This window comes from Coregonus clupeaformis, chromosome 8, assembly GCF_020615455.1.
Source record: "Coregonus clupeaformis isolate EN_2021a chromosome 8, ASM2061545v1, whole genome shotgun sequence".
Lineage (NCBI taxonomy): Eukaryota > Metazoa > Chordata > Actinopteri > Salmoniformes > Salmonidae > Coregonus > Coregonus clupeaformis.
This window is the reverse complement of record NC_059199.1, coordinates 21,221,134-21,293,222: the sequence shown is the minus strand read 5'-3', so window position 1 is coordinate 21,293,222 and position 72,089 is coordinate 21,221,134. Positions and strand designations below refer to the sequence as shown.

Below are 72,089 nucleotides of genomic sequence, written 5' to 3'. Positions count from 1 at the left end.
AAAATAAGTGTGAAAGGTAGGCTATTGAATTTGACAGTGGTTGTTGATTCATACTAACAATTTACAAACTGTTTTGTAAAGTGAATGATTATCTAATATTTTGTAGGTAGGCTAATATAGGGAACCTTAATCTGTGTTTTTGTTTGTTTGATGTTTGTCTGTCGTAGCCGGCCGCGACCGGGATACCCATTGGGCGGTGCACAATTGGCCCAGCGTCGTCCAGGGTAGGGGAGGGAATGGCCAGCAGGGATGTAGAGCATGGTGTTTGCAACGCCAGGGTTGTGGGTTCATTTCCCACGGGGGGCCAGTATGAAAAAAAATAAAAATAACGTATGCACTCACTAACTGTAAGTCGCTCTGGATAAGAGCGTCTGCTAAATGACTAAAATGTAAAAATGTAAATGTAATAGATATTTTTGCATTATGACACATTCAATTCAGAATTGTATCAGATAAAAGACATGATTATGATATTGACACCTACCTTTATCCTCTAATATCCACCCTTATTCTATCTTCATGTCATTCTCCACAATCTCCCCCTCTCCATCTTTTCTCACTCTCTTTCCACTTTCTCTCTACCTCTCCACATTCCTCTCCCTCCCTGTCCTCTCTCCACCTCCACATTCTCTCCCTCTCTTCCTTGTCTCCCACTCCATCCTTTCTACACCTCCATCCTCTCTCCACACTCCCTCTCTCTCTTCTCCAGACCTGCACTACACATACACAGTGGTGTATGACCTCCAATCCATCTCCCTGGACCATCTGGTGAGAGCCTCCTTCTTGCACCTCCGTTCCTCCAGAACTGTCAGCACGCCCCACCGCTCCCCTCTCCACTGCAGGGCCAGAGTCACCTCCCTTGGGCATGACAGCTGGATGAGCCCCCCTGGACATCTGGGGGACCAGGGGTGCCTGGTAACGCTGGAGCCCCATCAGCAGTGGACAGAAACAGACATCACAGAGCACTTCTCCAGCCAGGTGAAGCAGGGGAGTCGCCTGACCCTCTCGGCCCAGTACTGGTGCCTGGATCCTTGGTATCGTCGGAGTGAGGCCTGGGGCGGCCTGTGGAGGTTCAGGGGAAGAGGAGGACACAGGGGAGGGAGGAGGGCAGCCTCAAGAAATCACCTCAATGCCCCTGCTCTCCTTCTCTTCCTCGATGAAGAGGAGGAGCCCAGGGAGTGGGGGGAGGTGACTCGAATGCGGTACAGTTTGAGGTTGGGAGGTTTGGGGGGTCCTACTCCGGAGCACCACTACACCGGGGGCCCCAGGCCCCGATCACGTCGCGCCAAACCCCTACCATCCAACCCCAGTGGCCCTAACCATCCAGGCAGCATAGTCTCCGACATCCCCAACTACCGAAAACACAAAACCCCCTCGCCCAAGAACCAGTGCAAGCTCCACTCGTACCGGATCACCTTCGCCGCATTGGGCATGGCGCATTACCTCGCCCCACACCAGTACAACCCTCACTACTGTAAAGGAGACTGCCCCAGAGTCCTCCACTATGGCCTCAACTCGCCCAACCACGCCATCATGCAGACCCTGATTAAAGGGAAAGGGGTGGATGAGGTGCCGTCCCCGTCCTGCGTACCATATAAGTACAAGCCCATGAGCGTACTAATGCTGCTGGAGGACAACAAGACAGTGGATTATAAGGAGATTGAGGACATGATCGCCGAGTCCTGCACTTGCCGGTAGTTGGAGACATGGGAGGAGAGGTTGAGGGGGGTAGTTAAGAGTGCAGACCCCCCTCCCTTACATACTTGCCAGAAGACATGAGTGGTGGGGAGGTGGGGGGGTTAGTCAGGGAGAAGGCCAGTCCCCCTCTCCCTTAATCGGTAGAGACTGGGGCTTACCCTCCCTTACACGCCATTCCCTCCCAACTCTGTGTTTTGCTAGATGCCCCTCCCTACTTCCTCACTCTCAGGAGGACTTCAGCTTCCCCATGTCACTTTGAACATTTTGGAGGGGAGGGAAGGAGGGGTAGCTTGGAGGGGGTTCCACAAAAACAAAATACCTTGTTGCCTTCTTCAACAGGATCTGCGTAGGGGTGAATGTTACAATCACAGGACCAGTAGATTAGTCATGTGGGACTGAAGGTGCTCAGCTTCCCCAATTCTCTTTGAATCTTTTGAAGGGGAGGGTGGTGGGAGAGAGAATAAGTTAAGCCTGCCCCGATGCCCCCGCCCAAAAGCTCAGTGGGTAGTGAAGTCTTATGTGTCAATATTTATATGATGATGAAATGGTGGGCTGTAGTAATATGATGATATAATGATGCATGTACAGTAAGCAGAAAGGGTCAATCCTGACATTCAGCTTAAACCAATCAGAATTTGTGTTTTTCTGTCTTTTTGTCTCTTTTTTTTATTTGGAAAAATCTTCTTGATAGTGCTTGACATCTGGCCACAGGAAATTAGTGATAGAATGTACCGAACTGATTGGCTGAGTGAGTGATAGAACACACAACGTGATTGGCCAGAGACTAAGCTTCGTAAGATATGTAAATATTTGTTTGGATTCACACACATGATGTGATGTTGGGACTTTGGGCTACCCATCTATCAGCTTGGGTGTCTGCCCTTAAAAATAAAAAAGCATTTAAAATGTTCACAGTCCTTTTTAGGTGTTTCTCTCTTTATATTGTGCTATAATAAAACGGACAATGGAGTCTTGCTAGACCTGGATGTATGTCCCAAATGGCAGCCTCTTCCCTAAATAGTGCATTACTTTTGACCAGAGACCCATAGGGCTCAGTTTGAAAGTAGTGCACTGCGTAGGAATAGGGTGCCATTTAGGAAGCAGCCTTGGAGTATGCTGCTTCTTTCCGAAACCACAGATTTTGCACATTTCTGGGCTGTGGATGTGGACTTCCTAAGCAAGCAAATAGAGAAGAGAGCAGGAGGGAGGAAGAAAAGAAACAGAGTGCAGTAGCACTGTCAATAGCCTGTCTCAAGGAAGAAGAAAAAAATGAATGGGGAAAGTGCAATGTGTCTGTGAGAGTATTTTGCTGGAGTGGGTCTTATGAATGTATAGCTTAAAGAGTCTTGCACTAAAATAAAATGCGTATTTTGTAAAAAAAAAAAAAAAAGTCATTGGTTTTGTTTCTTAACTATAGTTGGGTTGATGATCGGTGGACCTAATGTTGAATTGGTAGTCATTAGTTAGCCATGCATATTTTGTAAAGGTTCATTTCTTGACATCGGTTTTGTTTTCTGGTGGGACGGCGATTTTAAAATTGTATTCATAACTTCACCCTGTTATGTAGATGACGTTGTCCATTCATGTTGCATGCTGGAGTGGACAAAATTGGCAATATTATATTAAGGGTTGATAAGAAAGTACTTTAAATATTTGTTAATTTTGGGCTTAAGGATAGGGTTAGTGGTGGTTTGCATTTGAGAGCATTCTGTTCTATCAGTTTAATTGCATACACAGAGGATGTTTTCCCAATGCTGCCTGCAGAAGATGTCTTTCACCCACAGATGGCAGTGTTACTCTATCATTTAAACCAGGGTATCAGAAGGCTACTTCTCTCTTACAGAACTCCATGCAATAAAGCAGGGAGTGGGTGTATTCATTAGTGCACATGTTTTGCAACTGAAAACAAAAATGACAATTTCGTATTGGATGTGTCCAGGTTCGTGAAGTCACTGGTTTGAATACTGGCACCGACAAGGTGAAAAATCTGTTGCTGTGCCCTTGAGCAAGGCACTTAACCCTAACTGCTCCAGGGGTGCTGGACAAAGGCAACACTGGCCTTGACCCCACTCCCTGCGGGTGTCTCTCCCCCTCCCCAAGTTATTATTATCCCTTCCTTTTTCAGTCTGTTTTCTTCTGTTTGGTGCCTAATGTAGTCCCCTGTAGCTCAGTTGGTAGAGCATTGCGCTTGCAACGCCAGGGTTGTGGGTTTGTTTCCCACGGGGGGCCAGTATGAAAATATATGCACTCACTAACTGTAAGTCGCTCTGGATAAGAGCGTCTGCTAAATGACAAAACATTAAAAAAATTTAATGAACATGACCCTTTGATTGAAGTGGGCTGGTGCTGTCTGGTATAGGATGATAGAATACTGTATCTAAAATCTAAACCCTGGTACTGTAGAACTAAAATGAGTACAGGCACTTACTGAAATTAGAATTGGCACCTTTCTGATTCCACTTCAAGTACTGCTACAGCCTTGAAAATACACAGTTTAAAAAGTATATATTTTTCTCTTAGAGTGCATAGTCATCCCAGCTGACAACTGTACAGTCACTGTCATGCTGCAATATTGTCCAATATCAAACACAAACAGGACTACTAGCCAGACCTGGCTTCGTTCGAATACTATCTAAAATCTTCCAAATACTTCTGGAGTGTCAGATGGACAGGATTTTGCAGGATTTTGGGGACTATTCTACTGGTCCATTTGACAGGCAAGCTCAATCAAGCACAGATTAAGTATTTAAAATGATTTCAAACAGTATTTAAACCCAGTTCTGCTACTAGGTCAGCAGTCAGTAGGCTAATTAGTTAAAGGAGAGATCTATTTCTGTGTCAACTCAATGTTTACCTATCTACTGTATGACTGTACACACAGGGGAAAGCTGGTGAGTTGATCTCTCTTTCGACCCCTTCTTTCTCTGCCCCTCAACCAATCAATCTCGCTCTCTTTCCCTCTCTCCCTCTCTCGCTCTCTCTCTCTCTCGCTCTCTCTCTCTCACACACTCACTCTTTCTCTCTCACTCTCTCACATACACTCACTCTTGCTCTCTCAACTGATTTCTCTCTCAAAACTGATGCTGGCGCTAAGACCACACTCAACGAGCTGTATAGGGCCATAAGCAAACAAAATGCTCACCCAGAGATGGTGGTCCTAGTGGCCGGTGACTTCAGTGCAGGAAAACTAAAATCAGTTTGACCTACTTTTTACCAGCATGTCAGCTGTACAACTAGAGGCGAAAAAGGAGCGGGACACTAATCCGGACGCTTATAAAAAATCCCGCTACGCACTCCGACGAACCATCAAACAGGGAAAACGTCAATACAGGACCAAGATTGAATCCTACTACACTGACTCTGACGCTCGTCGGATGTGGGAGGGCTTGCGAGCTGTCCAGTGACACGAGCCTACCAGACGAGCTAAATACCTTCTATGCTCGCTTCGACGCTAGCAACACTGAACCATGCATGAGAGCACCAGCAATCTCTATTGCACTCCACACTGCCCTTTCCCACATGGACAAAAGGAACACCTATGTGAGAATGCTATTCATTGACTACCGCTCAGCGTTCAACACCATAATGCCCTCCAAGCTCATCACTAAGCTAAGGCTTACGTGATGAGGGCCTCCTGACGGGCCGCCACCCAGGTGGTGAGGGTAGGCAACAACACATCCGCCACACGCTGACCCTCAACACTGGGGCCCTTCAGGGATGCTTGCTTAGTCCCCTCCTATACTCCCTGTTCACCCACGACTGCGTCGTGCAGATGACACGACGGTGGTAGGCCTGATCACCGACGGCGATGAGACCACCTACAGGTCGTCAGAGACCTGGCAGTGTGGTGCCAGGACAACAACCTCTCCCTCAACATCAGCAGGACAAAGGAGCTGATCGTGGACTACAGGAAACAGAGGGCCGAGCATGCCCCCATCCACATCGGCGGGGCTGTAGTGGAGTAGGTCGAGACCTCCAAGTACCTCAGAGTCCACATCACTAGGAATTATCACGGTCCACACAAACCAACACAGTGGTGAAGATGGAATGGCAACGCCTCTTCCCCCTCAGGAGGCTGAAAAGATTTGGCATGGGCCCTCAGATCCTCAAAAGTTCTACAGCTGCACCATTGAGAGCACATTGACTGGCTGCATCAACTCTTGGTATGACAACTGATCGGCATCCAACCGCAAGGCGCTACAGAAGGTAATGTGTACAGCCCAGGACATCACTGGGCCCGAGATCCCTGCCATCCAGGACCTCTATACCAGGCTGTGTCAAAGGAAGGCCCTAAAAATTGTCTAAGAATCCAGCCACCCAAGTCATAGACTGTTCTCTCTGCTACTGCACGGCAAGCGGTACCGATGTACCTAGTCTGGAACCAACAGGACCCTGAACAGCTTCTACCCCCAAGCCATAAGACTGCTAAATAGTTAGTCCGGGTAGCTATTGGTTAACTATTTAACTATCTGCATTGACCCTTTTTGCACTAATGCTGCTGTTACTGTTTATTATCTATCCTGTTGCTTAGTCACTTTATCCCTACCTACAGTATATGTACATATCTACCTAAATTACCTCGTACCGCTGCACATCGACTCGGTACTGGTACCTGTGTATATAGCCAAGTTTTCGTTACTCATTGTGTATATATTCCTTGTGTTATAATTGTTTTATTATTTCTCTTTTTTTTTCCTTCTCTGCATTATTGGGAAGGGCCCGTAAGTAAGCATTTCACTGTTAGTTCACACCTGTTGTTTACGAAGCATGTGACAAATACAATTTGATTTGATCTCTTTCTACCCCTTCTTTCTCTGTTCCTCCCTAACGATTAAGATTACCGTTCTTCCATTGCCTATCAATGGACTAAATCACCTCAGTTATGTTCATTGCTCTTTCTCTCTTTCTCTTTCTCTATCTTTGTCTTTCTCTTTACAGTTACCTGGCCTAAATCCCAAAGAGCCCAAAGAAGCAAAAGCACTCCTAGAAAACTTCCTGTCCATTGCTGTTTTGTTAAAAGTACAATATTCAAGCTAGAATAAAGTCATTCAAGTTAAGTCACATTCATTTATTTTCATTGTAATTTTATTGGTTTTGTACATCATTTTCTTTCTATTTTTACAACAATTAGCATGTGCCATGCATGCTTACAGTCAACAGCACAGACAGTTCCATTTTACAGTGTGTTCGGTTGTTCTGGTATAAACAATTCACCCCAAATATGTCTATTCTGTACTTCCAAATGTTGCGTATGAAAATACGAAATGTTAAGAGACTGTAGATAGACTACACGACAGGCCGGGGGATCATAATAAACGTGTTTACTTTGTATTGCACATTGTTTCATGAACAGAGAGGATGCATATATATATGGGTATCTATGGCAACCATGTAGAAGTTTAATACAATAAATACTATATTCTAAGGTATAATGGATGATATGTGCCTTCAGAAAGTATTCACACCCCTTGAATTTTTCCACATTTGTTGTGTTATAGCCTGAATATAAATTGAGATTTTGTGTCACTGATCTACACACAATACCCCATAATGTTTTAGTGGAATTATGTTTTTAGAAATGTTTAGAAATGAGTTTAAAATGAAAAGCTGAAATGTCTTAAGTATTCAACGCAATAAGTATTCAACTCTTTTGTTATGGCAAGCCTAAATAAGTTTAGGAGTAAAAATGTGTTTAATAAATCACATAATAAGTTGCATGGACTCATTCTGTGTGCAATAACAGTGTTTAACATGATTTTTAAATGACTACCCCATCTCTGTACCCCACACATACAATTATCTGTAAGGTCCCTCAGTCGAGCAGTGAATTTCAAGCACAGATTCAACCACAAAGACCAGGGAGGTTTTCCTATCGTTCGCAAAAAAAGGGCACCTATTGGTAGATGGGTAAAAAAATAAAAGCAGACATTTAATATCCCTTTGAGTATAGTGCAGTTATTAATTGTTACACTTTGGATGGTGTATCAATACATCCAGTCACTACAAAGATACAGCCGCCCTTCCTAAATCAGTTGCCGAAGAGGAAGGACACCGCTCAGGGATTTCACCATGAGGCCAATGGTGATTTTAAAACAGTTACAGAGTTTAATGACTGTGATAGGAGATAACTGAGGATGGATCAAAAACACTAACATAAATCCACAATACTAACATAAATTACAGAGTGAAAAGAAGGAAGCCCGTACAGAAGAAAAATATTTCAAAACATGCATCCTGTTTGCAATAAGGCACTAAAGTAATACTGCAAAAAATGTGGTAAAGAAATGGTCTTGAACGCAAAGCATTATGTTTGGGGCAAATCCAACACAACACATCACTGAGTACCACTCTTCATATTTTCAAGCATAGTGGTCGCTGCATAATGTTATGGAGTATGCTTGTCGTCGGCAAGGACTAGGGAGTTTTTTAGGATAAAAATAAATGGAATATAGCTAAGCACAGGCAAAATCCTAGAGGACACCCTGGTTCAGTCTGCATTCCAGCAGACACTGGGAGACAAATTCACCTTTCAGCAGGACAATAACCTAAAACACAAGGCCAAATATACACTGGAGTTGCTTTACAAGATGACATCGAATGTTCCCGAGTGGCCTAATTACAGTTTTGACTTAAATCGGCTTGAAAATCAATGTCAAGACTTGAAAATGGCTGTCTAGCAATGATCAACAACCAACTTTTAAAGAATAATGGCCAAATGTTGTACAATCCAGGTGTGGAAAGCTCTTAGCGACTTACTCAGAAAGACTCAGAGCTGTAATCGCTGCCAAAGGTATTGACTAAGGGGGTTGACTACTTATCTAATCAAGATATATTTGTTTGTTTTTCTCCATTAATACAAAAAAAAAATCTTCCACTTTGACATTACAGAGGATTTTGTGTAGATCGTTGACAAAAAATGACACAACAAAGTGTGGAAAAAGTCAAGGGGTGTGAATACTTTCTGATGGCACTGTAGGCCTATGCATTACAAAAAATAGTATAAAAATGTATTCTTAATAAAAAATATTTAATTTTGGTGCTGTTTCGTTAGACCACATAATTCCCGAATTTGAGACTGGATGAATAATTCAAAATACAAATGTTTATATAAATACCTGTTTAAGTACGTACATACAATACATGCATATCTAAAATAAAACGTGAGCATGTACTGTATAAACATGAAGTGGGATAGGCTGTTACAGAAGTGTTCATTGCCAAGACAGGAGATGAGGTCTCTAGTACGTCTCTATGTGCATAAAACATCTGTCCTGGAGGCAGTGTTTCCACTGCACTCATTTTGATGTGGTGCTGCGCCACGGCAAAATCATTGCCGCCACGCAACCAAAACAATATGTAACATGAAAAAATATTTCTGCTGAGGCGCATTTTGAAGATGCTAGAACATTCCACATGTACTTTTCCTCTGCAAACGAAACAAGTAATTAATAGAAATATCTAACAACCTATTGGTAAAATATTTTATCTATTTACCTATTCTGCTTGCTGTTGTGTTCTATGCTAGATAAATATTCCTCTCGTGGTGCATTCATGTTATAAGTGCCATAGGGAGGGAAACATGCATTCTGACAAGCAGTCAATGCACAACAATTCTTGCAATCTTGAAAACAGCAGTTTTAATGGCTTTTGTTAACCTCTTCAGGATCGGACCCTTTTTTTAAATTTTCGCCTAAAATGACATACCCAAATCTAAAAGGTATGAAAAATGTATGCACTCACTAACTGTAAGTCGCTCTGGATAAGAGCGTCTGCTAAATGACTAAAATGTAAAATGTAACTGGCTGTAGCTCAGGACCTGAAGCAAGGATATGTATATTATTGATACCATTTGAAAGGAAACACTTTGAAGTTTGTGGAAATGTGAAATTAATGTAGGAGAATATAACACATTAGATCTGGTGAAAGATAATACAAACAAAAAAACGTGCATGTTTTTTGTTTGTTTTGTTCCATCATCTTTGAAATGCAAGAGAAAGGCCACAATATAATATTGCTGTTTAGGCGCAATTTAGATTTTGGCCGCTAGATGGAAGTAGTGTGTATGCAAAGTTTCAGATTGATCCAGTGACGCATTGCAACACTGGACTATTTTGTATCAAGTCTGCACAAATATGACGAATTGGTCAATTAATACATTTTCAAGTACATAAATATAGAGAATATACAAAAATGATATGGTAATACAAAATGTAAGTTTACACACTCCCAGGAATGTCATACATGATGGATCATTAGCTTATACACTAACTTTCACACATCTAGATGGCCGGGCGGGCAGGGTGTGGAGCCAGAGACAGCAAGGGTTTAAACTGCAGAACCCAGTTCCGACATTTGAATATAAAAATTGATTTTATCAAACAAAACTATGCTACATTTTATCTCTGGGACCCTTAGGATGACAAATCAGAGCAAGATTACGGAATGTAAGTACATTATTTACCTTCAGAGGTGAATGTATCAAACCAGTTGCCGTGATACATTTTTTGTTGTTGTGCACTCTCCTCAAACAATAGCATGGCCTTTTTTAACTGTAATAGCTACTGTAAATTGGACAGTGCAGTTAGATTAACAAGAATGTAAGCTTTCTGCCCATATAAGAGTGGGGCTAAATGTAACACCCGGCAATTGCAGGGTGACTTGGGCTACAACGCCTTTCTTCCTCAATATCATTTATTTGGAATGACTTAAAAAATTGTGATGAGATAGATAATATTTTTTGTTGAGCAAGAGTAGTGGAACCAGGGAAAGTGTTGGGGGGAAAATTGTGACATGAAGTGGTGTCTGTGAGAAGTACAGGCAGGGGGCTTCTTATCCCGGATGGCGAGCTACCCTAAGTTACCCTAACAAGTAGGCCTACATTATATTCAGTGTTTATGCAAGTTTTTTGGGACATAAAATTCATCAATATGATAATAACTAGTTAAAAGATCACATTTGAGATCTGGCTAGTGATTAGCCCAATAGGGTAAATGCAGATAGGCAACCCCATTGTTCCGCCTGTTTATTTGCACATTAAAGGTGATAATGTTTATTGCTAAAAGCATACCTGATAATATGGACCATGCATAGACTATATACTGTACATGGCCCAATATGTAAAAATAATTTTAACAAATAATTTTACCAATGTGTTATTGGGCTAATTTCTGGAGATGGAAATTATATTTTAGATGGTGTCAGCATACGTATTTTAATTCATTTTGGAGTAGAATGTCCTTTTAAAAAGTCACCAGAACTGAGCTCCTCAGTCCGTCTATAGTTGAAGTCGGAAGTTTACATACACCTTAGCCAAATACATTTAAACTCAGTTTTTCACAATTCCTGACATTTAATCCTAGTAAAAATGCCCTGTTTTAGGTCAGTTAGGATCACCACTTTATTTTAAGAATGTGAAATGTCAGAATAATAATAGAGAGAATGATTTATTTCAACTTTTATTTATTTCATCACATTCCCAGTGGGTCAGAAGTTTACATACACTCAATTAGTATTTGGTGGCATTGCCTTTAAAATGTTTAACTTGGGTCAAACGTTTCGGGTAGCATTCCACAAGCTTCCCACAATACGTTGGGTGAATTTTGGCCCATTCCTCCTGACAGAGCTGGTGTAACTGAGTCAGGTTTGTAGGCCTCCTTGCTCGCATACGCTTTTTCAGTTCTGCCCACACATTTTCTATTGGATAGAGGTCAGGGCTTTGTGATGGCCACTCCAATACCTTGACTTTGTTGTCCTTAAGCTATTTTGCCACAACTTTGGAAGTATGATTGGGGTCATTGTCCATTTGGAAGACCCATTTGCGACCAAGCTTTAACATCCTGACTGATGTCTTGAGATGTTGCTTCAATATATCCACATCATTTTCCTTCCTCATGATGCCATGTATTTTGTGAAGTGCACCAGTCCCCCCTGCAGCAAAGCACCCCCACAGCATGATGCTGCCACCCCCGTGCTTCATGGTTGGGATGGTGTTCTTTGGCTTGCAAGTACCCCCTTTTTCCTCCAAACATAACAATGGTCATTATGGCCAAAAATATCTATTTTTGTTTCATCAGACCAGAGGACATTTCTCCAAAAAGTATGATCTTTGTCCCCATGTGCAGTTGCAAACCGTAGTCTGGCTTTTTTATGGCGGTTTTGGAGCAGTGGCTTCTTCCTTGCTGAGCGGTCTTTCAGGTTATGTCAATATATAGGACTCGTTTTACTGTGGATATCGATACTTTTGTACCTGTTTTCTCCAGCATCTTCACAAGGTCCTTTGCTGTTGTTCTGGGATTGATTTGCACTTTTCGCACCAAAGTATGTTCATCTCTAGGAGACAGAACGTGTCTCCTTCCTGACACACTGGAATTGTGATACAGTGAATTATAAGTGAAATAATCTGTCTGTAAACAATTGTTGGAAAAATAACTTGTGTCATGCACAAAGTAGATGTCCTAACCGACTTGCCAAAACTATAGTTTGTTAACAAGAAATGTGTGGAGTGGTTGCAAAACGAGTTTTAATGACTCCAACCTAAGTGTATGTAAACTTCCGACTTCAACTGTACATACAAATTATACGAGGGATCCCCCCCCCCCCCACACTGCTACACTGCCTAGAGGTCAAAGTAACCTTTGCTCCATGTCTGTTCTCTTTCTTTTTCTTTCTTTCTTTCTTTCTTTCTTTCTTTCTTTCTTTCTTTCTTTCTTTCTTTCTTTCTTTCTTTCTTTCTTTCTTTCTTTCTTTCTTTCTTTCTTTCTTTCTTTCTTTCTTTCTTTCTTTCTTTCTTTCTTTCTTTCCTTCTTTCTTTCTTTCTTTCTTTCTTTCTTTCTTTCAGCTCAATAAGAGAAGATATACATATGATTTCTTATTATCTAGTTGTAGAAAGAGAAATTGGCATGTTCAGCTCAAATGTTAGTAGTAACAAAAAGTATTTGGGTGCCGTGTTTAAAAGGCATATATTTGAAGAAAGGAAAAACCTGCACTCAATGAAATATTCTTTACATTTTAATGTATTTTTCTTTTTAGCAGAATAGATCTAGTTGACCACGTCATTAGCACTATCAAGTATAATACATGCACTGTGAAAATATATCTGATTCTGATAAAAACCCATGTGTTGCAATCCAGTCAAACTGATACTGTATATCAGACAAGTTCAAGGACACATTTCTAGATGACAAGCAAATATAGTCACCATTACATTAAATGTCCTATAAAAAAAACCATGTGGCTGTGACACTTGTGTGGCATACATTTTGGTAATGTCCAAAAGATAACATACAACATCAAGTCAAACCCTCACCTTGCATAAGAAAGATCCTAAGGAACAACCCGGTTCCTGGAGAGCTACCGTCCGGTAGATTTTCATTCTGTGGGGATTTATTATTCTCATAGATGGATGGGATGACTAACTTAGAAAGAATGCATTAATGATTAAGGCATGGAGGGTCTGGACTGTGCTGATGTGGGTTGTTTCACCTGGCAAGCTGTGATTAATGTGAGGAGCTGTTTTAGGGGGTAAGATAAGATAATAATTTGTGTCTCCAAATACTACACTATACTGCTTCTTTGTGATCTGTGAACCGTCCTTGGACGTAGGAATGGTGTCTAGTGGAGCTGGCTCTTCTCACCATGACAGGTTGTTATGATAAGAACTTATGCCTGGCAACAGTGTGCAACGGTGGAGCGCCAAGAGGCTGGGACCAGCCGGTGCGCCAACGGATTGGCTGAGTAAGTCTAAACCACGCTCAGTCTCTACCCTGATAGGCCCAGCAGAGAGCGGGAACTAAAAACTGTCCGAGTATTTTAAGGAGAACTCATAACAATGGATTAGTTCTCTGTCTGCCCTGCGTGGTATTTCAGGGAGCCCGTTTAAACGAACATCTTATTTACCATTGAAGTGTTTGCATTAATTAAAATACTAGTCTATTTAGAAGACGTGTATTGACCTCTTTTGTTCCTAATACCAGATTTGAATTGACGCAACTTAACAATTCCCACCCTAATCAAGCGCAACTGATTCTAATAATTAGCTGGTTGATGAGCTGAATTAGGTTAGCTACAACTAGGGTTGGAGCGAAAACCTACAGGAGGGTAGCTCTCCAGGAACAGGGTTGGAGAGTCCTGCTCTAAGGAATATCTTAACACCTGATTTAAGATATCTCAACCCTTCATGTACTAGAGATATACATTTTTTGCATGTCATCGACTTTCGTAAAGTCAAAAAGCTAATATACAATCTGCCAATCTCCTTGCTTATTAAAAATCCTAACCCTTACGCTTGGAGGTTTTCTTAAATAGAAACCAGCCATACCATAACTAATAATTGGCTCTGTGGAGGAGAAGGAGGGTTGAGGGGAGCTATGATATATTCCTGGAGAACAAGTCCATGAAGAACTGATTGGGAAAATGTTGGACGTGTTTCTCTGTCATCTCTTCTAGGACTTGATGGCTTGGCTGAACATACAGTGGCCATCCCTGGAGAAGACAGGAGAGGAGAGAGAGAGAGAGGAGAGGGAGAGGGGAGGAGATGAGAGGAGGGGAGGGGAGAGGAGAAGAGAGGAGAGGAAAGTAGAGGGGAGGAAATGACAGGAGAAGAGAAGAGAAGAGAGGAGAAGGAAAGGAGGCAATGAGAGGAGAGGAGTTGAGAGAAAAGGAGAGAAGAGGAGAGGAGAGAGGAGGAGAAGAGAGGAAAGGAGGCAATGAGAAGAGAGAGAAAGATGAGAGGAGAGAGTCGAAAAAGTGTTTAGAATGCAACAAGATTTCACAGTCTCACTTCAGTATTCAACGTTTGTCCAGCGGGGATAAACTTCTATGGATGAAGTGAAAGTAGGTAAGGGTTAAGGTTGTTAAAACAGAAAGAACTTGACGTTTAAGTGTAGGCATTAATTCCTACTGGTTAATGTAAGGGTTAAGGTTTGGGATAAGGTAAAAAATAAATAAAAAATGAGTGCCTAGCACAGGTATTGAACCTGAGATTCTCAGAGCTGAAGAACACAGTTTAAGCCCTTACTGTATCCCCATCCACAATGCTCTAGCAAGCCGCGAGCTTACTAGATGGTTATACAGACTCACGTTGCCCCTAGCGGACGGTATTGAAGGCATCTCCCGATTGGATAAAAGTCAAATACTGAAATCTATCTGGTGTGAATAAATCAACTTAATCTATCTGTAGAATAAATTAACTTCAAAAAGGTACATTTCTTGTTCAGTTCTCTTCAATTAAAAACCATAAAAGTGGAAACAGACATGCAAGGCAACAATGTAACGTTGTTGAATCGTACTCCAACATTTTGGCACCTACGCCATGCACTGTAACTAATGATGGAACATTTTGACTCACAGATGTTGCCTAGGTGTGTGTGTGTTTGTGTGTGTGTGTGTGTGTGTGTGTGCGTGTCTGCGTGTTATTTACCTGCAGATTACAGTGGAGCACTCGTAGTTGTTCTGACAGTACGCCCCGAAGGGTTTAGTACACATGGTCCTCCACAGCGGGGTCATACGTGCTGTCCTCCTCAGTACCCTCTGACCCGGACCCGGCTGGAGCTGACCAGAGCTGGGCTGGATGTCTGCAGAGGGAACAGGGCTCGAAGACACCTGACACATATACACAGACATAATCAATGAGCTACGGTTGTTCATACTGTTGTTTGTTAAAAAAAAGAAGAAAAATGCTTGGTCTGATTAAAAACATAACATCAAAGTGTGTCTTCATATTCTCTCATATTCTTTACACAAGGTTTTCAGTCTTACTTGTTGAGCGAGCACCAGAGACACCAGACACCATGCAAAGGCTGTCCTGCTACTGAAGTAGTGGTGATGGTCCTGCATGTTTGACTGACGAAGTTGAGGTCCGATGATACAGATAGACAGAGGTAGATACAGGCTAGAGACAGGCTAGAGACACAGGCTAGATGCAGCCAAACACAACTAAAACAGGTAGACAGAGCTCGAGACACAACTAGAGACAGGTAGACAGAGGTGCTATACTGGTCTGGTGAAGCCTAATCTATATTCAATAGTTTTACAGAGTCTGTGTAGCTCCGGCTGGCATCGTCTCTCTCCTCTCCTCAGTCTCAGTTAGCAGTGACAGCAGAACTAGACTGTTCCTCCTCCTCCTTATACTCTCCCACACGTGCTTATCAGTCTCTCTCTCTCTCTCTCTCTCTCTCTCTCTCTCTCTCTCTCTCTCTCTCTCTCTCTCTCTCTCTCTCTCTCTCTCTCTCTCTCTCTCTCTCTCTCTCTCTCTCTCTCTCTCTCTCGTAAACATGAGAAGGGGGAGGTTGAAGGGGGGGTGTTAAGACAGAAGAGAGTTTGAGTCCTTCCCTGTCATAAAAGATAAGGCCCTCTGGATAGAAAATGCACAGTATCCTGAGCATAACCCTTAAGGGAGGACATGTGAAACTGACCGTAGACCAGTATTTAGCTTGGTTGTCTTATAGCACTTTACAGTAGCGCTATCTTATAACACTACAGTTGAAATAGGGAATTTCCAGGTCAAACAAAAGGTTTAAAACAAGTTGCAACAGGGAGACAACCTCCAGGATAGAAGCATAGAAAATGTCTAACTCGCTTTCTCTAAGCAAGCCCTTCTATTCTAATCTCACAGCACTAAAAACTCTGTAAACACCCGCCATTAACAATCAGTGTCCTCGGTCCTTTTACCTACAGTCTGGCATCAATCATTATCAACAGATATGAGAACAATCCATAACATTCAGAATCAAGTCTAGTGACCTTCAACCCGTACACAAATGTGTCACAAATAGAACACTGGAAATCATGTGTATTACAGAAAGGGAAAACATGTAAATATAATAGGCATTGTGTTAATTACTCTTAACTGAATATTAACTTTGTTCATCTTAAATGTCCTCAACAGTAATGGTTTCCAAGCAAGCTGACACAGTTACGTGAAATTACATGAAATTGTATGACTGAGCACATACGGTATAGATTCCTGGAATGTGTGCATCATAAAAGCATGAGTGAGAAACCATGTGTCACCACATCTGCATAAAAGTCATGAAGAAATCATGAGGCGAAAAGACATCAGAACCGCTTTATTAGAACCGGGTCCAGTTCCAAAGCTAAACAAAGGTCCTGACTTTCTGTCTTACTAACTCTGTAATCTGGATCGAACATGGAACATGCTTTTATTTGTGTTTCTCAAAGTTAAAATGATTTTATCTTTCACCTATATTAGAACAACACAGCTTAATTATTACAGAACATCAACCCATTTAGGCCTGCTATTATGTAACTGGATGTAGATAGATTTATCTCTTGCATGTTATTGTTTCAGAAACAAAAAAACTATTTTGACACATTGAATCTCTTGCAAGGACAGCATTTTATTTTAATTTAAGGAGGTATCAAAGTATTCACGATAATGAAAGTCCAAAGTTCTGAGGTATATGTTGTGAGTTCTAATTTCTAAGTTCAGAGTTCTAAGTTCTGACAACATAATTAGAAGGCTATCTAAGATAATATTCAGTCTCTCATACACACAAAAAGCTTATTTATCTCAAATCTTGAGCGCAAATTTGTTCACATCCCTGTTGGTGAGCATTTCTTATTTGCCAAGATAATCCATCTACATGACAGGTGTGGCATATCAAAAAGCTGAGTAAACAGCATGATCATTACACAGGTGCACCTTGTACTGGGGAAAATAAAAGGCCACTCAAAAATCTGCAGTTCTGTCACACAACACGATGCCACAGATGCCACAGTATCTCAGGTTTTGAGGGAGCGTGCAATTGCCATGCTGACTGCAGGAATGTCCACCAGAGCTGTTGCAAGATAAGTTCATGTTAATTTCTCTACCATTAGCCACCTTCATCGTCATTTTAGAGAATTTGGCAGTATGTCCAACCGGCCTCACAACCACAGACCACGTGTAACCACACCAGCCTAGGACCGTCACATCCAGCTTCTTCTCCTGCGGGATCGTCTGAGACCAGCCACACGGATAGTTGATGAAATTGTGGGTTTGCACAACTGAAAAATGTCTACACAAACTGTCAGAAACCGTCTCAGGGAAGTTCAGCTGCGTGCTCATCGTCCTCACCAGGGTCTTGACATGACTGCAGTTCGGCGTCATAACCGACTTCAGTGGGCAAATCCTCACCTTCAATGGCCACTGGCACGCTGGAGAAGTGTGCTCTTCATGGATGAGTCCCGGTCTCAACTGTACCGGGCAAATGGCAGACAGTGTGTGTGGCGTCGTGTGGGCGAGCGGTTTGATGATGTCAACAATGTGAACAGAGTGCCCCATGGTGGCGTGGGGTTATGTTATGGGCAGGCATAAGCTACGGAACACAATTGCATTTTATCGATGGCAATTTGAATGCACAGAGATACCGTGATGAGATCCTGAGGCCCATTGTCGTGCCATTCATCCGCGGCCATCACCTCATGCTTCAGCATAATAATGCACGGCCCCATGTTGCAAGGATCTGTACACAGTTCCTGGAAGCTGAAAATGTCCCAGTTCTTCCATGGCCTGCATACACACCAGACATGTCACCCATTGACCATGTTTGGGATGCTCTGGATCGTCGTGTACGACAGCGTGTTCCAGTTCCCACCACATCCAGCAACTTCGCACAGCCATTGAAGAGGAGTGGGACAACATGCCACAGGCCACAATCAACAGCCTGATCAACTCTATGCGAAGGAGATGTGTCACGCTGCATGAGGCAAATGGTGGTCACAACAGATACTGACTGGTTTTCTGATCCACGCCCTTACCTTTTTTTTAAGGTATCTGTGACCAACAGATGCATATCTGTATTCCCAGTCATGTGACATCCATAGATTAGGGACTAATTAATTTATTTCAATTGGCTGATTTCCATATGAACTGTAACTCAGTAAAATCTTTGAAATTGTTGCATGTTGCGTTTATATTTTTGTTCAGTGTATATAGATAAGTACATGTGAAAATATATTCTAAAATACATTCTTTAATGTATTTCAGAATGTATTTTGAAATAAATTAAATACATTTTCCGATGCATTTAACATATTATAATATACACTGAGTGTACAAAACATTAGGAACACCTTCCTAATATTGAGTTGCAACCCCCCCCCCTTTTGCCCTCAGAACAGCCTCAATTCGTTGGGGCATGAACTCTACAAGGTGTCAAAAAAATTCCACAGGGGTGCTGGCTCATGTTGACTCCAATGCTTCCCACAGTTGTGTCAAGTTGGCTGGATGTAAAAAAATTAAGACAGACACAAATGTCAAGTTCAATAGCCATGTTCAAGCATTGAACAAGTCTCTACATACGGAGTCCGGGGAACAGCTCAGCTAGTCTGTTACCTATCAACCAGACTCCGTAACATCATCCTTTTCAATAGAAAGTGCAAACATAACAACAAAACATTAAGTCATAACAAATGAAAATGCATTACATTTTCTTTTTACTTCAGTTGTCATCTTCCTATTTTTCTTTTTTTCTTTTTTTCTAACAGAGGACAAGTTAACAGTCCCTTGCTTACAGAGTAAGCCTGTCCGGTGGCTTACACAGCCGACCCACCCGTGAGTAAGTGTGGGCTCTGACAGGGGTTGGACTAGGGCCAGGAGCTGGAGAGCTTGGTGGGGTAGAAGCCTCACCCTCAGTTGGCTCATGTCTCAATTCTGTGCCCCTTGCCCTTAGGCCTGGACTGTGATCCAGCTAATCTAGGTGAGGGTATGGTGTGTTATGGTTTGTTGTCTGCTCTGCTATGCGCAGATCCCCCGATTGCAATGATAGAGGGAGCCACCGACATCCACCAGGTAAGAACGTGGTGCAACTCTCTGTAGACACGTGCCCAGCCTCCAAAGTCCTGTGTGGTCTCCCGATAGCGGTTTCATCCTTATCGTTTCACCCACCTCCAGCTCTGGTAGGTGTCAAGGGCGTCAGTGAATTGCGGTGGGCGAAGTCAAACGCAGGACACAGAGCTTATCCGAAACGTACTTTACTTGAAAGTAAACTGAGCATAATACAATCTCCACACAGGGAGGAAAATAACCCGCACACTAACGACAGCCGATAACGAATACACTCACACACAACACACAGTGTACGACAGAGGGTTAAATAGGGAAGACAATACAACATAATGGGAAACAGGTGTACATAATCAAGACAAAACAAGTCTAACACAGAAACATGGATCGGTAGCAGCTAGTACTCCGGTGACGACGAACGCCGAAGCCTGACCGAGCAAGGAGGAGGAGCAGCCTCGGCTGAATCCGTGACAGTAGGTCTCGAGCAGTCCGGTCGTAGAAGTACTTAGCGAGCTGCTTTCTGTGGCGCAGATAGTCCACGAAGCAGGGGTCAAGTAGCTTGTTAGCTACGTTGATGGTAGTGTTCAGACGTCTGGACAGAAGGCGTTGCGCTGGACTGCTGTCCATGTTTTCAGTGGGTGTGTTCCTCCACTGTACGATAGCTTTCCAGGGGTTGTTGCTGTCACACAAGGCCTTGCGTAACAGTTTTTTTTGCAATTTTGACAGCTGACTCTGCCTAGCCATTTGCCTTTGCGTGCCTTGGAGAGGAGGTCACGTGGTCAAACTCCCATTTTGAGTCGAAACACTTGAAGTGTGCTGTGAATTGTGGGCCATTGTCGGTGATAACCTTGTCCGGCTGGCCTTGCCTTGCAAACTGCGCCTTGCAGCGCTTAATGACCGTCTCTGCAGACAAGTCAGGGAGCAGTTAAATTTCCCAAAAGTCAGAGTAGTGATCAACGATGAGAAGATAGTCCTTTTGTCTGTGGCTGAATAAGTCCACATTGACAATTTGCCAGGCCCTTGTGGGCAGTTTGTGCGACTTCATGGTTTCCTTTTGCTGTTCCTGTGCGTACTCGTTGCATGTGGTACAGCTGCTGACAACGTCTTTAATTTCTGCTTGCATGTTTGGCCAGTATAATGTTTTGCGTGCCTGGCGGTAGCATGCGTCACCTCCGACGTGACTGGAATGTATGCGGGTAAGCATCTCTGGACGTAGTGATTTGAGGATAATGACCTTCTGACCTCTGAACAAGATGCCATTTTCCACGCTAATCTCATCTCGAAAGGTCCAGTATTATCTCAGTGTGAAAGGTGTCTTCTCTTTCAGTGAATGTAGGTGTTCGTCCTTGTCAGTGTGTTGCCTGATCTGGGCTAAGCGGTGATCTGTGATCTGATCTGTTTAAGTAGTCTGCCTGATTGATCTGTTGAACATCTTGTTGTTCCTGCTGTAGCGAACAAATGGCATGTCGCTGATAGGCAGTGCCTCTGCCTGTACATTGTGCTGTTGCCCTGCTCAGTGTCGCTGATGTACATCTCTGGTCCCGGCTTGTAGACGACCTTCAGGCTGTAGTTTTGCAGAGTCAGGAGCATGCATTGAAGCCTCTTGGGCGCGTTGAGGAGAGATTTACTGAATATGGCAATGAGTGGTTTGTGGTCAGTTTCAGCGGTGACCAGCTCTCGACCATAGAAGTAGTGATGGAAGCGCTGGCAGGAGAAGACGATGCTGGGGCACTCTTTCTCAATTTGTGCATAGTTTTGTTCGGTGGGGGTGAGCGCTTTCAAGGCAAATGCAACAGGCTGGCCTTCCTGCATAAGGCAGCATCCAAGTCCACTTTGGCTGGAGTCGCTCTGGATTGTGACAGGCTTCGTAATGTCGTAGTGGCGCAACACTGGCATGGATGAAGCCAGAGATTTCATCTACTGCACCGCGGCCTCGTGTTTGGGTAGCCAGTGCCATGGTGTGTCTTTGTCCAGCAGCCGGCGCAGAGGTTCACAGACTGCTGATAGGTGTGGCATGAACTTAGCAAGATAGATTGCAAAGCCAATGAGATGCTGCACTCCTTTTGCATCAGAGGGGTTTGGCATGTCGAGGATCGCTCTGACTTTGTCTGGGTCCAGCTTCAGGCCTTTGGCTGAGAGAATGTGGCCATGGAAGTGGACGTCTTTCAACTTGAACTGCAGCTTCTTCAGGCCAAGGCGCAGCTTAACTGATCGGCAGCGCTCCATCAGTGCCAGGAGCTTCACATCGTGGTCACATTCTGCTTCTTCGTCTGTGTCAACACAGCCTACGATCAGGACATCATCAGCGATGGGTTCAATGCCCTTGAGGCCAGCCAGTAACTCGTGCTGCTTGCGTTGGTATACCTCAGGCGCCACGGAGACACCAAACGGGCGCTTGAGCCAGCATTTCCGACCCCAGGGGGTCCAGTAGGTAGTCATGAAGCTGCTTTCTTTGTCCAGCTTGCATTGCAGGAATGCATCTTGGGCATCCACCAAGGTGAAAATCCTGGCCTTGGGAAGCTTGTAGAGGACATCCTCCAGTGTTGGCATGATGTAGTGGGAGCGTTTCAGTGCTTGGTTCAGATGCTTTGGGTCGATGCAGACCCTCAGCTTCTCTGGCTTTTTCACTATGACCATATTTCTGATCCAGTCAGTTGGTTCAGGCACAGATATCATGTAGCCATAGGCCTCATACTTGTCCAGCTGGGCCTTCACAGCCACTTTCATCGCAATGGGCACATTGCGAGGAGCACACTGGATTGGAGTGACACTCTCATCCAATTCAAAGTGTACCTCCCCAGGTACTGCTTCAACAGGCCTGTTGACTACATCATCATATCTGCTGAGTAGTTGTTCTTTGGACAGGGGTCCATGCTGGACATGCTCCACGATGTGCAGGTCATTTGGTATGGTGAACTGCATCAGTCCCAGGCGTTCACATGTAGAGCCTGAGAGAAGAGGATGTTGACTGGTTTTCACAATCTCAAACTCCAGCTTGTGTTTGTGTCCCCGAATAACACATTCGGTCTCAAAGATGCCCATAGAGCTCATTAGCTCTCCTGAGAACAGCTGTAGTTTAGTATCGCTGGGCAAGAGATGTGTCAGGTGCCAGATGGAGTTTGTCTTTGTAGCTCATTATATTACACATAGCACCAGAATCCAGTCGACATTGTTGCAACTTGTTGTGTAATCGTAGTGTCATAAACCATTTCTTCCCTCTTGAGTGTACAATGGATTCATGCATGTAAATGTCACTTTCACTGCTCTGCTCTGAACACTGAGTGACATCATCAACACAGTGAATCTTGCCCTCACGCACTCTACTTTTACTTTTGAGACACACTTTTGCAAAGTGATAATTAGTTCCACAAGCTCTGCATGGTTTTCCATAGGCAGGTCAGTGCTCTTTGCCTCTTGCGTGTGCATTTCCAAGTATTTGCATGCTATGGGGCTGTCTGTGTTCGCAATTCGTGGTGAATTACTCTGCCTCGATTGGTTTTGTCTGAATGTTTGCCTGGCAACATCATGAACAGTATTAGCGTCAGTGCGTGGGGTTTCGATTCCTATTGTTCTCATTCTCATGTCAGTGACTTCGGCAGTGCGGCACATTTCAATGGCAGTTACTAATGTTAAGCCTCTCTCTCTTAGTAGATGCCGGCGCATGTCCTCATTTGCAATTACCAGTACTATTTTGTCACGAATCAGTTCATCTTTCAATCCCCCGTATTCACAAGTAGCTGATCTTTCTCTCAAACGGGTTACAAAGTTGTGTACTGACTCACCCTCTTCCTGTTTGGAGCTTCCAAAAATGAACCGCTCATAAATTACGTTTGAAGTAATTCTCCAATGCATCCAGTATGGCCTTTGCATCACCCTGTTGTTGTGCTGTGAGGGTGAGATTGTGCCGGTAGATGTGCCTGCATTTGCTGCCTATTAAGCTCCTCAGAGTTGCCGCTTGGACCTCGTTGGGATTTTCATGTAGACCGTTCGCCAGCGCATAGTCCTCGAATTCATCCCTGAAGTTGTCCCAATTAGTACTCCAATCCCCTGTGAGAACCATGGGTTTTGGTGGTGGAATGTTTCGCTGCCATAGCGATGGAATAGAAGATCTCTTTGCCTTCAGCCAGAGGTAGGTAGGGATGCTAGCTAGCCAGCTAACGACGAGTTGATCAGTGGTGTAACTAACGTTAGCAGCTGACGACGGCGTGTTCGCATATGGAACGTAACTGCGCCTATAATGTACTTAGCTACAAAAATAAATATGTGTGGTTTTCGAGCCACTTTTGATACCACATTTCTGCATGATATGTTAGATTAAAGAATAAAGACAGACCCAAATGTCAAGTTCAATAGCCATGTTTAAGCACTGTACAAGTCCCTACATACGGGGTCCGGGGAACAGCCCAGCTAGTCGATTACCTATCAACTAGACTCCGTAACACATTCTTGATACACGAGAAACTATTGAGCAGCATTGCAGTTATTGACACACTGAAACCCCGGTGTGTCTGGCACCTACTACCATACCCCGTTCAAAGGCACTTAAATATTTTGTCTTGTCCATTCACCCTCTGAATGGCACACATACACAATCCATATCTCAACTGTCTCAAAGCTTTTTAAAAAAGTATCCTCCCCTTCATCTACTCTGATGAAGGGGTTTTAACAATCACCATCAATAAGGGATCATAGCTTTCACCTTGATTCACCTGGTCAGTCTATGTCATGGAAAGAGCAGGTGTTCCTGATGTTTTGTACACTCAGTGTACATTTGACATACATTTAGATATACACTACCGTTCAAAAGTTTGTGGTCACTTAGAAATGTCCTTGTTTTCCATGAAAACATACATGAAATGAGTTTGAATAGGAAATATAGCAAAATGAACAGGAAATGTAGTCATTGACAAGGTTAGAAATAATGATTTTTAATTGAAATAATAATCGTGTCCTTCAAACTTTGCTTTCGTCATAGAATCCTCAATTTACAGCAATTACAGCCTTGCAGACCTTTGGCATTCTAGTTGTCAATTTGTTGAGGTCATCTGAAGAGATTTCACCCCATGCTTCCTGAAGAACCTCCCACAAGTTGGATTGGCTTGATGGGCACTTCTTACGGTCAAGCTGCTCCCACAACAGCTCAATAGGGTTGAGATCCGGTGACTGTGCTGGCCACTCCATTATAGACAGAATACCAGCTGACTGCTTCTTCCCTAAATAGTTATTGCATAGTTTGGAGCTGTGCTTTGGGTCATTGTCCTGTTGTAGGAGGAAATTGGCTCCAATCAAGCGCCGTCAACAGTGTATGGCATGGAGTGATAGCCTTCCTTCTTCAAGATCCCTTTTACCCTGTACAAATCTCCCACTTTACCACCACCAAAGCACCCCCAGACCATACCATTGCCTCCACCATGCTTGACAGATGGCATCAAGCACTTCTCCAGCATATTTTCATTTGGTCTGCGTCTCACAAATGTTCTTCTTTGTGATCTGAACACCTCAAACTTCGATTCATCTGTCCATAACACTTTTTTCCAATCTTCCTCTGTCCAGTGTCTGTGTTCTTTTGCCCATCTTAATATTTTCTTTTTATTGGCCAGTCTGAGATATGGCTTTTTCTTTGCAACTCTGCCTAGAAGGTCAACATCCCGGAGTCGCCTCTTCACTGTTGACGTTGAGACTGGTGTTTTGCGGGTACTATTTAATGAAGCTGCCAGTTGAGGACCTGTGAGGCATCTGTTTCTCAAACTAGACACTCCAATGTATTTGTCCTCAGTTGTGCACCGGGGCCTCCCACTCCTCTTTCTATTCTGGTTAGAGCCTGTTTGCGCTGTTCTGTGATGGGAGTAGTACACAGCGTTGTACGAGATCTTCAGTTTCTTGGCAATTTCTCGCATGGAATAGCCTTCATTTCTCAGAACAAGAATAGACTGACGAGTTTCAGAAGAAAGTTATTTGTTTCTGGACATTTTGAGCCTGTAATCGAACCCACAGTTGCTGATGCTCCAGATACTCAACTAGTCTCAAGAAGGCCAGTTTTATTGCTTCTTTAATCAGCACAACAGTTTTCAGCTGTGCTAACATAATTGCAAAAGGGATTTCTACTGATCAATTGGCCTTTTAAAATGATAAACTTGGATTAGCCAACACAACGTGACATTGGAACACAGGACTGATGGTTGCTGATAATGGGCCTCTGTACGCCTATGGAGATATTCCATAAAAAATCAGCCGTTTCCAGCTACAATAGCCATTTACAACATTAAGAATGTCTATTTTAATGGACAAAAAAATTGCTTTTCTTTCGAAAACAATAACATTTCGAAGTGACCCCAAACTTTTGAACGGTAGTGTACATTTTGAATACATTCCGTAATATATGTATATATTTTTATACATTATTTAGCAAATTGTTTATATTTCACATGTATCCTGACCCAATTGGGTCTCGCTTTAAATGACGTGCAACTTATAAAGGCTTCATAAAGCCTTCATAAAGCCTTCATAAACACTACATAAATGTGTTACAAATCATCTATAACCGTACGTCATGCTTTATAAAGGGTTCATAAATGTGTTATAACGGTGTGGCATAACCGTCAATGTAAAATGTGACATAACCCACTATGTCAAATATAACATAAACCTGTGATTTATAAAGGGTAGCATAAGCACCCCTTAATAAAGTCCTTACAAATCATATTAAATTGAGGCTTCACAAAGGATTTATAACCCTGTCATGCATCTTGGTAGAGCATTGCAGCGCCAGGATATTGGGTTTGATTCCTGGGACCACCCTCACGTAAAAATGTATTCACGCATGACTGTAAGTCGCTTTGCATTAAAGCGGCTGCTAAATTTTATATATAATACTGAACAAAATGATAAACCCAACATGCAACAATTTCAACAATTTTACTGAGTTACTGTTCATATAAGGAAAAATTTAGGCCCAAATCTATGGATTTCACATAACTGGGCAGCGGTGCAGCCTGGGAGGGCATAGGCCCACGACTTGGGAGCCAGGCCCACCCACTGGGGAGCCAGGCCCAGCCAATCAGAATGAGTTTTTCCCCACAAAAGGGCTTTATTACAGACAGAAATACTCCTCAGTTTCATCAGCTGTCCGGGTGGCTGGTCTGAGACGATCCCCCAGGTGAAGAAGCTGGATGTGGAGGTCCGGGCTGGCGTGGTTACACATGGTCTGTCTGTTTTTCCAGGTTTCGGATTTCCCACATGTTTTCTGGTTTACCCAACTTTTTTCACACTTTTTAAATAGAAAAACAACAAAATTAGATTTTCTGTGTTCACAAGAATGCTTAAACCACATTAGGGGCAGACTTCTCAGGTTTTCTGTAGTGCAGCAAGCGTACATGTGATGTGATTCGGCCGCCAATGGAATGGGTGGAGTAAAAGGCCAGCAACACTGTATTATTCAGTGTACTTTTTTAGCGTTGCTGACGAGACGCTGATCATGTGATGAGTTAGCAAATCAAATGCCCACTTGTGCTGCCTCTGGACAGTGAAAAACAAGTAAGTTAACCTTTATTTATTGTAATTTCAATTAGTTTGTAGTAGTTAAGTGTTGAGTTAGATTACATACTGTAACTACCTCGATTGTTATTTCAAATAATTTTGGTGACTTCACAGCAGTTGCAACTAACTGAAATGTAACTAGCTAGCAGGCTCAGCTAAATACACATCCCCCTAGATACAGTCACGTCTCATAGTCACGTCATGAGATTTGTAAATGAAAGAGGAATATAATAATATGAATTGAATTGAGTTTCCCATCTCCCCATTTAGAGTTTATTGCGCAGCACAGAAATGCCCTTACCCAGATGTTGTGACAAAGGCATTTCCGAACAGACCTGCTAACTTTGTTGTTACATGCAGTTTCTCTAACAAGAAGAGAGGCAAGAACCATTCGTCCGCCAGCTCAGGGACAAGTTACACTATTCACAGCCCTCTGTAATGTTCAATGTAATTGCATTGCTGGACTTTGTATTGTTTTAAAAATGTACAAATAAAAGGAAATATATGATTTAAACATGTCTTTAATGTTTATTTGTTTTAACTGTTAGTGATGATTCCCTAAGAGTTACTCAATTTGTTTTTATATCATGAAGCCTTTATGCAGGGCCCTCCTGTAGCTCAGTTGGTAGCGCATGGCGCTTGCAACGCCAGGGTTGTGGTTTCGATTCCTACGGGGGGATAAGAGCGTCTGCTAAAATGACTAAAATGTAAAGAAAATGCATGTGTTATAAATGACCAAATAGGGCTGACATTAAATTAAGGACAGCGATATAGAGGCTTTATGAATGTGTTATGAATGACCGAAGGTGTCTATTACAGGACACTAGATAAAGTGTCAATACACACACTACCAGTCAAAAGTTTGGACACACCTACTCATTAAAGGGTTTTCTTTATTTTTACAATTTTTTACATTGTAGAATAGTAGTGTAGATATCAAAACTATGAAAGAACACATATGGAATCATGTAGTAACCATGAGAGTCTTCAAATAGACACCCTTTGCCTTGATGACAGCTTTGCACACTCTTGACATTCTCTCAACCAGCTTCGTGAGGTAGTCACCTGTAAGGCATTTCAATTAACAGGTGTGACTTCTTAAAAGTTAATTTGTGGAATTTCTTTCCTTCTTAATGCATTTGAGCCAATATTTGGTAAAAGACCAAATCCATATTATGGCAAGAACAGCTCAAATAAGCAAAGAGAAATTACATCATTACTTTAAGACATGAAGGTCAGTCAATACAGACAATTTCAAGAACTTTGAACGTTTCTTCAAGTGCAGTCGTAAAAACCATCAAGCTCTATGATGAAACTGGCTCTCATGAGGACCGCCACAGGAATGGAAGACCCAGTGTTACCTCTGCTGCAGAGGATAAGTTCATTAGAGTTACCAGCCTCAGAAATTGCAGCCCAAATAAATGCTTCATAGAGTTCAAGTCACAGACACATCTCAACATCAACTGTTCAGAGGGGACTGTGTGAATCAGGCCTTTATGGTCGAATTGCTGCAAAGAAACCACTACTAAAGGACACCAATAATAAGGAGAGACCTGCTTGGGCCAAGAAAGACGAGCAATGGACATTAGACCGGTGGAAATTTGTGCTTTGGTCTGGAGTCCAAATTGGAGATTATTGGTTGAAACCGCTGTGTCTTTGTGAGACGCGGTGTAAGTGAACGGATGTGTAGTTCCCACTGTAAAGCATGGAGGAGGAGATGTTACGATGTGTGGGTGCTTTGCTGGTGACACTGTCTGTGATTTATTTTACCTAACCAGCATGGCTTCCACAGCATTCTGCAGCGATACGCCATCCCATCTGGTTTGGGCTTAGTGGGACTATCATTTTTTTTCAACAGGACAATGACCCAACACACCTCCAGCCTGTGTAAGGGCTATTTTACCAAGAAGGAGAGTGATGGAGTGCTGTATCAAATGACCTGGCCTCCACAACCACCCGACCTCAACCTAATTGAGATGGTTTGGGATGAGTCAGATGGCAGAGTGAAGTAAAAGCAGCCAAAAAGTGCTCAGTATATGTGGGAACTCCTTCAAGACTGTTGGGAAAGCATTACAGGTGAAGCTGGTTGAGAGAATGCCAAGAGTGTGCAAAGCTGTCATCAAGGCAAAGGGTGGCTATTTGAGGAATCTCAAATATAAAACATATTTTGATTTGTTTAACACTTTTTTGGTTACTACATGATTCCATATGTGTTATTCAATAGTTTTGATGTCTTCACAATTTTTCTACAAAGGTTCCTATGAGCAGCCAGAATAGATCGCTCTTCCTGTAGAAAGGTGATATTCTCCTTGTGCATTTCCTTTCATTTGTACACTGCTCCACTGAGTGACCATCTTCACAGATCAAACTAGATACATGGGGTGTATTTTCAGTTACCGTTATGAGTGTTTGACTTGTGGGGTCTAAGAGAGGCCTGAGTCTACTGGTGGAATCAAGGCCTCTGACAGATACATGGTTGAGCATATACATTTCTGGGGGGTCTGATTGAGACATTCATCTGAGGCCTAAGAGAGTCAGGGGGTCTGGAGGAGGATTCATTTTGTCGTTAGTCGTCCTGTGTGTATAACCTATCCTTAGGCTGCACATTCTGAGTGTGTGACATGAAATGAGAGTTTAGGTTTTGTTTCAGTGTTACCCATTGAGCAATGAGGTTTTATTTTGTGAGTCCATCCTAGTGGGAGCTTTCATGTCGCCCCTCATGTTGCTCCTTTTCTCACTGCTTTTAAACATTGAGGGCACTAGTATTGCTAGATATTTGATGTCCAGTTCAAGCTGCCTACTTTTCCTTCTGTTTGTTTTGTCTGTCTTATTCCTTGAACACAACTTTTGTCTTCAAGAACAGGAGCATGTACAGAAAAAGTTGCCATCCCTGCCTTATTCATTGTGAGTGCAGAGACTTTTGATGATGCAGGATAAAGGCTTCCCCTCCTTGATCCTTTGATTGCAGAATTTGATGCGCTGCCATCACAACTAATGTCACTGCTACATAGAAAGTAATCATCTTCAGTGCACTTTCTGCGCTTTGCAGTTTTCTTGAATCCCGACCACAGACTGGCAAAATGGCTCTTACAAAGTACACCAACAGCCAGTGACAATAATTTGGCCCAGGTGGTGACCGTCTTTCCCGGTCAGGGTTCTGCTGAGGTCCTGCTCCCAGTCTGCTTTCTGACCAATACAGCACTCTCTCTCTCATCACCTTTGTGTGTATGTGTATGTGACATGATTTGTGTTACATTGCCTTCAGAAAGTATTCAGACCCCTTGACTTTTTCCACATGTTGTTATGTTACAGCCTTATTCTAATATGTGTATATATATATTGTGACGTCACGAGAGGCTACACAGCTTTCAGCGGGATTGCTCAAGTAGTGCAAGGAGACAAGGTTCAAACAAAACAAGGATTTTATTATAGGTCTTGGGAAATTAACGAAAATATAACAAAATTCTGTTCTCTTGTGGCTCTTTAAGGGTTAACCGTTCAGGGATGTCTCTTCCACATCCAGAATCATAATTCTCACTCGCTCAGATAACTTTTCCCCAGCCTTACTGTAGTCCACGTTGCAGCTAGTGGCCAACCCAGCAAAAAGTCCTTCCAAATGTCTCTCACGTATTTCCACAGGTGCATATATCCAAAGGTGAGTATTTCCCAAAGGTAAGTATCTCCAAATCCTTATATTCCTCATGGAAGTGGACGTGCAGCACTCTTGTCCTCCAGAGAGCCCAGGTTGGAGACTGTGTCTCTTCACCCCCCCACACACTCCCTCAGTGTGTCTCTTCCCTTCCCAAACCTTCAGCTCATCAGCTCCTCATTTGTTTCAGCTGCGTGGGAAGATTGGCCATAGAGGGGTGGAGTTCCCGACCATACCAGCAGATGGAGCCATAGCTGCCCGGGTTTGCAGCCATCTCAGGGGGATGTAACGTCCCTCCAGGACACAGCCTCTCGTGACATCACACATCCCCCTCCTCGGGACCGACGTCCTCGTCGGGGTAAAGGCAGCGAAGAAGGCATCACGCCGGGAGAGGGCGTCCGCATTGCCGTGGTGCTTGCCAGCCTGCTCTCTCTTCAACTCCTCCACCTCTAGGACCAGGGACTCAGCCTCCTGTTGTCTCTCCTTGAGTTTCTTACTGAACGCATCAGCCTTGGTTTTAGCAGAGTTTAGCTTCTGTTGAGCAGCTTTCAGTTCCTTCTCTCTCTCTGCCTCCGCATTCTTCATCTTGTTCTCCAACACCTTGTACTACTCCTCTGCCTTCTTCTGGACCTCCTTACTACTGCGCAGGGTCTCCTCACACTCCTCGATGGTCCTGCGCAGCCTCTCCAGCTCCTCCTGTTGCTTATGGAAGGAGCTCTGTTGGAGTTTAGCCTGGAGGATATCTAACTCTTCTGTCTTCATGTCTAACTGTTGCTTTAACAAACGATACCTCTCAGCGGTCCCCTTCAGACCAGACAGTTCTTTGTCCAGATTCTGTAGCTCCGTCTCTGTGTCGGTCTGGGCACCTGCCATCCCTATCAGAGCCCGGGCGGGAGTGAGTAATTCGGAGGATTGCACCGGAGCCTTCCCAGGATGAGTCTTGCCTCTCCGTTTCCGAGGTACTCGGGTTATCCTCTCCTGAGACTCTCTCCAGAGTGGGTAAAAGGCTGGGCAGTCTCGTCCAATTAGGACAGGGACGGGGAGGGAATCAACCACCCCCGCCGTCGTGTGTATGGTTCCCCGTGTGCTGGTCATTGTAAGTTCAGTAATGGGGTATTCTCTGGTGTCCCCATGGACACAGGAAACTGGGAGGACTTTCCCCGGGGTCAGACACGTTGGGCCCACCAAATCCTTACGCACCAGGGTGGCCCGGCTACCAGAATCCAGTAAGGCCTCCACATCATGGTGATTCACAGTTACCGGGCAGGTGGGGGGTCGATCTGGGCCGCCATCTACGACTCCCAAGAGCGAGGCAAAACGGTGTGTGGGTGCTGAGCTGGAGGACTCCGCAGTGGGCATAGGTTCATCGGCTGGTTTCCCACACTGCCAGGAGATATGTCCCATCTCCCCACACCGGTAACACTGTCGAGTTTCCCCCTCCTGGTGTACTCTTCTTGGACCCGCCTGGTTTCTGGCTCCCCCCTGGAGCCGGGATAAGTCCTGACGTGGCTGGGTTCGAGACCTTGGGGTCCTTTGGACGGGTTCTTCCCATTTGTGGTGGGGCCGCACTCCTGGGGTCTTTTCGGAAGCATTCAGCATCTCCGCTGTGGCCTGGTACTTTTCCACAGCTTCCACGGTCAGATCAGCCGTGGTCAAGTCCTGTTGACTGATGAACCGTTTTGCCTCATAAGGCAGGGCGCGTAGGTAACGATCCACCACAACGGCCTCCACCACCGCCGCTGCTGTATTCCTCTGCGGATCCAGCCATTTCCTTGCGATTCGGACAAGTTCATGCATCTGCGCCCGAGGAGGTTGGTCTGGTTGGAAGGTCCAGCCGTGAAAGCGCTGGGCCATACCAAACTTTGTGAGTCCATATCTGCTGAGGATCTCAGACTTCAGGGCATCATAGTCAGTAACCTGGTCAGGGCCCAGGTCCCCGGACAGCATTCAGCGATTCCCCGGTTAGAAAGGGGGCTAACAGACCAACCCACTGTTGCTTGGGCCAGGCTTCCCTAGTGGCCGTGGCCTCAAATGCATGCAGGTATGCCTCAATGTCATCGGTAGCTCCCATCTTAGATATAAAGTCACTTGCCTTTATTGGGCGGGTATTTTGGACAACCCTCTGTCTCTGCAACTGCAATTCCTCTGCCTTCAGAAGGTTGGCTTTCTTTTGCTCCTCCAAGAGAGCCACGGTTGCTTGCATCTGGGCTTGCTGGCCAGCAACAAGGGCTTTCAATATGTCCTCCATTTCAGTCGGCGGGGAGCCTACGGCCAACTTGGAAAACTGGGTGATCAAACCTTCGGTATCCTCCTCTGACATGCACTATTAACGCTTGAGCGTGCCCGTATTCTCCACCATCTGTGACGTCACGAGAGGCTACACAGCTTTCAGCGGGATTGCTCAAGTAGTGCAAGGAGACAAGGTTCAAACAAAACAAGGATTTTATTATAGGTCTTGGGAAATTAACGAAAATATAACAACATTCTGTTCTCTTGTGGCTCTTTAAGGGTTAACCGTTCAGGGATGTCTCTTCCACATCCAGAATCATAATTCTCACTCGCTCAGATAACTTTTTCCCAGCCTTACTGTAGTCCACGTTGCAGCTAGTGGCCAACCCAGCAAAAAGTCCTTCCAAATGTCTCTCACGTATTTCCACAGGTGCATATATCCAAAGGTGAGTATTTCCCAAAGGTAAGTATCTCCAAATCCTTATATTCCTCATGGAAGTGGACGTGCAGCACTCTTGTCCTCCAGAGAGCCCAGGTTGGAGACTGTGTCTCTTCACCCCCCCACACACTCCCTCAGTGTGTCTCTTCCCTTCCCAAACCTTCAGCTCATCAGCTCCTCATTTGTTTCAGCTGCGTGGGAAGATTGGCCATAGAGGGGTGGAGTTCCCGACCATACCAGCAGATGGAGCCATAGCTGTCTGGGTTTGCAGCCATCTCAGGGGGATGTAACGTCCCTCCAGGACACAGCCTCTCGTGACATCACAATATATTTTGAAAATCCTCATCAATCTACACACAATACCCATCATGACAAAGCAAAAACAGGTTTTTAGAATTTTTTGCTAATTTATAAATAAAAAAACGGAAATATCACATTTACATAAGTATTCAGACCCTTTACTCAGTACTTTGTTGAAGTACCTTTGGCAGCGATTACAGCCTTGAGTCTTCTGACGCTACAAGCTTGGATGGGGAGCGTTGCTGTACAGCTATTTTCAGGTCTCTCCAGAGATGTTTGGTCGGGTTCAAGTCCAGGCTCTGCCTGGGCCACTCAAGGACATTCAGAGACTTGTCCCGAAGCCACTCCTGCGTTGTCTTGACTGTGTGCGTAGGGTCGTTGTCCTGTGGAGTGCAATAGAGAATGCATCATCTGTGGATCTGTTGGGGCATTGTGCGAATTGGAGTGGGTCCATGGTGTCTGGGATGATGGTGTTGATATGAGCCATTACCAGCCATGACCAACATGTAAGTATTACAAGGAGAGGTTGAAAATGTCAGTGAAGACACTTGCCAGCTGGTCAGCACATGGTAATCCGTCTGGCCCTGCGGCTATGTGAATGTTAACCTGTTTAAAAGTCTTACTCACATCGGCCACGGAGAGCGTGATCACACAGTCATCCAGAACAGCTGGTATTCTCACACATGGTTTGAGAGCCATGGTTAGAGAGCCAGGTAGTGTTCCCTTTGACTGTAAGCACAGTGCTTACTCCACTGACCCCACATTATATATATTTTTTCTCTCTCTCGCTCTCTCTCTCTCTCTCTCTCTCTCTCTCTCTCTCTCTCTCTCTCTCTCTCTCTCTCTCTCTCTCTCTCTCTCTCTCTCATCAAATACTTATGTCATGCAATAAAATGCAAATTAATTACTTATAAATCATACAATGTGATTTTCTGGATTTTTGTTTTAGATTCCGTCTCTCACATTTGAAGTGTACCTATGATAAAAATGACAGACCTCTACATGCTTTGTAAGTAGGAAAACCTGCAAAATCGGCAGTGTATCAAATACTTGTTCTCCCCACTGTACATAAACAACAACACTGAATGAATCCGAGTGAGTGTCAGAAGTTACGTGTTTGACTGCCGGTACGCGCCACTTGTATCAATAAATCATTGTCAGCAAAAGGTTTGTGTGATAATTTATTTACTGTTTTATTCACGTTTTCAAGTAGTGGTGACAAATCAGTTAGCGTTAGGACTAATGTAGCCTACATTTTCTGATTTGGATGAGAAATTTGTTCTGCTGTTTCTACTTCTGTGAATGTCTGAACATTGCACCAAAAATCAACTGCTCACATTGTGTTCTAATTTACATTTTACATTTTAGTCATTTAGCAGACGCTCTTATCCAGAGCGACTTACAGTTACCAGTTTGAGCGTACGCTGCAGGGGCGTCAAGGGTTAAGTGGCAAATAAAGTAACAGGGTTGACAATTTCATCTTAAATCAGCCATAAATCCTCTTGTGACAGGGGGAATGGAAGCTTGTTGTGTGCAACAGGAATGATTTGACTATTAGATGTTTAAAGTTTCTTTAGACTTTGTATGTATTTAAATGCAATAGTTTCACCATATTAAAATGATAGTTCAGTTCATGTAACAAGGTTGACCTTAAAATTTAGGACAGATTTTTTTAACCTTGAAAAGTATCACTAATCACATGAAATAAATAATCTTTATTCAGATTTATTGAATGTTCCATGTGGTCTATATTAAATATTAAATTAATATTCAATCTAACAGGCTTTTAAATTAAATATTGGTGCAGAATTTCTACTTAAAATATCAAAGGGACTCATTTTGTGGAATGACCCATCTCTAATTATCTGTTTTTGTTTTTGTGAGGAGCCTTTGCAGTGTGATTTGTTCATAGTCACAAATGCATGAAACTATTTGTATTGATTAAAACCAGTAATAAAATGTCTGATTATCAGTGGATGTTAATTTATCTGATTTGAGGGTAAACACTATTTACTCACCTTTTTTATTTTGCATGAGCGTTTACCCACATATCATGGAAAAATTCATTGAAAATGTAGGGACCATTAATTTACTCACCTCGAACAGCGATCAGCATTTACCCACTTGTTTTGTCACTACATCACTGCTCCCCAAGCCAACAAGGTAAAATTATTTTGTTCTGCCCCTGAGTAAGGCAGTTAACCCCAAACAACAGCTGCTCTCCGTGCGCCGATGACATGGATGTCGATTAAGGCCGTTCCCCGCAACTCTCTGATTCAGAGGGGTTGGGTTAATAGCGGAAGACACATTTCAGTTAAATGCATTCAGTTGTACTTTAGCCACCACTAGCTAACAATCAATGGAAGTGAATGGGGCATGTGTGTATGTTTATTTTTTTTATGGCCAAATAACCTGTAAGTAAAATCTAACCAAATATGGAGTTCGTTTCAATTTATTTCAGTTTGATTTGGGCATGACATTTTGAAAATTGCACACATGCCCCATTCACTTCTATTGGTTTGTAGCTAGCTGTGGCTAAAGTTAGTGTAGATTGTACTGGCTGTTTAGAGAAACCCGAACCATGGCCCTCAATTGAATGTTGTATACTACTTCCTATTTTGTATTTTATTTTCATGTCTCAATCATAAAACAGGATAGTCCCATCACATAAATAAAATGAAACAATAAAACAATAAAGACATACAACAAATACATCAATATCAAAATACATCAAATACATACATTAAAATACCAAAAGAATATCCTATGGTCATACACACTTAATTAAATGTTTAACGGTTGTCCCTCTTCACTTATCTCAAAAAATAAATCTGATTTTCTTTTAAACATGTACAAAAAATTACAAGGTTGCTATTGTATTTTAATAAGGGTCTACTTATTTTTTTATTAGCTTGCTTGCCTGACTTTTCAATATCGTTCAGTTCAATATACACTAAACAAAAAATATAAACGCAACATGCAATAATTTATAATATTTTACTGAGTTACAGTTCATATAAGGAAATCAGTCAATTAAATTAAATTCATTAGGCCCTAATCTATGGATTTCACACGACTGGGAATACAGAAAAGCATCTGTTGGTCACAGATACTGTACCATAAAAAGGTAGGGGTATGGGTGTGGGTATATAACACCCATATAACATTCTATTGGTTGCAAGAATTTTGTATAATAATTTAAATTGGAAACTACTGAGTTTTGAATCCGGCTTCTTTTTGTGTATCAGCTTCCCAGTGGGTCAGAAGTTTACATAAACTCAATTAGTATTTGTTAGCATTGCCTTTAAATTGTTGAACGTGGGTCAAACGTTTCGTGTAGCCTTCGACAAGCTTTCAACAATAAGTTGGGTGAATTTTGGCCCATTCCTCCTGACAGAGTCAGGTTTGGAGGCCTCCTTGATCGCACATGCTTTCTCAGTTCTGCCCACACATTTTCTATAGGATTGAGGTCAGGGCTTTGAGATGGCCACTCCAATACCTTGACTTTGTTGTCCTTCAGCCATTTTGCCACAACTTTGGAAGTATGCTTGGGGTCCATTTGTCCATTTGGAAGACCCATTTGCGACCAAGCTTTAACTTCCTGACTGATGTTTTGAGATGTTGCTTCAATATATCCACATAATTTTCCTTCCTCATGATGCCATCTATTTTGTGAAGTGCACCAGTCCCTCCTGCAGCAAAGCACCCCCACAGCATGATGCTGCCACCCCCGTGCTTCACGGTTGGGATGGTGTTCTTCGGCTTGCAAGCAACCCCCTTTTTCCTCCAAACATAACGATGTTCATTATGGCCAAACAGTTCTATTTTTGTTTCATGAGACCAGAGGACATTTCTCAAAAAAGTATGATCTTTGTCCCCATGTGCAGTTGCAAACCGTAGTCTGGCTTTTTTATGGCGGTTTTGGAGCAGTGGCTTCTTCCTTGCTGAGTGGCCTTTCAGGTTATGTTGATATAGGACTAGTTTTACTGTGGATATAGATACTTTTGTACCTGTTTCCTCCAGCATCTTCACAAGGTCCTTTACTGTTGTTCTGGGATTGATTTGTACTTTTCGCACCAAAGTACGTTCATCTCTAGGAGACAGAATGCGTCTCCTTCCTGAGCGGTATGACGGCTGCAAGGTCCTATGGTGTTTATACTTGCGTACTATTGTTTGTACAGATGAACGTGGTACCTTCAGGCATTTGGAATTGCTCCCAAGGATGAACCAGACTTGTGGAGGTCTACAATTTTTTTCTGAGATCTTGGCTGATTTCTTTTGATTGTCCCATGATGTCCAGCAAAGAGGCACTGAGTTTGAAGGTAGGCCTTGAAATACATCCACAGGTACACCTCCAATTGACTCAAATGATGTAAATTAGCCTATCAGAAGCTTCTAAAGCCATGACATCATTTTCTGGAATTTTCCAAGCTGTTTAAAGGCACAGTCAACTAAGTGTATGTAAACTTCTGACTGGAATTGTGATACAGTGAATTATAAGTGAAATAATCTGTCTGTAAACAATTGTTGGAAAGATTACTTGTGTCATGCACAAAGTAGATGTCCTAACCGACTTGCCAAAACTATAGTTTGTTAACAAGAAATTTGTGGAGTTATTGAAAAAATGAGTTTTAATGACTCCAACCTAAGTGTATGTAAACTTCCCGACTTCAACTCTACATACCCCAACCAGAAGCCATGGATTACAGGCAACATCCGCACTGAGCTAAAGGGTAGAGCTGCCGCTTTCAAGGAGCAGGACTCTAACCCGGACGCTTATAAGAAATCCCGCTATGCCCTCTGACAAACCATCAAACAGGCAAAGAGTCAATACAGGACTAAGATTGAATCGTACTGCACCGGCTCTTACACTCGTTGGATGTGGCAGGGCTTGAAAACTATTACACACTACAAAGGGAAGCACAGCCATGAGCTGCCCAGTGACACAAGCCTACCAGATGAGCTAAATCACTTCTATGCTCGCTTCGAGGCAAGCAACACTGAAGCATGCATGAGAGCATCAGCTGTTCCGGACGACTATGTGATCACGCTCTCTGTAGCCGATGTGAGTAAGACTTTTTTTAAGGAGGTCAACATTCACAAGGCCGCAGGGCCAGACGGATTACCAGGACCTGTACTCCGAGCATGCACTGACCAACTGGCAAGTGTCTTCACTGACATTTTCATGTCCCTGACTGAGTCTGCAATACCAACATGTTTCAAGCAGACCACCATAGTCCCTGTGCCCAAGAACACTAAGATAACCTGCCTAAATGACTACCGACCCGTAGCACTCAGGTCTGTAGCCATGAAGTGCTTTGAAAGGCTGGTCATGGCTCACATCAGCACCATATTCCCAGAAACCCTAGACCCACTCCAATTTGCATACCGCCCCAAAAGATCCACAGATGATGCAATCTCTATTGCACTCCACACTGCCCTTTCCCACCTGGACAAGAGGAACACCTACGTGAGAATGCTATTCATTGACTACAGCTCAGCGTTCAACATCATAGTGCCCTCAAAGCTCATCACTAAGCTAAGGACCCTGGGACTAAACACCTCCCTCCGGAACTGGATCCTGGACTTCCTGACAGGCCGCCCCCAGGTGGTAAGGGTAGGTAACAACACATCTGCCACGCTGATCCTCAACATGGGGGCCCCTCAGGGGTGCGTGCTCAGTCCCCTCCAGTACTCCCTGTTCACCCATGACTGCATGGCCAGGCATGACTCCAACTCCATAACTAAGTTTTCCGACGACACAACAGTGGTAGGCCTGATAACCGACAACGATGAAACAGCCTATAGGGAGGAGGTCAGAGACCTGGTGCCAGGATAAAAACCTCACCCTCAACGTGTTCAAGACAAAGGAGATGATTGTGGACTACAGGAAACAAAAGAGGACTGAGCACGCCCCCATTCTCATCAATGGCACTGCAGTGGAACAGGTTGAGAGCTTCAAGTTCCTTGGTGTCCACATCACCAACAAACTATCATGGTCAAAACACACCAAGTCAGTCGTGAAGAGTGCACGGCAAAGCCTATTCCCCCTCAGGAGACTGAAAAGATTTGGCATGGGTCCTCAGATCCTCAAAAAGTTATACAGCTGCACCATCGAGAGCATCCTGACTGGTTGCATCACTGCCTGGTATGGCAACTGCTCGGCCTCCAACTGCAAGGCACTACAGAGGGTAGTGTGTACGGCCCAGTACATCACTGGGCCCAAGCTTCCTGCCATCCAGGACCTCTATACCAGGCGGTGTCAGAGGAAGGCCCTAATAATTGTCAAAGACTCCAGCCAACCTAGTCATAGACTGTTCTATCTGCTACCGCACGGCAAGTGGTACCGGAGATTCAAGTCTAGGTCCAAAAGGCTTCTTAACAGCTTCTACCCCCAAGCCATAAGACTCCTGAACAGCTAATCATGGCTACCTGGACTATTTGCAAGGTCTACACCTGTTGTATTCGGCGCATGTGGCAAATACATTTTGATTTGATTTGATTAGAGAAAACCTGGTGGTGGCAGCATCATGCTGTGGGGATGTTTTTCAGCGGCAGGGACTGGGAGACTAGTCAGGATCGAGGGAAAGATGAACGGAGCAAAGTACAGAGAGATCCTTGATGAAAACCTGCTCCAGAGCGCTCAGGACCTCAGACTGGGTCGAAGGTTCACCTTCCAACAGGACAATGACCCTAAGCACACAGCCAAGACAATGCAGGAGTGGCTTTGGGACAAGTCTCTAAATGTCCTTGAGTGACCCAGCCAGAGCCTGGACTTGAACCCAATCGAACAACTCTGGAGAGACCTGAAAATAGCTGTGCAGCGACGCTCCACATCCAACCTTACAGAGCTTGAGAGGATATGCAGAGAAGAATGTGAAAAACTCCCCAAATACAGGTGTGCCAAGCTTGTAGTGTCATACCCAAGAAGACTTGAGGCTGTAATCGCTATCAATGGTGCTTCAAGAAAGTACTGAGTGAAGGGTTTGAATACTTATGTAAATGTGATATTTCCGTTTTTCATTTTTTATAATTTTGCAAAAAATAAATAAAACATGTTTCTGCTTTGTCATTATGGGGTATTGTGTGTTGTAGATTGATGAGGGGAAAAAACTATTTAATCCATTTTAGAATAAGGCTGTAACGTAACAAAATATGGAAGAAGTCAAGGGGTCTGAATACTTTCTGAATGCACTGTAAATAGAACACATGGTTTCCATGTGTTTGATGCCATTCCATTTGCTCCATTCCAGCCATTATTATGAGGCATCCTCCCCTCAGCAGCCTCCTGTGCAGTCCAGCTATGCCCTTCATAAGGTAATCAAACAGGTAAAATGACAGTACAGGGACAATGTGGAGTCGCAATTCAACGGCTCAGACACAAGACGTATGTGGCAGGAACTCCAGACAATCACGGATTATAAAGGGAAAGTGTTATGATGATATCTGGTATCAAGTAATTCAGGATGCAAGAATATACTTAAACAATTACAGTGGGGAAAAAAAGTATTTAGTCAGCCACCAATTGTGCAAGTTCTCCCACTTAAAAAGATGAGAGAGGCCTGTCATTTTCATCATAGGTACACGTCAACTATGACTTGTCAACTTTGAACTTGTTATCAGTATAAAAGACACCTGTCCACAACCTCAAACAGTCACACTCCAAACTCCACTATGGTCAAGACCAAAGAGCTGTCAAAGGACACCAGAAACAAAATTGTAGACCTGCACCAGGCTGGGAAGACTGAATCTGCAATAGGTAAGCAGCTTGGTTTGAAGAAATCAACTGTGGGAGCAATTATTAGGAAATGGAAGACATACAAGACCACTGATAATCTCCCTCGATCTGGGGCTCCACGCAAGATCTCACCCCGTGGGGTCAAAATGATCACAAGAACGGTGAGCAAAAATCCCAGAACCACATGGGGGGACCTAGTGAATGACCTGCAGAGAGCTGGGACCAAAGTAACAAAGCCTACCATCAGTAACACACTACGCCGCCAGGGACTCAAATCCTGCATTGCCAGACGTGTCCCCCTGCTTAAGCCAGTACATGTCCAGGCCCGTCTGAAGTTTGCTAGAGTGCATTTGGATGATCCAGAAGAGGATTGGGAGAATGTCATATGGTCAGATGAAACCAAAATATAACTTTTTGGTAAAAACTCAACTCATCGTGTTTGGAGGACAAAGAATGCTGAGTTGCATCCAAAGAACACCATACCTACTGTGAAGCATGGGGGTGGAAACTTCATGCTTTGGGGCTGTTTTTCTGCAAAGGGACCAGGACGACTGATCCGTGTAAAGGAAAGAATGAATGGGGCCATGTATCGTGAGATTTTGAGTGAAAACCTCCTTCCATCAGCAAGGGCATTGAAGATGAAACGTGGCTGGGTCTTTTAGCATGACAATGATCCCAAACACACCTCCCGGGCAACGAAGGAGTGGCTTCGTAAGAAGCATTTCAAGGTCCTGGAGTGGCCTAGCCAGTCTCCAGATCTCAACCCCATAGAACATCTTTGGAGGGAGTTGAAAGTCCGTGTTGCCCAGCGACAGCCCCAAAACATCACTGCTCTAGAGGAGATCTGCATGGAGGAATGGGCCAAAATACCAGCAACAGTGTGTGAAAACCTTGTGAAGACTTACAGAAAACGTTTGACCTGTGTCATTGCCAACAAGGGGTATATAACAAAGTATTGAGAAACTTTTGTTATTGACCAAATACTTATTTTCCACCATAATTTGCAAATAAATTCATAAAAAATTCTACAATGTGATTTTCTGGAGAAAAAAATTCTCATTTTGTCTGTCATAGTTGACGTGTACCCAGTGGCGGCTCCTGAAAAAATTCTCAGGAGGGGCAATCTTTCTGATGATTTAGGTGACCTACACACATTTTAAAAAAGATATGTCCAGCAACAACATGAAGACAGGGGCAGCATATAAGTCAATACCAGAAGCATTTATTGACTGATCTGGGGAGATGGATTCCAGTTTCTGTGACAGATTATAAATAATCTCTGATGCCTTTGTTATATTAGCTTTTGGTTGAATGTACTGTCGTAGTAAATATATAATGTTATAGCTTGGTCTGACTAAAATCTTGTGCATGACCCATTTTGTGTTGGGCGTTTGTTTTCAATCAATGCTGTTCCTATCCTATAACAATGGACAAAAGAGTCCTATCTTGTCAGCCTTGTCAGCAGGTGGCCAAGGACAACACCCACGCCATAGGTCTCTCAGTTCTTCCAACTCACGAGTTCTTGCTCTGAGGACACACACACACACACACACACACACACACACACACATCATCACTGATAACACACACACACACACACATCATCACTGTTAAACACACACACACACACACACAAAAATCCCCTCTCTTTAGGCTGAACATTTGAAGACAGAGAACCCGACTCAGAGCCAATGCAACAGTGGAGGGGACCTCGCCCAACTCATCAGGACCAATCAGAAGATCAGAACTACTAGATTCAACCTACATCATTTATTGTATAAAATGTCTGCACACAATGTTTTCGGGGCTCTCTTCAGATAGCTCCCTAAGAGTTTGACGAACGAGTCCGTGCACGCGATTCCAGATATCTTTACCTCTGAATAAACTGCCTTTATTATACCATATCCACCCTGTCCAAAGTCTCTACTTGGTCTCAGTTCTCCAGTAAACTTGTGATTATCAACAGTACACAACGGTAACAAACAATTGGGGGAACTCACGGGGCAGATAGTAAGGTCGCAGTGACACAGAAAGCAGTTCAATGTCGGGGGTACAGAGTCGCTCTCTTACCAGGATCGATTTTCCCTGTGACTGTCAGATCGCGGTCCGCTCTGACCAGGGTGAAGCCGGCCGGCTCCACTTCTCTGTCCGGGACTCTGTCATCCAGCCAAGTCTCCCAGCTGTATTGGATTCCGCTGCCAGCAGCGTTTTCATTATTTAGTCCGTTCGTAGCGGGTATGTACACGATCAACAAGATCAGTCCAAAACCCACCACTGGAAATCCATGGTTGGCAGAATGTTTGTAAACTAAGTGTACAAATTAAAAACATAAAATAACGCCACTAAGTGTACAAATTAAAAACATAAGATAACGCCACACTGCAGGTCGCAACAGAGACGCTGCTAGCCGCTATTTTCTTAGTTACGTTTCATGGTTACGTCACGTATGACGAAAGCGCGTAATTGCAAGCCCACAGACACCCATAGAGATTGTATTGAAAGCTTTGAAATTTGAAAAAAATAGATTTTACATGGGAGTCTATGACAGACTTCTGGGCGATTTTCAACATGACTGAAATCGCCCCAAAAACGGGCGGGGCCATTTGAAGCACGACTTTAGCCTGATTTGACATTTAGTGGCAGTCAGATCAGATTAGAACACTGATAACTACTGTTGCCGTGATATAATTGATTAGAAAAAAAATCCCTTCCTTTTCCCGTTTGGCAGTGCGTCGCCCATATCGCCCTATTGAACACACCGCCCCTGCGTGTACCTATGATGAAAATTACAGGCCTCTCTCATCTTTTTAAGTGGGAGAACTTGCACAATTGGTGGCTGACTAAATACTTTTTTCCCCCACTGTATATGGAGAGTTGATGCAAAGTACTTAATTGATTACGGTACATGTGTTGCCTCCTGTCATCTGAACTCTGAACAAAGGAAATCTCTCAGTTTATATACTTCATGTTACACAACAACATCTGGTAAGCATCAGTGGGCACTCCCCACTCTGATGTTATTACCTTGTACCCCAAGTCAGTATATTCCATCTATCAATCATTCTATGATAAACCCCAGTAAGCTGGATGGCATACATTTACATTTACATTTAAGTCATTTAGCAGACGCTCTTATCCAGAGCGACTTACAGAAGCAATTAGGGTTAAGTGCCTTGCTCAAGGGCACATCGACAGATTTTTCACCTAGTCGGCTCGGGGATTAGAACCAGCAACCTTTCGGTTACTGACACAACGCTCTTAACCACTAAGCCACCTGCCGCCCATACCAGTCGAGCCATACCAGTCGAGGCATACCAAACCTTTTTTGATATACTCGAGGACCGTTATTAGCATGTTTTAACCACTCCTATGTAAAGTCAAGAAGAAGGTCTGATTTCATTATTAAAGGATACAAGTGGAAAATATAAAGATCCAGTCCATAAAAAAAATTGCAGGCCCAAAAATTCTAGCAAAATGTATAGCGCATAGAATTAAAAACGTATTGTTGGACATTATTCATTCTAATAAAACAGGTTTTTTACATGGACGATACATTGGAGATAATATAAGGCAAGTACTGGAAACAATAGAACACTATGAAAAATCTGGGAAACCAGGCCTGCTATTCATAGCAGACTTTGAAAAGGCATTTGATAAAGTACGACGAGTTTATATATAAATGCCTGGAGCATTTCAGTTTTGGAGAATCTCTTATAAAATGGGTTAAAGTCATGTATAGTAACCCTTGGTGTAAAATAGTAAATAATGGCTACAAGGTTGTCCACTGTCGGCATATCTATTTTTATGGCCATCGAAATGTTAGCTATTAAAATCAGATCCAACAATAATATCAAGGGATTAGAAATCCAGGGCTTAAAAACAAAGGTGTCATTGTACGCTGATGATTCATGTTTTCTTTTAAATCCACAACTTGAATCCCTCCACAGCCTCATAGAGGATCTAGATACATTTTCTAACCTCTCTGGATTACAGCAAAATTATGTAAATGTACTATATTACGTATTGGATCACTAAAAAATACAATATTTACATTACCATGTAGTTTACCAATAAAATGGTCTGATGGTGATGTGGATATACTCGGAATACATATCCCAAATGAAATGAATGATCTCACTCCAATACATTTTAAAAGAAGGTTAGCAAAAATAGATAAGATCTTAGTACAATGGAAAGGTAAATACCTGTCTATTTGTGGAAAAATCACCCTAATTAACTCTTTAGTATTATCCCAGTTTAACTATTTGCTTATGGTCTTGCCTACACCTAGCGAACAGTTTTTTAAATTATATGAGAAAAATATATTCCATTTTATTTGGGACGGCAAGCCAGACAAAATTAAACGGGCCTATTTATATAATTAATATGAATTCAGAGGACATAAATTATTAAATATTAAAGCAATAGACCTATCACTAAAAGCTTCAGTCATACAAAAGTTACACTTTAATCCGAACTGGTTCTCTAGCAAATTAGTAAGATTGTCTCACCCCATGTTCAAGAATGGCCTTTTTCCCTTTATTCAGATTACAACCTCTAACTTTCAGTTATTTGAAAAGGAAATAATCTCCCAAATATCACTATTTCTAAAACAAGCCATAGAAAGTTGGTTGCAATTTCAATTTAATCTTCCAGAAACAACAGAACAAATAATGCAACAAATATTGTGGTTAAACTCAAATATACTAATTGATAAAAAACCATATTTATTTGAAAAAAAGTTTTTAAAAGGTATAATCTTAATAAATTATATCATAGGTAGGACTGGTGGAGTTATGTCGCACATGCAGCTAACAAAAACATATGGAAATGTCTGCTCTACCCAGAATTACAACCAAATAATTGCAGCCTTACCGCAAAAATGGAAGAGGAAAGTGGAAGGGGGAAAAAGTAAGAAACTTGTCTGTCGGCCCTGCATTAAAGAACATAATTGGTTAAAGAAAACTGTGATAAATAAAAAAGTATAAAAGTTTTAATTAAGGACCAAAGGATTGACAGCCATCCCATATAGATTGCAAAATAGTTGGGAAGAGATTTTTGGCGTACCGATTCCATGGAATAGTGTTTATGAACTGATATGCAAAACGACGCCGGATTCAAAACATATAATTTTTTAATTGAAATTATTATACAAAATTCTTGCTACCAATAGAATGTTATTTATATGGGGGATACAATCTTCCCAGCTCTGCAGATTTTGCTGCGAAGAGACAGAATCATCAGATCATTTGTTTTGGTACTGTCCATTTGTAGCTTGTTTTTGGTCACAGGTCCAGCAATGGCTGAAGGATTGCAATATTTACCTGGAGCTAACCCTGCAGATAGCACTACTGGGAGATCTGAAAAGTCATACTCAATCGATCAATAATATAATAATACTTTTAGCAAAAATGTTTATTTTCAATTTACAATCTGTAGAAACAATGAGAATAGAAGGGTTTAGAACTTTTGTGAAACATCACAGTACAGTTGAAAAATATATGGCAAATAGAAATCCAATATGGATGGTGTTAAGAGATAGATGGGAGGTGTTGAATGGAGCAGAAGGATGGGATTAATAATAACAAACAACAACTAATAACAACAAGATAACTAATGTAAATCATACTCTGTCCATAATAAGTATATAGGTTATAGGTTGAGAGCTTTTGTGAAAGAGCACAGTTAGAAAGATATGGTATGGCATATAGAAGAAAACCGGATGGACATCATGAAAATGATCGGAGAGGTTGAGGGTAGAGGAAGTTCAGGACTAAAAACAAACAAAATATAATTATTGTAAAATTGACTGTGTCAATACAATTTATATAGTATGTATGAGCTGGAAGTAGAGGCCTTAGCGTTGTTGTTCACTAGTTTACTCCAAGGGAAGGGGTGGTGGGGTTAGAAATTAATAAAGGGAAATATATGTTTTTAAGGATATGTATATATATGTTTGTATATGTGTTTATATGTATGTTTGTGTATATGTATGTGTATGTATGTATATGTGTATATATATACAGTGGGGGAAAAAAGTATTTAGTCAGCCTCCAATTGTGCAAGTTCTCCCACTTAAAAAGATGAGAGAGGCCTGTAATTTTCATCATAGGTACACGTCAACTATGACAGACAAATTGAGATTTTTTTTCCCAGAAAATCACATTGTAGGATTTTTTATGATTTTATTTGCAATTATGGTGGAAAATAAGTATTTGGTCACCTACAAACAAGCTAGATTTCTGGCTCTCACAGACCTGTAACTTCTTCTTTAAGAGGCTCCTCTGTCCTCCACTCGTTACATGTATTAATGGCACCTGTTTGAACTTGTTATCAGTATAAAATGTAAAAGACACCTGTCCACAACCTCAAACAGTCACACTCCAAACTCCACTATGGCCAAGACCAAAGAGCTGTCAAAGGACACCAGAAACAAAATTGTAGACCTGCACCAGGCTGGAAAGACTGAATCTGCAATAGCAATTATTAGCAAATGGAAGACATACAAGACCACTGATAATCTCCCTCGATCTGGGGCTCCACGCATACCTACTGTGAAGCATGGGGGTGGAAACATCATGCTTTGGGGCTGTTTTTCTGCAAAGGGACCAGATCAACTGATCCGTGTAAAGGAAAGAATGAATGGGGCCATGTATCGTGAGATTTTGAGTGAAAACCTCCTTCCATCAGCAAGGGCATTGAAGATGAAACATGGCTGGGTCTTTCAGCATGACAATGATCCCAAACACACCGCCCGGGCAACGAAGGAGTGGCTTCGTAAGAAGCATTTCAAGGTCCTGTAGTGGCCTAGCCAGTGTCCAGATCTCAACCCCATAGAAAATCTTTGGAGGGAGTTGAAAGTCTGTGTTGCCCAGCGACAGCCCCAAAACATCACTGCTCTAGAGGAGATCTGCATGGAGGAATGGGCCAAAATACCAGCAACAGTGTGTGAAAACCTTGTGAAGACTTACAGAAAACGTTTGACCTGTGTCATTGCCAACAAAGGGTATATAACAAAGTATTGAGAAACTTTTGTTATTGACCAAATACTTATTTTCCACCATAATTTGCAAATAAATTCATTAAAAATCCTACAATGTGATTTTCTGGAATTTTTTTCTCTCATTTTGTCTGTCATAGTTGACGTGTACCTATGATGAAAATTACAGGCCTCTCTCATCTTTTTAAGTGGGAGAACTTGCACAATTGGTGGCTGACTAAATACTTTTTTCCCCCACTGTATTTCCCTCATTAAAATGAAAATCAATTTATAAAATTTTTGACATGCGTTTTTCAGGATTGTTTTGTTGTTATTCTGTTCAAATACACCTACCATTAAAATTATAGACTGATCATGTCTTTGTCACAGGGCAAACGAACAAAATCAGCAGGGGATCAAATACTTTTTTCCCTCATTGTATGAGCACCAGCTGCCTGATAATGTTTTGCAACTTTTTGGCACATCAGCTGCTTACTCATTTAAGTCAGCTCCTTAAGTTGCTGAACCTGCCATAGAGAGCCTTGACCAAAATGACGATGACCCACTCTTTCGGTGAGCCAGCACAGCCTGTGTGTGTGTGGAGGGGGGTCTGAAAAAAACAAACAATTCACCTGAATTAGGGCCAGACTAGTTACCATAATTTTCTCACATTGCCATTGACAGTTTTTTCTATTGTCTCTTTTTGGTCCATTTAGATCGTTAATGTAGATTGTATACAAAAAATGTTTTTAAATGTTATGGTTAAAAATGTTAATGTTTTACTGTGTTGTAGGCTCCTAAGTGGACCATTAGGTTAAAAACCAAACCAAACTAAGCTAAACATTAAATTCAATAAAAATAAAAATAAAATGAGTGTCTCTTTTGGGTCACTTTTGCCGGTCCCAAGCCCGGATAAATTAGGAGGGTTGGAATTGTGACATAAAAACTAAAAAAAATGGACAGAAGAAAGTTCATTTGTAGTTCTAAACATATTTAGGGTGTTTTTTACTCACTTTTTGTCTCTCCCGGGACATTATTCCTCTCTCCTACAGCATCCATTACAATTACATGCACATGGCCAATTACGCAAATTAGGTGATGATGTCATTTAGCGACTTCTAGCGACTTTTAGGACAGCCTACTTTCCTTACTGAGGAGTTGGCAACACTGCCATAACGCCCTGCACACACACACCTCTGGGGTCTGGATATTCCTTTCATGGCCAGGCATTCAGTCAACCATTCAGACCTTCAGTCAGCCAACCAGTCAGGGAAATTGACGAGCTTGTTGCTTGTTGTGCTTTCACTGAGGCAGTAATTTCAGAAGCCTCCATCACAATTACGTCAGCGGCAGTGAACTCAGCATGGTTGGTGGGGTGCTAGGGAGAGAAGGCGTGAGAGAGAGAGAGAGAGAGAGAGAGAGAGAGAGAGAGAGAGGGAGAGGGGAGAGGGGTAGAGATTATCATAGAGAGAAGGGGAGAGGGGTAGAGATTATCATAGTGCAGAGAGTAACAACACGAGCAGGGTGAGACTCGCACTGGGAAGAGAACGGAGAATACCAACCTTTGCCTCTCTGAAAGGAACAGCTGCGTTTGAATTATTAAACGGAAACAAACAGATACAATTATTGAAGGAGTCACATCATAAAAAACAATCACTATTCGCTTTCAAGGAAATATACCTAGATATAAACTACCGAGAGAGGTTGCCTATTGGTGCGCAGGGTCGTTGTTTGACAGTAGGTTCATTGAGCACGAGCACTGGAATAAGACGAAGAGGGAGCTGTTTCAGCACCTTGGATAAAGCACGCGAGCTAGCCGGACCATGGCTCCAATGGTGACGGAAGAAACGCAGTTCGGTAAGTAGCTGGGATGGGAAAACTGGGAGTAGCCAATAGTCGGTGGGAGAACTCGGAAAGCCCTGTCTCTGTTATTTTGGTCGGTAATATTCAGGTGCGTCACAAATGGCACCCTATTCACTTTTTATGATATGTAATTATCCTTTATTTATTTAGGAGATCAAATAGAAAATGTAATGTCATGTCCTGGTGCACTGGGGTTACCTTCCCAGTTTGTGCTCTGACACTAAGATAATTTGTGTTGCTAACTAACCAAGCGCCTTGCTAACTAACCAAGCGCCCCAATCACTCATCTGATTAGATTACTATTTGAGATTAGTGATAGTTCATTAATCAATAATCAATTAGATAAATCAATAAGCAATTTAATCATTTTGTCTTCAAATCGCCATGACATCTAAATGTTTATGTCAAAAGGTATTTTCTCCATTCATGTTCAGTACATCTAATGACTCTATATGGGCCTTGATTAGTCAGTAATGTAATGTAATGTAATGTAATGTAATGTAGGAGTCCCAGATTGTGCTGTTGTCATATGACATGTATGATGTCTCTGGTACCCTATTCCCTGTATAGTGCACTACTTTTGACCAGTGTCCATATGGAATAGGGTGCCATTTGTGACACAGACCGAGATTGTGCAGTTGTTATGCTGTCTCTGACTCAGACAGTGAATCAGTCAGCTAGTCAGTCATTCAGTCTATTAGTAATTAGTATTAAGCAGTTTCTGACGCAGCTTGTCATTACGTTCATCTACAGACGTAGTAAGACAAAGGAAGCTTCCGCACATTCACACACACACACACACACACACACACACTCACATACCCAACAGACAGATAATAGATCAACAGGAGGGAGGGACCGTTACAAAAACAAGACAAAAGTATTTATCTTTCTCTCTCTCCCCAATCCCCCCCCCCCCCGCTCTCTCTCTCTGAAGCAGAAGTGCCGGTGAGTGTTGCCGTGGTGAGTGTGTTTGGCCTCGTGTCCTGCGTCTCAATCTTCGCCTGGATCTGCTGCCAACGTAAGAACACCAAGTCCCAGGAGACACCACCCTACAAGTTCGTGCACATGCTCAAAGGCGTCGACATCTGCCCAGAGAGCCTCAGTGGCAAGAAGAAGTTAGACAGCAAGACCGACGTGAACGGAAACTGTAATATCAACAGCAACAATGGTAAACAACAACAACAAGTGGCCTCCAGCCCAGCAGGGGGCAGAATTGCCCTCGACCTGGAAAAACAACGAGACCTGAATGGTAACTTCACCATCACCACCAAACCTCCACACCCCAACGTCCAGACCCACACCAAGGTCCGCAGCTCCCCAGATCTGGATCTTCCCTCCCCCCATTCAGGGTTCACCCAACCTGGGGTTAGAGACCTGGCCCTGGCCTCCCCCACCAGCGGCAGTCTCTCCAGCCAGACCACCACTCACACCCACACCCAAGGGGCAGTGGACCAGGACAAACCCCAGAACGGAGGCCCCGATGTCGGCCTTGGGACCCTCCACTTCTCCCTGGAGTACAACTCAGAGAAGAAGGCCTTTGTGGTTCACATCAAGGAGGCCCAAGGTCTGACCCCGACCGACGAGCAGTCCCTGACCTCTGACCCCTACATCAAGCTGACACTGCTGCCTGAGAAGAAGCACCGGGTCAAGACCCGCGTCCTGAGGAAGACTCTGGACCCGGCATTCGACGAGACCTTCAGCTTCTATGGGATCCCATTGGTCCGCGTGCAGGAGCTGTCGCTCCACTTCATGGTGCTCAGCTTCGATAGGTTTTCCCGTGATGAGGTCATCGGCGAGACGCTTGTCCCATTGGCCGGGATCGACCTGACGGAGGGGCGTGTCCTCATGAGCCGCGAGATCATCAAGAAGAATGTTAGGGTAAGAGAGAGTTATCATCATCATCGGTTCATCATTATTATTTCATCATTCTCAGCTTTTACACCTTCACTACCATAGAGTACAGTAAAACAACTGCTCTCCATTCTAGCTCTGAGGGAATCATGATCACAATGACGGTGCACTATTAGTGTCTAACAGGAATTCTCCTTGGAATAATAACCCTTAGCATAATATTAGTTAAATCCTCTCCGTAGTGAGAGTTTATACCTGCAGTAATATGTAATATGATAATACAGCCTCCTGTAGCTAAATGGCCCAGGGTACAAATGGAATAACACAGGGAGTCCCAAATGGCACCCTATTCCCTATAGTGTACTACTTTTGAGAGGGCCTATATGGCTCTGGTCAAAAGTAGTGTACTAAATAGGGAATAGGGTGCCATTTTGGACGCACCCCACAGTTGATGAATGTTATAAGATTGTAGGTATCATTGTACGAGCCACTGTATCTTTAGAATCTCTAGATCATTATAGAATAGATCATTATATCCTCTATGTAGTGCTGGGCTGGGCTGTGGCTGTCTCTGCCATATGATAGGTGAGGAGTAGTACTATGGTGAAAGGAGAGTGTTGTAGGCTCTATTGAATTGTATTGTACTGTGTACATTGGTGAGGGAGAGAGAGAGAGAGAGAGAGAGAGAGAGAGAGAGAGAGAGAGAGAGAGAGAGAGAGAGAGAGAGAGAGAGAGAGAGAGAGAGAGAGAGAGAGAGAGAGAGAGAGAGAGAGAGAGAGAGAGAGAGAGAGAGAGAGAGAGAGAGAGAGAGAGAGAGAGAGAGAGAGAGAGAGAGAGAGAGAGAGGTGTCTGTCTTTGTGTTGTGTTGTGTGCCTAGATTCTAGACTCTTCTATGCTGCTGGTGAACTTGGCTTCTCTCTCTGCTGCTGCTCTGCTGCTTAGTAAAGGGACTGAGAAAAGGGCTTGGTTGTATTGATGATTTGTTGTTTCTTGGTTGTATGTTCTCCCTCTTTTCTAATGTTCACAAATGCATGAAGAGTTTATTTCCAAAACGCTATACCCACCAATTTTTCACATTTTGTTTTTTTTCATCAGAATTGATTGCTTATGGGTACCTTCATGTGTGTGTAAAATATTACTGTTCTCAGATTTTTTTATTAATAGATTTTAGATATGTATGAAAACGAGTTTTTTTTTGCTAAATGTTATATATCCATTGTTTATCTGTAATGGAATTTTAGTATCCTGTATATGACTGTGATATGTGATTGTCTCACATAGATATCTTAAGATGAACACACTCACTGTAAATCGCTCTGGATAAGAGCATCTGCTAAATAACTAAAATGCCAAATGTAAATGTTTTACATACAGATCTCATATTACTGTATTGATTGATTTAAAACAAATATATATCGATGTCACAAATGTACATTTGTACATCTTTAAAAAAATACAAAATGTAGTTATTTGTTACATTTGACTGTGTGTAACCTAGTAGTACTACTTACTTCTGTGAGAGTGAGGCAGATATATAGCATTTAGCAAAAATAAGTACATATTTGTATCTCTGAAATGAAACCATCAAGTGATAGATTTGAAACAAATACATGTCTGTCATTCAACAACACCATGCCATAATTAGATACAGCAAAAACACACCAATCTCATTCATAATTTCTTTAAATAATAAAACATAGATAGGTAGACTGAACAAAAATATAAATGCAACATACAACAATTTCACAGAGTTACAGTTCATATAAGGAAATCAGTCAATTTAAATAAATAAATTAGGTCCTAATCTATGGATTTCACGACTGGCAATACAGATATGCATCTGTTGGTCACAGATACCATTTCCCTCATGCAGTGTGACACATCTCATTTGCATAGATTTGACCAGGCTGTTGATTGTGGCCTGTGGAATGTTGTCCCACTCCTCTTCAATGGCTTTGTGAAGTTGCTGGATATTGGCGGGAACTGGAACACGCTGTCATACACGTCAATCCAGAGCATCCCAAACATGCTCAGTAGGTCTGGTGAGTATGCAGGTCATGGAAGAACTGGGACATTTTCAGCTTCCAGGAGTTGTGTACAGATCCTTGCGACATGGGGCCATGGATTATCATGCTGAAACATGAGGTGATGGCGGCGGATGAATGGCACGACAATGGGCCTCAGGGTCTCGTCACGGTATCTCTGTGCATTCAAATTGTCATTAATAAAATGTAGTTGTCCGTAGCTTATGCCTGCCCATACCATAACCCCACCGCCACCATGGGACACTCCGTTCACAACATTGACATCAGAAAACTGCTCTCCCACACAACGCCATACAATCTGTCTGCCATCTGCCCGGTACAGTTGAAACTGTGATTCATCCGTGAAGAGCACACTTCTCCAGTGTGCCAGTGGCCATCGCATGTCAGCATTTGCCCCTGAAGTTGGATACGACGCCGAACTGCAGTCAGGTCAAAATCCTGGTGAGGACGACGAGCACACAGATAAGCTTCCCTGAGACGGTTTCTGACAGTTTGTGCAGAAATTATTCGGTTGTGCAAACCCACAGTTTCATCAGCTGTCCGGTCTCAGATGATCCCACAGGTGAATAAGCCGGATATGGAGGTCCTGGGCTGTTGTGGTTGCACGTGGTCTGCGGTTGTGAGGCCAGCGGGTCGTACTGCCAAATTCTCTACAATGATGTTGGAGGCGGCTTATGGTAGAGAAATGAACATTCAATTATCTGGCAACAGCTCTGGTGGACATTCCTGCAGTCAGCATGCCAATTGCACTCTCCCTCAAAATTTAAGGCATTGTGTTGTGTGACAAAACTGCACATTTTAGAGTGGCCTTTTATTGTCCCCAGCACAAGGTGCACCTGTGTAATGACTGCTGTTGTATCAACTTCTTGATATGCCACACCTGTCAGGTGGATGGATTATCTTGTCAAAGGATCTAGCAAACACACTATCAGCAGCGTTTCTAGTCGCCTCCTTGAGCTGACTCCGAGCTGGGGTAGTTCATTTAACGTCTCAGGGGGACGTAGGCGGGGGACGTAGGCGAACATAACGAACAAACCACTGTTCATCCGGGGGACGTAGGCGAACATAACGAACAAACTACTGTTCATGATTACACTAATTCGCAAAAAGGCAGGGACAATTAGACTATCCCTGTCTCTAGAAAAAATAAATACTATAGTAAGTGCCTATTAAGTGCCGAATAAAGTAACGGTGTTGACAACCTAATCTTAAATTAGCCATGAATCCCTTTGTGAAAGGGGGAATGTAAACTTGTTGTGTGCAACAGGGAGGGGCAATTGAATGCAAGCTTTAGAAAACAATGAAAATTGTTTAAAAAAATGTCTAGCCTATCTATATATGGGTAATAGTGTGTAGTAATGTGTGATACTCGACCTACTCAGTTTTTCACAACAAAACACCAGGAAATGGCAAAAAAGTGTAGAACCAGCTCGCCTGCATTTACACTATGTTTTGACTATTATGTTCAATGTCTCTTTTGAATTTTTTTTAAAAAAAGGAATAGTTTCACCATAATAAAATGAGAGTTCAGTTCACGTAACAGGGTTGACCTTAAAATGAGGGACAGGATACCTTAAAATGAATCACTAATTTTAACATGAAATAAATAATAATCTTCAGAAATGACTTTGTCAAAGCAACTAAATAACTAGGGCTTTACAATTATGGTGAAAACGGGCGTTAAACTATTCCTAGAAGCCACAGAGGATGCACAGAGGGACATGTCAAAATGCTGGATTTTGGCAATTAAGCAGATTTTTATTCATATTAAATATCTGATAATTTGAATTTTCCATGTGATCTATATTAAAGGGCACTTCATTTAATCTAACAGACTTCTACATTTCAATATATGTGCACAATTTCTACTTAAAATATCAAAGGGACACAAAAGGCACTCATTTTGTGGAACGACCCAAGTACTATACAGTGAGGGGAAAAAAGTATTTGATACCCTGCTGATTTTGTCTATAATTTTAATGGTAGGTTAATTTGAACAGTGTGAGACAGAATAACAACAACAAAAATCCAGAAAAACGCATGTAAAAAATGTTATAAATTGATTAGCATTTTAATGAGGGATATAAGTATTTGACACCCTCTCAATCAGAAAGATTTCTGTCTCCCAGGTGTTTTTTATACAGGTAACGAGCTGAGATTAGGAGCACACTCTTAAAGGGAGTGCTCCTAATCTCCGCTTGTTACCTGTATAAAAGACACCTGTCCACAGAAGCAACCAATCAATCAGATTACAAATTCTCCACCATGGCAAAGACCAAAGAGCTCTCCAAGTATGTCAGGGACAAGATTGTAGACCTACACAAGGCTGGAATGGGCTACAAGACCATCGCCAAGCAGCTTGGTGAGAAGGTGACAACAGTTGGTGCGATTATTGGCAAATGGAAGAAACACAAAATAACTGTCAGTCTCCCTCGGCCTGGGGCTCCATGCAAGATCTCACCTCGTGGAGTTGCAATGATCATGAGAACGGTGAGGAATCAGCCCAGAACTACACGGGAGGATCTTGTCAATGATCTCAAGGCAGCTGGGACCATAGTCACCAAGAAAACAATTGGTAACACACTACGCCGTGAAGGACTGAAATCCTGCAGCGCCCGCAAGGTCCCCCTGCTCAAGAAAGCACATATACATGCCCGTCTGAAGTTTGCCAATTAACATCTGAATGATTCAGAGGAGAACTGGGTGAAAGAGTTGTGGTCAGATGAGACCAACATCGAGCTCTTTGGCATCAACTCACCTCGCCATGTTTGGAGGAGGAGGAATGCTGCCTATGACCCCAAGAACACCATCCCCACCGTCAAACATGGAGGTGGAAACATCATGCTTTGGGGGTGTTTTTCTGCTAAGGGGACAGGACAACTTCACTGCATCAAAGGGACGATGGACGGGGCCATGTACCGTCAAATCTTGGGTGAGAACCTCCTTCCCTCAGCCAGGGCATTGAAAATGGGTCGTGGATGGGTATTCCAGCATGACAACGACCCAAAACACACGGCCAAGGCAAGGCACACGGCCAAGGCAACAAAGGAGTGGCTCAAGAAGAAGCACATTAAGGTCCTGGAGTGGCCTAGCCAGTCTCCAGACCTTAATCCACCGTCTACCTTAATCCACCATCTACACCGTTCTCATTATATTAATATTATTAATCCCATAGAAAATCTGTGGAGGGAGCTGAAGGTTTGAGTTGCCAAATGTCAGCCTCGAACCCTTAATGACTTGGTGAAGATCTGCAAAGAGGAGTTGTGTGTGCAAACCTGGTGGCCAACTACAAGAAACTTCTGACCTCTGTGATTGCCAACAAGGGTTTTGCCACCAAGTACTAAGTCATGTTTTGCAGAGGGGTCAAATACTTATTTCCCTCATTAAAATGCAAATCAATTGATAACATTTTTGACATGCGTTTTTCTGGATTTCTGGTCTCTCACTGTTCAAATAAACCTACCATTAAAATTATAGACTGATCATTTCTTTGTCAGTGGGCAAACATACAAAGTCAGCAGGGGATCAAATACCTTTTTCCCTCACTGTGTGTATATATATATATATATATATATACAGTGGTGTGAAAAAGTGTTTTCCCCCTTCCTGATGTGTTATTTGTTTGCATGTTTGTCACACTTAAATGTTTCAGATCATCAAACAAATTTAAATATTAGTCAAAGATAACACAAGTAAACACAAAATGCAGTTTTGAAATGAATGTTGTTATTATTAAGGGGAAACTAAATCCAAACCTACATGGCCCTGTGTGAAAGATTGTTTGCCCCCCCTGTTATAACACTACTCTACTGTTGTTTATCACACCTGAGTTCAATTCCTCTAGCAACACCCAGGCCTGATTACTGCCACACCTGTTCTCAATCAAGGAATCACTTAAATAGGACCTGCCTGACAAAGTGAAGTAGACCAAACGATCCTCAAAAGCTAGACATCATGCCGAGATCCAAAGAAATTCAGGAACAAATGAGAAAGAAAGTAATTGAGATCCATCAGTCTGGAAAAGGTTATAAAGCCATTTCTAAAGCTTTGGGACTCCAGCAAACCACAGTGAGAGCCATTATCCACAAATGGCGAAAACATGGAACATTGGTGAACCTTCCCAGGAGTGGCCGGCCGACCAAAATTACCCCAAGAGCGCAGCGACGACTCATCCAAAGGTCACAAAAGACCCCACAACAACATCAAAAGAGCTGCAGGCCTCACTTGCCTCAGTTCAGGTCAGTGTTCATGACTCCACCATAAGAAAGAGACTGGGCAAAAATGGCCTGCATGGCAGAGTTCCAAGACGAAAACCACTGCTGAGCAAAAATAACATTAAGGCTCGTCTCATTTTGGAACCATGAATTCTGCTGTCTACCAAAAAATCCTGAAGGAGAATGTCCGGCCATTTGTACGTGACCTCAAGCTGAAGCGAACTTGGGTTCTGCAGCAGGACAATGATCCAAAACACACCAGCAAGTCCACCTCTGAATGGCTGAAGAAAAACAAAATGAAGACTTTGGAGTGGCCTAGTCAAAGTCCTGACCTGAATCCTATTGAGATGCTGTGGCATGACCTTAAAAAGGCAGTTCATGCTCGAAAACCCTCCAATGTGGCTGAATTACAACAATTCTGCAAAGATGAGTGGGCCAAAATTCCTCCACAGCGCTGTAAAAGACTCATTGCAAGTTATCGCAAACGCTTGATTGCAGTTGTTGCTGCTAAGGGTGGCCCAACCAGTTATTAGGTTGTAGGGGGCAATCACTTTTTCACACAGCGCCATGTGGGTTTGGATTTTGTTTTCCCTTAATAATAACAACCTTCATTTCAAAACTGCATTTTGTGTTTACTTGTGTTATCTTTGACTAATATTTAAATGTGTTTGATGATCTGAAACATTAAAGTGTGACAAACATGCAAACAAATAAGAAATCAGGAAGGAGGCAAACACTTTTTCACACCACTTGCTATATTAGCAAGAAAAAAAATATATGGGAGATTGGAAGTGATGCAGACAATTACATTGATGGGAGGTAAATCTATATGCAATATTAAAGCTGATCTGCTATAGAGGAAGGAAGATACCTCCCAATGTGTTCTCCAATCTCATCAAACATTTTACAAAAAGGCTCAGTGCCATTATCCTCGCAAGGTAAGGCATTGAAAGGTATTGAAAACAGGGGTGCCAATAATTTTGACCCCTTATCTTTTTTATAAAAAAGGTATTACTTGTTAAACAAAATATTTTTCTCTGAGAAATGGTATTAGTATAAAATAATATAATTTTCCCTTTTTTTGCATACAATATAGCTTAGTAATTGTATTATAATTTTTTTTGCTCATCTTTACCAAGGATGCCAATAATTTTGGACCTGACTGTATATCTCTACTTTATAACCTGGTGTAAATATCACAATTCATCATCATAATCTCAGTGTAAATCCAATCTTCCTCCTCACTAGTCAGTCTCTTGCTTGGCTCTTGAAGGTGTGACACTGGTGGTGAACTTATCTCTCTCTCCCCCCTCCATCTGTCCTCCCTCCACCTCTCTCCCTCTATCCCCCTCTATCCCCCTCTCCTCCCTCTATCCCCCTCTACCCCCCTCTATCCCACTCCCCCCTCTCCCCCCTCTATCCCACTCCCCCCTCTATTCCCCTCCCTCTATCCCCTCCCCCTCGCCTCCCTCTATCCCCCCTCTCCTCCCTCTATCCCCCTCCCCCTCTCCTCCCTCTATCCCCCCTCCCCCCTCTATCCCACTCCCCCCTCTCCCCCCTCTATTCCCCTCCCTCTATCCCCTCCCCCCTCGCCTCCCTCTATCCCCTCCGCCCTCGCCTCTCTCTATCCCCCTCTCCTCCCTCTATCCCCCTCCCCCCTCTCCTCCCTCTATCCCCCTCCCCACTCTCCTCCCTCTATCCCCTCCCCCTCTCCTCCCTCTATCCCCCTCCCAACTCTCCTCCCTCTATCCCTCTCCTCCCTCTCCTCTCCCTCTCTCCTTCCTCCATCTCTGTGTATAGAGGAGTGCAGGTCACGGGGAGCTGCTGTTGTCTCTGTGTTACCAGTCCACCACCAGTACTCTAACAGTCGTGGTGCTGAAGGCTCGCCACCTGCTCAAGACCGACAACCACAGGCCCTCAGGTACATACAACCTACACTCACACATACACACACACACACAAGCAGACACTCAGACACGCAAATGTAAGTATGTACGCATGCGCACGCACGCAGGCACGCACTCACACACACACCAATTATGTATATAAACCCTGGATTGCTGATGCTATGTATTGGCCATTGAGAGGATTTGAATTCACCAGTCAGCCATATTGGCACTCCCCAATAGGAGCATTCCTATGGAATTCTACAGTATTTTGGAATTCTACAGTATTTTAATTAAATGTTTCAAGGACATGTATTAAATAATGTCACTTTTTTTGTAGTGGGGACTAACATTATGAATACATTTTTTTTTAAATTAAATGTATTTGAGTGTTATGTTTAGCTCACATAAAATAATTTAAAAGTATTCATTAAGGTGTCTGTAATAGAATAAATGTGGCAAAATCTAATGTACTGTAGACATGAATAAATGCAATTCTATAGCTTCCAAAATATTTGGTGGGGGAGTGCCAAGATGGAGGCATGGGGGCTTCAACACAGCGCCCCCTATCAGTCATCTAGTGTATATATAAATAATTGACACACACCAATTACTATATATGAATGGACAAAGCCATCGATCACGTGACACCATTCAGTCCTATGTGAAGACTCAATAGCGCATTTGAAGCCAAAGAAGTCGGTTTTAGCATTCTAAAATGTCGTCTCATGGGGGAGATTTATTTAGGCATCAGAGGAGGCTGGTGGGAGGAGCTATAGGAGGACGGGCTCATTGTAATGGCTGGAATGACACCTGCCTAAATGACTACCAACCCGTACCACTCACGTCTGTAGCCATGAAGTGCTTTGAAAGGCTGGTCATGGCTCACATCAACACCATTATCCCAGAAACCCTAGACCCACTCCAATTTGCATACCGCCCCAACAGATCCACAGATGATGCAATCTCTATTGCGCTCCACACTTCCCTTTCACACCTGGACAAAAGGAAAACCAATGTGAGAATGCTATTCATTGACCACAGTTCAACGTTCAACACCATAGTGCCCTCAAAGCTCATCACTAAGTTTAGGACCCTGGGACTGAACACCTCCCTCTGCAACTGGATCCTGGACTTCCTGACGGGCCGTCCCCAGGTGGTAAGGGTAGGTAACAACACATACGCCACGCTGATCCTCAACACGGGGGCCCCTCAGGGGTGCATGCTCAGTCCCCTCCAGTACTCCCTGTTCACTCATGACTGCATGGCCAGGCACGACTCCAACACCATCATTAAGTTTGCCAATGACACAACAGTGATAGACCTGATCACCGACAACGACGAGACAGCCTATAGGGAGGAGGTCAGAGACCTGGCCGTGTGGTGCCAGGACAACAGCCTCTCCCTCAAAGTGATCAAGACAAAGGAGATGATTATGGACTACAGGAAAAAGAAGAGGACCGAGCACGCCCCCATTCTCATCGACGGCGCTGTAGTGGAGCAGGTTGAGAGCTTCAAGTTCCTTGGTGTCCACGTCAACAACAAACTAACATGGTCCAAGCACACCAAAGACAGTCATGAAGAGGGCACGACAAAACCTATTCCCCCTAAGGAGACTAAAAAGATTTGGCATGGGTCCTCAGATCCTCAAAAGGTTCTACAGCTGCACCATCGAGAGCATCCTGACTGGTTGCATCACTGCCTGGTATGGCAACTGCTCGGCCTCTGACCGCAAAGCACTACAGAGGGTAGTGTGTACGGGCCAAGCTTCCTGCCATCCAGGACCTCTATACCAGGCAGAGGAAGGCCCTAAAAATTGTCAAAGACTCCAGCCACCCAAGTCATAGACTGTTCTCTCTGCTACCGCACGGCAAGCAGTACCGGAGCGCCAAGTCTAGGTCCAAGAGGCTTCTACACATCTTCTACCCCCAAGCCATAAGACTCCTGATCTAATCAAATGGCTACCCAGACTATTTGCATAAATAAATAAATGGAACGGTATCAAACACATCAAACATATAGAAACCACGTTTGATTCCATTCCATTTATTCCATTCCAGTCATTACAATGAGCCCTTCCTCCTATTGCTCCTCCGACCAGCCTCCTCTGGTAGACATAAAATGTGCAGTATGACTACTCCAGGAAGTGACGTTGCAGGCTAGCTCAGTGCTGCCCCCCTTCTCATTGAGTAGCTCAAGTTGAAGGCCGACCGTGGTACTGCAGGCTGCCATTGGCAACTAAATTATCCTTATAACTTCTTCTGTGTGCGATTTAATTTTTTTACACGAAAATTGACCATGAAGATTGCCATTATAGTGAATGGTGAATCCTGTTTTCTGCAAACAATGCCTGCAGTACTGCGGTCGGCCTTGAACTTTGTGGCTTCAGTGAGAGGGGGCAGTCGTTCTCCCCTGACACACACACATATACACATACAAAGACACGCAAATATAAATATGCACACACATATAAGAACGTACGCATACACACAAGAATACGCATGCACAGACACAGATACGCACACACACAGACACAGGATACTAGGAACACATTTATTCTCTCAGATATGAGACACTCAGGCCCTTCAGGAGGACTTATGGACTGAGTTCCCAAATGGCACCCTATTCCCTACATAGTGCACTACTTTTGACCAGAGCCAGTGGGCCCTGGTCAAAAGTAGTGCACTATATAGGGAGTAGGTTGTAATTTGGGAGACAGCCATACTACTCTTATACAGGTTGTAATGACACAGACAGAGACTGAGGTCATTTAATCTCCTTGTCTTAAAACCACTTTAGATAAACAGAGCGTCTTAGCCATATCACAGTGTTTGGTCACACTTTATTTGCATAGTCCGGATAGTCCATCTTTAGATGCTCTACAGATAGTCATACTATCAACAAACTGAGCCAGTCAATACCACACACACCACTGTATTGATCCATTGTGCCGTTTTCAGAGCTGTGCTATGAATTCTATTCACCCTGCCTCTCTCTCTCTCCTTCCTCTCATACCTTCCTCTCATCCCTTCCTACCTCCCTCCCTCCTTCCCTCCAGACCCATATGTGAAAGTCAACCTCTTCAAAGGGAAGAAGCGTGTCAGTAAAAAGAAGACCCATGTGAAAAAGTGTTCCCCCAACCCTGTGTTCAACGAGCTGTTTGTGTTCGACGTGGCCTCCCAGGAGGGGCTGAAGGAGACCAGCGTAGAGCTCCTGCTCATGGACTCTGAGTCTCCACCAACCAGGCGGGGGGACTCCTCCCGCTCCCCCAATCCCGTCCTGGGGCGCCTGATCCTGGGTACAGCTGCTGCCGGCACCCCCGGGGAACACTGGAGGGAGATCTGTGACCATCCGCGCCGGCAGATCGCCAAGTGGCACATCCTGTCCGAAGACTAGTTTTTTTTTTAGGCTTCGCGGCCAAGGTTACGGGGGGGTGGTCATGGGTGTTGGTCATGTGGAACTATTGATAAGTGAAAGGGGGGAGGGGGGTGGAGTTAATTCTAAGTGATGTAATTAATCAATCAATCAATCAGTCATTCAATCAATTTATCGATTGTTGAAATTGTTGGGTTTTGGTGACCGAGAAACCCAATCGTCCATCTACGATTCCAAAGACTGTCACCACAACGACTGCCGGCAATGCAGCTCTCTATCTCCATGGCAACATCATCCGATCGTCACGGCAACCTTGTGTAGTGCAGAACGTCCTAGTAACTGTTGCTAACCCGCTTCTTCTTCTACTATTATTACTATAAATATTACTCAGTTGTACGACAAATAAAATGTTAATATTACTACTGATGTATAAAGATGTGGATTATCAAAACGTTATTTTATAAAGATACTATCTTTTATTTATCAAATGTTTTATTTATTTATTTATGTATTTATTTATTAGTTTTTGTACTCTTCTAGTTGAGTTCTTGAGTATGTTTTGTAAGTAAAAGTGGTATTTCATATCATTGCATCCCAGAGGGGCGAGACAAGCCTAAATTAGGTGACAGGAATGAAGCTTGGAGTGCATAAAGGACATTGTGTGTGTGTGTGTGTGTGTGTGTGTGTGTGTGTGTGTGTGTGTGTATTTAGGTCAGAAGGGATGAGAGGCAGTGTGTATTCTATCTTTACTGTGAGTACAAAGACAGCCTGAAATGTACATGTACCTTACTATAAAACATGTTCTGAGAAAAGCACCTCAAACGTTTGTGTTTTATTTCAATGGTCGCAGTTGTAAATGAGAACTTGTTCTCAACTGGCTTACCTGGTTAAATAAAGGTGAAATAAAAATAAATAAAAAATGCTTCACAAAAACATCCTTAAAATACACACAAGTTCAAATCCTGTACACAAACCATACACCCTGAACTTCAATTTGCAGTTTGCCTGTGCAGAAAATTTATAACGTTTCAGAATCTATGGAGTGTGCTAGAATCTAATGAACATTCTAGAATCTAATGAATGTTCTATATAATCTAGTCAATATATTAGAACACCTTGAAGATGACATCACTCCATCCCTCCCTGAGAGGATGAAGTAATCAGTGAGATAGTAGCTACTCTCAGATGATATCATGGCACTGTAGAATTTAATATCAGCTAAGTGCTGCATGTAGAGGTAGAGTTGGCACAGTGCCCACACTTGTTCCCTTCCTCCCCCCCCCCTCGCTCTCTCTCTCTCTCTAACTATTTCTCTGTCTGTTTTTGACTCTTTGATATCCCTCCTTGCTCTCCTTATCTCACTCTCTCTCCTCTCTCTCCACCCTCCTCTCTATCTCTCTTTCTCACTCTCTCTCCAATTAGCATCATACAAGACTATACCATATCTAATACTTCTATTACTGTATATTGCATTTTAGTTACACTGTTTATACACGCGGCATATTTATTTATATACTTTATCCTTGACATAGCTCACTCTAATACACTATATATACAAAAGTATGTGGACACCCCTTCAAATTAGTGGATTCGGTTATTTCAGCCACACCCGTTGCTGACAACGGACACAGCCATGCAATCTCCATAGACAAACATTGGCAGTAGAATGGCTTTACTGAAGAGCTCAGTGACTTTCAACGTGGCACCATCATAGGATGCCACCTTTCCAACAAGTCCAACAAGTCAGTTTGTGGAAAAGTTTGGGAGCAACAACGGCTCAGCCGCGAATTGGTAGGCCACACAAGCTCACAGAACGGGACTGCTGAGGTGCGTAGCGCATAAAAATTGTCTGTCCTCGGTTGCAACCCTCACTACTGAGTTCCAAACTGCGTCTGGAAGCAACAACCTCAGCACAAGAACTGTTCATCGGGAGCTTCATGAAATGGGTTTCTATGGCCGAGCAGCAGCAAACAAACCTAAGATAACCATGCCCAATGCCAAGCGTCAGCTGGAGTGGTGGTAAGCTCGCCGCCATTGGACTCTGGAGCAGTGGAAACACATTTTCTGGAGTGATGAATCACGTGTCTGACAGACAAATCTGGGTTTGGCAGTTGCCAGGAGAACGCTACGTGCCCGAATGCATAGTGAAGTGTGGTGGAGGAGGAATAATGGTCTGGGGCTGTTTTTCATGGTTCGGGCTAGTCCCATTAGTTCCAGTGAAGGGAAACCTTAACACTAAGGCATACAATGAGATTCTAGATGATTCTGTGCTTACAACTTTGTGGCAACAGTTTGGGGAAGGCAGTTCCCTGTTTCAGCAAGACAATGCCCCCGTGCACAAAACGAGGTCCATACAGAAAGGGTTTGTCGAGATCAGTGTGGAAGAACTTGACTGGCCTGCACAGAGCCCTGACCTCAACCCAATCAATGAATTGGAACGCCGACTGCGAGCCATGCCTAATTGCCCAACATCAGTGCCCGACCTCACTAATGCTCTTGAGGCTGAATGGAAGCAAGTCCCCGCATCAATGTTTCAACATCTAGTGGAAAGCCTTCCCAGAAGAGTGGAGGCTGTTATAGCAGCAAAGGGGGGACCAACTCCATATTAATGGCCATGATTTTGGTCATGTAGTGTATGTACTGTACTGATGTACATACTATTCTTAGTATACAGTGCCTTCAGAAAGTATTCCCACCGATTGACTTTTTCCACATTTTGTTGCGTTAAAATTGATTAAATTCAGATTTTGTGTCACTGGCCTACACATAATAACCTGCTTTCCAACAGACACTGGGAGACAAATTCACCTTTCAGCAGGACAATAACCTAAAACACAAGGCCAAATGTACACTGGAGTTGCTTACCAAGACAAAATTGAATAACGTGCAAATATTGTAGAATCCAGGTGTGCAAAGCTCTTTGAGACTTACTCAGAAAGACACTGTAAAATCGCTGCCAAAGGTGATTCTAACATGTATTGACTCAGGTGTGTGAATACTTATGTAAATGAGATTTCTGTATTTCATTTTTAATAAATTAGCCAAAAGATAAATAACCTGATTTCACTCTGTCATTATGGGGTATTGTGTGTAGATGGGTGATTTAAAAAAGAAAACATTTTGAAATCAGGCTGTAACAAAAAAAAATGGAATAAGTCAAGGGGTATGAATACTTTCTGAACGCACTGTATCTTGTATAAATTCATCTGGTGTACATACGTATAGATTGCATTTGGATTAATATTACAGTGCTATTTGGGATGTTCATTAGATTCATTCCGACGTTTCTTGATTTCTTGATTATTTTATTATGTATTATTTGTGTACTTGTTTGACATTTCACTGCATTGTTAGGAGCTAGTAACATAAGCATTTCGCTGCACCCACTATAACATGTGCTAAACTGTGTATGTGAGCAATAAACTTTGACGTCCCGATACAGATAAAAATATATAATATACAAATAGTTATACATATTATACATGATATAGGCACAATCTTACTTTTTTGTTCACAGCCTCAAGCTCACAAATACTTCTCCGCTTAGCTGTGTAGAGAGTGCATTTATCTTATTCACTAATGGGCCTATTCAGACGAAGGAATTTATGCCTTTCCTATGCACACTTCTCAGTATTTGGTATTCAGACTTACCTTATTCAGTCACGTAATGCGCTCTGCAGGTGAGGCTACCTTGCGCGTTCTGAATATATTTAATTCAACCACTGAAAACCCTCCCACTTGCTGGCCAACAGATTTTCTCATGGAGCTTTCGTTCAATAGGGTTTCAGTACATTTATCTTAAGCCATCTCTTTAAATACCTTTTAGTTTGACTTTTTTGTCAACAGACTCACTAGAATATATTGAGAGAACAGATTCATAATATTAGGGACTAATGAAAGAAAGCCATCTAAATATATGCATATTCGTCTCCGTTTCAGCACCAATTGTGTGATAGACAAATTACAGGATCATGTTATAAAACCGTTAATGCATCGAATGGTTGTTTTATGCAATAGAATAGGGTTTCTCAGTACTCTCATCTTTGTCTGTGTCACGACTTTCGCCGAGGCTGCCTCCCCTCCTTGTTCGGGCAGGTTTCGGCGTTCGTCGTCACCGGCTTACTAGCTGCTGCCAATCCATTTATCATCACTCCACTTGTCTTGTCTAATTAATCACACACACCTGGTCCTTATCCCCAATTAGTCATTGTAATAGTGTTCCCTCTGCTTCCTTGTCTGTGTGGGTGATTGTTTGTTGTGAGCTGTGTGTAGCTCGGTTGAGCTACCCTTACCTTGTTGTTTGCCAGGGTAGATATTTCCCCTGTGCCTGAGTTTTGTGGTCATATGCTTGCGCAACTGTTTATTGACGGAATAAACTTTTTGGATGCGTATTACTCTCCTGCGCCTGACTCCTTCTATCACACGCATCACAGTCTGTGTGAACTGAGAGGAGCCTCTGAAGCTTGGGCTGGCAGCTGATTTACGATGACTTGGTGATAAGACAACATTCCATTCCATTAGTAGTGTCTGTGTGAAATGCTGGTCTGTCTGCCAGGGTGAGGAGAACCCTCCCTCCAGATTATTAATGAACACTGGACTTCATAAATTAAGGGAAGGACTTAGTATCCCATGTTGCATTAGCATTTCTGTATAAAAAAGTAGTAAATGAACTAGAGACAGATATTTGCCGCCATGTAAATCTTGCTGTCTGTTGCATGAGAGCACAATGTACCTTTGTATGATTTCACATATCTGTTCTCGTCACAAGGACTAACCCTGCTTATTTGGGCCTTAACTCTACACCATTGGGTGACCGTTAACGCTCCATTACTGCAGTAATTATTAATAAAGTTTGATGGTTTTGAGGAAATCTCAAAGTCTCTCCTTTGATTAGAATAATTACCATGACAATTGGTAGATTATTTAGGTTTAGGAAATTCAGAAAATTAGCATAGCTTCATATTTGTAATTATCCAATTTTTTTATAATTGGGAACATTGTGTTAGGTTTTCAGGAATTCAAAGGAAACAAAAGTATTGTTTGGGAAAAGATCCGCAAAGGTCTTAATTCTGTTTTGGTACCATTGTTGAAATGCCAAATCAATCAAGGATGGTTGGAAAGAAAAGTTGGCACATAACGGCATAAGGGTGATCATGTCTTTTAGACCAAAATGACTTCTGAACTGTGTCCATATCTTAAAGGAGCTTTTCACTATGGAGTTCATTGTGTGGGAGATAAGTCCCATGCTTGATGGGTAGCTGTCAGGATAAACGTGTATGCGGTGAATGAAGTCAAGCGCAGGACACCGAGAGACTGGCAGATGTACTTTACTAATAAACGTAATGAAAAGTACAAAACAACCAAAACCTCCAAAACAGGGAGGAACAATAATCGCAATACACAGTCCTGCCGAAAACAAACGGAGAACAATCACACACAACAAACGAATGACAGACAGGGGTTATAAAGGGAAAGCATCAACACTAATGGGAAACAGGTGTACACAAAGCAGACCAATCTAGATGATTGCTGAAACCTAGATCGGTGGCAGCTAGTACTCCGGGGACGACGAACGCCGAAGCCTGCCCGAGCAAAGAGGAGGAGCAGCCTCGGCTAAATCCGTGACAGTACCCCCCCCCCCCCTTGACGCGCGGCTCCAGCCGTGCGCCGACCCCGGCCTCGGGGACGGCCAGGAGGACGCGGAGCAGGGCGGGTCGGATCACTCCGGTGGAAATCCCTCAGCATGGAGGGGTCTAGGATGTCCCTCCTAGGGACCCAGCACCGTTCATCCGGACCGTACCCCTCCCACTCCACGAGATACTGCAGGCCCCCCATCCGACGCCTCGAATCCAAATGGAACGGACTGAGTACGCCGGAGCCCCTCGATGTCCAATGGGGGCGGAGGAACCTCTCGTACCTCACTGTCCTGGAGTGGACCAGCTACCACCGGCCTGAGGAGAGACACATGGAACGAGGAGTTAATGCGGTAATTAATTGGCAGTTGTAATCTATAGCATACCTCGTTCAATCTCCTCAGGACTTTAAATGGTCCCACAAACCGCCGACCCAGCTTCCGGCAGGGCAGGCGAAGGGGCATGTTTCGGGTCGAGAGCCAGACCCGATCTCCCGGTGCATATACCGGAGCCTCACTACGGTGGCGATCGGCGCTCGCCTTCTGCCGCCTGATGGCCCGTTGCAGATGGACATGCGCAGCGTTCCATGTCTCCTCCGAGCGCCGAAACCACTCGTCCACCGCAGGGGCTTCGATCTGGCTCTGATGCCAAGGTGCCAGAACCGGCTGATAACCCAGCACACACTGAAAAGGCATAAGGTTAGTGGAGGAGTGACGGAGTGAGTTTTGAGCTATCTCCGCCCAGGGGATATATACCGACCACTCCCCCTGCCGGTCCTGGCAATAGGACCTCAGAAACCTACCCACATCCTGGTTAACTCTTTCCACCTGCCCATTACTCTCGGGGTGAAAACATGAGGTAAGGCTAATCGAGACCCCCAGACGTTCCATAAACGCCTTCCAGACTCTAGAGGTGAACTGGAGGCCCCGATCAGACACTATTTCCTCAGGCACCCCGTAGTGCCGGAAGATGTGTGTAAACAGGGCGTCAGCAGTTTGTAGGGCTGTAGGGAGACCTGGCATAGGAATGAGACGGCAGGCCTTTGAAAACCAATCCACAATGACCAAGATCGTAGTGTTCCCCTGGGAGGGGGGAAGGTCCGTGACAAAATCCACCGATAGGTGAGACCACGGCCGTTGTGGAACGGGTAGGGGTTGTAATTTCCCTCTGGGCAGGTGTCTAGGCGCCTTACACTGGGCGCACACCGAGCAGGAGGAAACATAAACCCGCACGTCCTTAGCTAAAGTTGGCCACCAGTACTTCCCACTAAGGCAGTGCACCGTCCGACCAATACCAGGATGACCAGAGGAGGGTGACGTGTGAGCCCAATAGATCAATCGATCACGAACCTCGAGCGGCACATACTTCCGATCCTCTGGACATTGTGGGGGAGTAGGATCGGTATGTAACGCCCGCTCGATGTCCGCATCAACCTCCCACACCACCGGTGCCACCAGACAAGACTCCGGAAGTATGGGAGTGGGCTCAATGGACCTCTCCTCGTGTCATACAGTCGGGACAGGGCGTCCGCCTTAGTGTTCTGTGACCCTGGTCTATAGGTGAGTTTAAATACAAATCTGGTAAAGAACATGGCCCACCTTGCCTGGCGAGGGTTCAGCCTCCTCGCTGCCCGGATGTACTCCAGGTTACGATGGTCAGTCAAAATGAGAAAAGGGTGGTTAGCCCCCTCAAGCCAATGTCTCCACACCTTCAGGGCTTGGACTACAGCCAACAGCTCCCTGTCCCCCACGTCATAATTACGCTCTGCCGGACTGAGCTTCTTAGAGATGAAGTTACAGGGGCGGAGTTTTGGTGGCGTCCCCGAGTGCTGAGATAGTACAGCACCAATCCCAGCCTCGGACGCATCCACCTCAACTTGGAACGCCAAAGAGGGATCCGGATGTGCCAGCACCGGAGCCGAGGTAAACAGGTCCTTCAGATGTCTAAACGCCCTGTCCGCCTCAGCCGACCACTGCAGACGCGCCGGACCCCCCTTTAGCAGGGAGGTGATGGGAGCTGCTACCTGTCCAAAGCCCCGGATAAACCTCCGGTAGTAATTGGCAAAACCCAAAAACCGCTGCACTTCCTTCACCGTGGTGGGAGTCTGCCAATTACGCACGGCTGAAACGCGGTCAATCTCCATCTCCACCCCTGATGCAGACAACCGATGCCCCAGGAAGGAGATGGACTCCTGGAAGAACAGACTCTTCTCTGCCTTCACATACAGGTCATGCTCCAACAGTCTACCAAGCACCCGACGCACCAGGGACACATGCTCGGCGCGTGTAGCGGAGTATATTAGAATGTCATCAATATACACCACTACACCCTGTCCATGCAAGTCCCGGAAAATCTCGTCCACAACGATTGGAATACTGAAGGAGCATTCATTAAACCGTATGGCATGACAAGGTACTCATAGTGACCCGAGGTTGTACTAAATGCTGTCTTCCACTCATCTCCCTCCCTAATGCGCACCAGGTTGTACGCGCTCCTGAGGTCCAATTTTGTGAAGAATCGCGCCCCGTGTAATGACTCCGTCATACTAGCAATCAGAGGGAGAGAATAGCTGTACTTGATTGTGATCTGATTGAGACCACGGTAATCAATACACGGGCGTAAACCCCCATCCTTCTTCTTCACAAAAAATAAACTCGATGACACAGGGGAAGTGGATGGCCGTATGTATCCCTGTCCCAGAGATTCGGCGACATATGTCTCCATAGCCGCCGTCTCCTCCTGAGACAGAGGATACACATGACTACGAGGAAGCGCAGCGCCTACTTGGAGGTCTATCGCACAATCCCCCTGTCGATGAGGTGGTAATTGAGTCGCCTTCTTTTTACTGAAGGCGAGCGCCAAATCG

At 43.5% G+C, this 72,089-nt stretch overlaps 3 protein-coding genes across 4 annotated transcripts in view; 2 read left to right on the top strand and 1 right to left on the bottom strand.

Annotated features, from left to right (window-relative positions):
* The window catches only part of LOC121572451 (bone morphogenetic protein 15-like), a 2,296-nt gene extending 536 nt beyond the window's left edge, over positions 1-1,760 (top strand). The window contains exon 2 of the mRNA XM_041884525.1: positions 710-1,760. Within this exon, the coding sequence (XP_041740459.1) occupies positions 710-1,698 (989 nt within the window). The 3' untranslated portion in view covers positions 1,699-1,760. The remainder of the gene's footprint in view (positions 1-709) is intronic.
* Positions 1,761-13,418: 11,658 nt separating this feature from the next.
* LOC121572730 (liver-expressed antimicrobial peptide 2-like) lies at positions 13,419-15,772 on the bottom strand. Its single transcript, XM_041884752.1, has 3 exons — positions 15,454-15,772; positions 15,116-15,297; positions 13,419-14,178 (listed from the first exon to the last, which is right to left on the bottom strand). The coding sequence occupies exons 1-3, from the start codon at positions 15,529-15,531 to the stop codon at positions 14,139-14,141; spliced, it is 300 nt and encodes a 99-aa protein (XP_041740686.1). The 5' UTR covers positions 15,532-15,772; the 3' UTR covers positions 13,419-14,138.
* Positions 15,773-49,830: 34,058 nt separating this feature from the next.
* LOC121572729 (synaptotagmin-4) lies at positions 49,831-63,643 on the top strand. 2 transcript variants are annotated; one of them, XM_041884751.2, is made up of 4 exons: positions 49,831-50,210; positions 51,157-52,097; positions 60,130-60,250; positions 63,274-63,643. In XM_041884751.2, exons 1-4 carry the CDS (start codon positions 50,177-50,179, stop codon positions 63,609-63,611), a joined length of 1,434 nt encoding a protein of 477 aa, XP_041740685.1. In that variant the 5' UTR covers positions 49,831-50,176; the 3' UTR covers positions 63,612-63,643. The 2 variants fall into 2 exon arrangements, with proteins under 2 accessions (XP_041740685.1, XP_041740684.1); XM_041884750.2 differs by having other exon boundaries at positions 51,154-52,097.
* The last annotated feature ends 8,446 nt before the right edge of the window (positions 63,644-72,089 follow it).

What these genes read in the sequence shown, in the direction of transcription:
- LOC121572730 (XM_041884752.1), bottom strand. Translation starts at nt 15,531, where the DNA reads ATGCAGGACCATCACCACTACTTCAGTAGCAGGACAGCCTTTGCATGG. An exon ending in CTCTGGTGCTCGCTCAACAA is followed by an intron (nt 15,298 to 15,453) that starts GTAAGACTGAAA and finishes TATATGTGTCAG; the next exon opens with GTGTCTTCGAGCCCTGTTCC. An exon ending in TGCTCCACTGTAATCTGCAG is followed by an intron (nt 14,179 to 15,115) that starts GTAAATAACACG and finishes TGTCTTCTCCAG; the next exon opens with GGATGGCCACTGTATGTTCA.
- LOC121572729 (XM_041884750.2), top strand. Translation starts at nt 50,177, where the DNA reads ATGGCTCCAATGGTGACGGAAGAAACGCAGTTCG. An exon ending in GACGGAAGAAACGCAGTTCG is followed by an intron (nt 50,211 to 51,153) that starts GTAAGTAGCTGG and finishes CTCTCTCTGAAG; the next exon opens with CAGAAGTGCCGGTGAGTGTT. An exon ending in CGACAACCACAGGCCCTCAG is followed by an intron (nt 60,251 to 63,273) that starts GTACATACAACC and finishes CCTTCCCTCCAG; the next exon opens with ACCCATATGTGAAAGTCAAC.